At 45.2% G+C, this 72,089-nt stretch overlaps 1 long non-coding RNA gene across 2 annotated transcripts; it reads right to left on the reverse strand.

Annotated features, from left to right (window-relative positions):
- Positions 1 to 42,001: 42,001 nt before the first annotated feature.
- Positions 42,002 to 55,518, reverse strand: LOC122445237. Of its 2 annotated transcripts, XR_006270489.1 has the most exons (5): positions 55,351 to 55,518; positions 53,389 to 53,535; positions 48,849 to 49,015; positions 44,230 to 44,365; positions 42,002 to 42,420 (listed from the first exon to the last, which is right to left on the reverse strand). It is a non-coding gene; the product is annotated as an uncharacterized LOC122445237 (long non-coding RNA). The 2 variants fall into 2 exon arrangements; XR_006270490.1 differs by lacking the exon at positions 53,389 to 53,535 and having other exon boundaries at positions 55,351 to 55,515.
- Positions 55,519 to 72,089: the final 16,571 nt, after the last annotated feature.

Below are 72,089 nucleotides of genomic sequence, written 5' to 3' on the forward strand. Positions count from 1 at the left end.
CCTGGTGGCTCAGAAGGTAAAGCATTCACCTGCAATGCAGGAGACCCAGGTTTGATCCCTGGGTAGGGAAGATCCCCTGGAGCAGGGAATCATAACCCACTCCAGTATTCTTGCCTGGAGAATTCACTGGACAGAGGAGCCTGGCAGGCTACAGTCCATAGTGTGGCAAAAGTAGTCCTCTGTAAGCCAGCATTTCTCGAACTGTTCTGAGGAATGCTGGATCCATAAGGAGTTAAACGGTAATCTGAGAATAAAGAATTCTCTGATCAAATACTTCAGGGGAAATGTTTTGCCTGATTTTTGTTCCAGGAGAGTCACACAAATGTTAGCATATTAAAGACCCTGACAAGTGCTGTTGAAAATTTTCATTAACTCAGTGTTTCCCAAGCTTAATTGATTAGTAGAATTTCTTCACCTAATATTAATTAGTATCGAAAACATGTTCTTTACATTCATGAATTATCTGACCTCTGATCTACTTTCCCTAAAATTTGGAAAAATACTATTCAGAAGGGAAAGCAAGAGCTTTTAGGTTTGGCAAATCAGTTAAAATCAAGGCTGCAGGTATATTTCAGCTGAACATTTTTGGTAAAGCCAGAAATTAGATAATTTAAACCCCTCCAGGAGAGTATGTGTTTGAATTACACCTCCTAAGTAAACAAACAACGAGTTGTTATAGGAAAAGGGACTTTTTCCTTTAAAGCTGATGGACTTAGGTCACTATATTTATTTTTTAAAGCACTAGAAATCTGGAAGTATAATTCTAACCCATAAAGCCTTGCCTTTAATAGTATTTCATACAGTACTGTATTTTTTAGATAATAACCCACAAATAAAAATTTTATTAGTCATTTATGAACTCCTCCTAAAATGCTTTTGGAAACATTTTCCAGCTCAAACACCTTTTTAAAACCAAATGACATCATGTCTGTTGGCATATATTGTTTTATACTGGAGATCGGGAAGAGTTCCCCGCCCCTCCATGAAACAACAGTTGAAAAGTTTATCGTCATCTTCCCGAAAAGTGAGCACCTGGAAAATGTGAGTACAACGAAACCCCAACGCACAGCACTGAGGAAGTCAGCTGGACTTAAAAAAACTCTCCCTGGGGAAACTGCCTGTCCCATGGTCCTGGGAAATTCAGGGGCCCAGGAAGGGTGAGGCCCTGAGTTGCCAATGTTCCTGGGTTGCTGAGAGGTTAACCCCCTTCTCTGGCCCTGCTAACCTTTGCCAGCTCCACGTTCTGACACACAGGCAGAGGTAACATTGATGCAGTTATTCATTCATTCAATCCATTCATTTATGAATTCAAAACAGATTTACCAAGTGCCAGTTATGTACCAGGCACTACTCCAGAAGTGCTGGGACATAGTGGTGGACAAACCCAGGCCCTCCCCCCATGGAGTTTCCACTCCAGTGAGGAAGAGGAACGACCAGTCAGGTCACAGTGAGAAATGCTGTGGGGGAAGAAGCACGTTAAGAGGTGGGACAGTGGTTGGAAGAAAACTGTATTCCATAGGAGTGGGTAGAAAGATTTTCTTTGAGAAGTAACATTTATGCAGTGACATGAATAAGAGGACAAGAAAAAGACACATTTAGGAGAAGAGCTTTTCAGGCAGAAGGAATGGTAAGTGAAAAGGCCCTGAGGTTGAGGCCTTTGGTTGAGTCCAGTGGCTCCCAAACACTGGCTGGATGCATCAGGCTCACCTGGAAAGTTTGAAAACAAGTCACGATTTTGGGGCTCCAGAGCCTAATTCAGTAAACTAGAAATGGGGCCTGCTGGTTTTTTTTTTTTTTTTTTTTTGTAATGACTGAAACAAAACAGACCTAAAACCTCAGCTTCTGGAAGAACCATTTGTTCTGGCTGGTCTTGTATCTCTCCTTGAACTTGACCTTGTCCTCTTCTCAGGCCTTGTGTTTGAGAGCAGGGTCTCTGATGACATCTTTGTCGACAATAGTTTCGTCCAAAGGTGTATCCACAGAGTACCTTGTGGGCATGAAGTGGTCATGTAAATTTCCACAAAAAACTTGATCTTTGACCTGTTGACAATTTTCTTCTTGCCCATGGCAGCTGTCATTTGCAGGGATAGCAGTCAATTCCAGTCACCAAAGCAGAGCTATAGGGTTGGTCTGAAATGCCATCATCAGTGTTCTTCACAAGACCACTTTACGTCCGGTTTCATGTCCTCGCCCATTTCGGCAGTAACCACTCAGGACTACAACAGAAAGGAAGAAAGGGCACTTCTGCTAACCTTTCAGCCCGGGAGGGTCACAAGTCTTTTTTTAAAAAGCTTCCCCCAAACTTTCTGAAGCTTCGCCCAGTTTAGGAAACTCTGATCTAATCCAATGACGTCATTTCACAGGTGAAGACACTGAAGTCCAGAGAGGAAAAATGGTTTTGTCCCTGGTCACAGAACTAAATCGTGATGGAGCCAGTCCTAGCAACCATATTCCCACATTCCCTACAGGGCTCTCCCTCTTCTGTCTCCTTTATTATCCACCCACCTCCGCCTCCCCTGCTGCTCATCTGCCCAACAAAAGAAGCCAATAGAAAGGTGTTTTCTCTAACAATAGTTGTTGCTGTTAGTATTACTCTAAATAATAGCAACCATTTATCAAATATTTACTTTTTCCCAGGTCTTGTTCTAAGCACTTTTTATGTATTAACTCATTTAATTCCAACAATAAACTTAATGGATGTGCATATTATTCTCACTTTACAATGAGGAAACTGAGGCTGGAGAGATGAGGTCACTTCCCCAAGGTCATAGAGCTTGCACGTAAAGGAGCCGGGCTATGATCGTGCAGAACTGATGATCCTGGACGAACTGCCTTGTTGCCTCCTGCTGACCTGGGCAAGGACTCTGGCCTGATCATCACTACTGTTATTGATCTGTGTCAGCAGGAAACCTCAGTATCTTGTCCTGTGCTTATCCCAGTGACACCCACTGCCCAGCTATGCCGGCAGCTGGGAGCACACCTGAAGCCAATGGTTCACAGTGCAGGCTGACGGCAACTGTAGTCTGATCATGATTATTTCTCTTCTAGAAACTCCAGGGCCTGTGGATTTGTTTCCTTTTAGTTATTTTTCAAATCAGGCTCTGCTGAAAATGCAGGAGGGACAAGCTGGCATGCTCACTGATGTCAAAGTCCTGTGAGTCCTCAGTACCTCCAAGTTGCACACCCCTGTGACTTCTTCCCTGAGGCCAGAAGGCTGTGTTATTGATCTCACTGTGGGTGGGTGACCCTGAGGGTGAGGTCCAAAGATGAAGACAGTATGACGTCTGTCTTCTAGCAGCTCACAGATAATTCTGTTGTTGTTCAGTCCCTAATCAAGTCTGACTCTTTGCAACCCCATGACTGTAGCTCACCAGGCTTCCTTGTCCTCCACTATCTCCCAGAGTTTGCTCAAACTCATGTCCATTGAGTTGGTGATGCCATCCAACCACCTCATTTTCTATCTCCCCCTTCTGCTCCTGCCCTCAATCTTTCCCAGCATCAGGGTCGTTTCCACTGAGTGGGCTCTTCGCATGAGGTGGCCAAAGTATTGGAGCCTCAGCTTCAGCATCAGTCCTTCCAATGAATATTCAGGGTTGATTTCCTTTCAGATTGACTGGTTTGGTCTCCTTGCTGACCAAGGGACTCTCAAAAGTCTTCTCCAGCACCACAAATAATTCTAAATCACAGCAGAAAGTAGCATTATTCCATCAGAATGCTAGAGGCCCTGGCGGTTTGTGGTGGTTCTTAGCACCATAACACAATGGCAACTGGTACCTCTGGGAAGAACAGGAAGGATCTGGGCCTTGATTTCAAGGTACAAATAGGGGAAGAGAACTCCAGGAGGAATGAGACGTCTCAGCAGTTATCACAGGTGTGACATGGTGTGGCAGTTTGGGAGATGTAGATGAATACAGGGGTTAGAAAAAATGCATATAGATCTCGTTATAGGTGTAGCTAGTATATTTCTACAAGCTGGGAGTTCAGAGTGAGACAGGTTCAAAAATACATTTCTATTAGCTTTTCAGTGCATTATCTTCCAAATACCCAGACCAACAGCACAGAAGAGACTGCATTGGGATCCTTGTCAAATAAATAAAAAGCACCTGGTTCACTATTATTTCCCTTAAAAATACCATGGTCACATTTTATTTTTATTAATCTTGATAGAGTTAACAACACATTGTATAATAGGATACAGAAGGAGGGCACTGGATGAGAGGCTGGACTCAAGTTACCTCCCTCAAATCTGTCCCAATCCTGGTGTAATATGCTAACACATCCAGTATCAATAGGTCAGAACCTAAGTATTCTCGGGTCCTGGCTACGTTGCCTGTTTTGTGAAGCTCTGTTATCTAGGTTCCTTGGGACTTCAGAAGATGAATTAAGGCCTTTGGGAGATGATTGTCTACTTCACATCACTTCCTATAGAAAGGATAAAAGAGAGGCAAAGACCTTGAAACTGAAAGTTTCTAATAAACTATGTCTACCTCTCTTTCTCTCTTTTCTTCAGAGATTCAGTTATTAAACTTTCGCCACTGCTGAGACATTCATTCCTTGCAAATTGACAAAAAGAAAAAGTAATTCACGTAAAACAAATCAGGTAGTCTCTAGAGGACAGGCAGGCCTGATGTAGTTTGGGTGCAGAAGCTTTCTGGGGAGCTGGTAAAGAGCAGGTCACTAAGTAACTGAATGAATAGTAGTTTGCTCTTTTATAAAACAAAATGTGCTCTATGCAAGGAGCTCAAAGATTTCAGCAATAACCTTGGAATAATAATGTTGGAGGCTTTGCTCTCACCTCTGCCTAGTGACAGCTCCAGAAGTGGAAGGTCTGGGGTTGGCACCTCCTGTATCCTCCCTCCCTCACCTTAGCCAGCAACAGCAGACTCCATGCTGGTCCTTAAGGGCACTCCTGCCTCAGAGCTCTGTACCTGCTGTTCCCACTGCCAGGAACAGAGTATCCTGGTTACACCCATGACTCACATCCTTACTTTATTTAAATGTCACTTCCCGGACATACCCCTTCTTCTTCTCTTCCTTCTCTCTCTCTGTTAACTTGTTTTTATTTCCCTTCATAGCACTTACCTCTATCTGATAGTATTTCTGTCATCCAGTTGTGTCTGACCCTTTGCAACCGCATGAACTATAGTCCCCCAAACTCTTCTGTCCATGGATTCTCCAGGCAAGAACAGTGGAGTGGGTTGCCATTTACTACTCCGGGGGGGTTTCCTGACTCAGGGATCGAACCCATGTGTCCTGCATGGCAGGTGGATTCTTCACCATTGAGCTACTAGGGAAGTCCCATTTATTGTCTTGTTTAGTTGCTAAGTCAGTCGTGCCAGACACTTTTGTGACCCCATGGACTGTAGCCTGCTAGGCTCCTCTCTCCATGGGATTTTCCGGGCAAGAATACTGGAGCTGGTTGTTATCTCTTTCTCCGAGATTTACTGTCTAATCAACTACTAGTATGTAAGTTCCATTAGGGTAGAGATTTCTGGAATGTCAAACAGCACTTGGTACTCAACATTTTGTTGAACGAATGAAAGTATGAGCTTGGCTGGGAGCTTTCTTTTGTCCCCAGCATTCTGTATCACCTCCAGCCTTTGCTCCCCAGCCATGGGTGTGTGTGGACCAAATGGAGGTGTTTGGGGCTGACCTAATAAACGCCTCCTCAAGAGTGGCAACGCCTTACCTGGCTGGCTGGCCCAGGGCAACCCAGGTCAAACTTCAGCAGCTGCCTCCACCCGTCCTTAACTTCCCAGAGGATGGATGCCTCGTGGCCTCGCTTTCAATTCTACTTCTTTGACTTAGAGGGGTTGAAGGAGCAGAAACAGCAAAGGCTGTTTAGAATTTAGTCTGCCCAATTGTTTGACCTGGTAAATAGATAAACAAAAAAGGGGGGAAGAAAAGAAAGAAAAGGAGATGCTGGCTTGACCCCTCCAGCTGCACGTCCCTATGGGCCTGACCGACAGGAGCCCAATTACTGCAGGGCCAGTGCACCTGTGACGAGTTAATGAGAGGTGTGCAGGGGGGTGGAGGGCCTGAGGGGGTTCTGATTAGGACCCCATGGAGGCCGCCCTGCCCCCACCCCTACAGGGCTAATGACTGATTAATCTTAGCAGGTGGCATCTGAGGACATGCCGCCTCTTTCCAGGACAGAGAAATTACAGGTGGGTTCCACGCTCGGTTTGGTTTCCTTAGGGTTTTAGATGCTGAAACTGTGAACTTAATACTACAGGGCATAAATTAAAATGTAGGTGGGGGTGAGGTTATTTGCAGTGAGCTGTATGGAAGGAAGCCAGCAGGAATCTGTTGGGGAATCAGAGCACGGAGTTAAATCCCCTCACTTCTCAGATGGGGAGGCTAAAATTCCACGAGGGCATTCAAGGGACACTCACAGGAAAGTGGGTTCTTGCAGGAAGAAATCCCTCAGTGGGCAGTCAGGGTGGGGTGTTTGTGGGGTTTTGTGATGGTGAGAGGACCCTGCAACAGGAGTCTGGCTCTGCTGCTTATGAAAGGTGGCCTCCTGCAAACTGCTCAGCTTCCTGTCCTCCACATTCCATATCTGTGAAATGGGGATGAGGTAGTGCCTGCTCCCAGTTATCCTAGGGTTTAAATGAATCAGTGCACCTGATGCACCTAAGGACAAGTCTGAGCCAGGGCAGCCTGAAGCTAATATTACATTTTATGACTATTATGTCTGCTTTTCCAAGCCCCCTTCCAAGGTCCCACTTGTTGAGATCAGGATCAAATTGAGACTTAAATTGTGGGTGGATGGTAGTCTGATGTCATTTGGTTTAGTCTCACAGAGTCTTCCTGAGCCCCTGCTACATGCCAGGTACTCTGCCAGGCACCAGCTGTGACAGACTACTATATGCATATATGTGTGTATATGTATACATATATGTGTGTGCTCAGTTGCTTCAGCTGTGTCCAGCTCTTTGTGACCCTATGGACTGTAGCCTGCCAAGCTCCTGTCCATGGGATTCTCTAGGCATGAACTGGAGTGGGTTGCCTTGCCCTCCTCCAGGGGATCTTTCCGACTCAGGGATCAAACCTGCGTCTCCTGCATTGCAGGATGATTCTTTACTGCTGAGCCACCGGGAAAGCCCATGTATATGTATATGTATATGCATATGTGTATGTGTATGTATATGTATATATATGTATATGTGTATGTGTATGTATGTGTATGTGAATGTATATATGTATATGTATATATATGTATGTGTGTGTATGTATGTGTATGTGTGTGTATATATGCATATGCATATGCATATGTATATGTGTATGTATGTGTATGTGTATGTATATGTATATATTTTTGCCAGTGAGAGGAAGAGGTGTCACCCCTCAAGAGCCATCAGAGACAGCCCCTGACTGAGAGTCAGAAAACACGACTTTCACACACAGGCCTCTCTCAAGCCAGCCGTGCCACCTCAGTGAGCTGCTTCTTCTCCCTCAGGCTCTGGTTTTCTCTGTCAGATGGAGAGAGGGATCTCCACCCTGCCTCTCTCAGGGTTCTAGCAAGGATCTAATGAGAGCACATGTAGAGGGTCTTTGACTGCAGGAAAATGCTCATGCTAAGGTGAAGTGACTGTGGGGCTGAAGCAGCCACTTGCCCCAGGACCCGATGTGGGCTGCAGGTTCGTGGTGCTGAGCCTGGCCGCAGAGAAGACCCTGGGGAGGCTGGCTGGAGACCCAAACAGTAGAGCTGGGAGTCAGGGGAAACCAAGTTCGAGTCCCAGCTCTCCTCCTTAGCGGTTGACTTTAGATCGGCTCCTTATCATCCACCATACCTGAGAACCAGGAGGGCTACCTCATTACCACGTCACAGGACAGTTATGAGGAGGAAAGGAAATGAGGTGTGTGAAGTGCTTACCACAGCATCTGGTATATAGCGACCCCTGGAAGAATTGGCTGTGCTTTGGTGAAGTCACTGCCTTCTGGGATCCAGCCCTTGACAGGTTGCCAAGAGGATCCTGTTTACAGAAACTGTTATATCAGCAACTGATGTATAGATGAGATTTCCAGTTCAACCATTTACTGGGTGGAACTGACCTCTCCTGGGGACCGGAAACTCATGTCCAGCCCATTATTTCCTTATAGGCAAGCTCCCAAAGGAGGCCAAGTGAGCCAACTTCTTGCCTGGTAATTAGTCTCATGGCAAGAGAGGGCAGAGGGGTGACTACTTATTCTGAGGCACCATGTCCCAACAGCCTGAAGCCTCCATCTCCATGTGACACCACATCAGGTCCAGGCAGAGCTGTCTAGAGCCAGAGCCCCTCTCCTGCCACACAGGCAATGCCGAATTCCAGCTCTCCGTCCTTTCTTCTCCAGGCTGATTCCTGCTGAGTTACCACTCTTATTGCTTGATAAAATTTCAGGCCTTTGATACCCCTTGCTCCTAGCCTGCTTCTGGCCGATCACGTCTTCCGGCTTTTGCGGTACCCCTAGCTACCTGCTGTCGCCCTTGTGCACTGACACGGCTGGTTTAGCTGTGCTCAGCCTGAGCATGGATGTCTTATCTCTTATAGGGCCTCTACTTTAAGGGGACATGTCATGGCCTCGGTACTTCCTAATCTGTACAATGTTTAGTAGCTCTAAGCTCCTAGAGGACACAGTTGCCTGAAGTTCTTTAGAAACTGGCCTTTCATCTGTGCTGTTTATCAGGGGGCTCTGAGGGCTGTGAGAGGGTTAATTACTTCCTTCACGAGGCAGGGATCACTGTCTGTTACCTTTACTGATATCCCACTCTAGCACACTGTATGTGCTCAATCATATCTCTCAAAGAAATACAATCCTTTCTCAAAAAGGTGTCTTGTTCATCACAGAATCTGTTCTTCGGTTGGTTGTAGAAGACAGCATATGCCTTGGTTTCATGCTGGAGAGGTTCCTTTTACCGGTACCAGGCCCATGCTGTCACAATCTGGGTTTGGTCTTTGGGGCTGGGATTTCATTGTTGCTTATACCCTCATTGTCTCTTCCCATACAGCCTCAGCGTCTCCCTGGTAAAAGTACTGTTCTAATCCCACCATTTCTCAGTTCAGATCCTTAGATGGCTCCCATTACTTTTTAAAAATTAATCAGTTAATTAGGATGCACCAGGTCTTAGTTGTAGCATGGGGGATCCAGTTCCCTGACCAGGGATCAAACCCAAGCCTCCTTGCATTGGGAACATAGAATCTTGGCCACAGGACAACCAGGGAAGTCCCAGGCTTTCATTACTTTTGAAATCAAGGACAAACTTCTCACCTGTGGCCAGGACCTCAGATCTGCCCCTGACCTTTGCCCTCCAGACTCAAGCTCTGTCTGTTCCCCACAAGAGCTCTTGGTGCATTTCGACTACATTGCCCAATGTTTTCCAGAACTTCCCCTTGAACGTGTCCCCTTCACCCCTTTCTTCATGTTGTTCTTTCTGTCTGTGACAACCTTCTCCAACAAAACAATGTTCAAGAGGAGCCTGGAAAGCTCAAAGTGATTCCTCTGCCTGCTGGAATCACTTAGCCCTTTTAAGAACTATCTTGAGCTTTAAAGAACCATCTTGATTATCATTTTGTTTATAAAATCTCTAATTAGATGAGCTCCCTTCCTCCTTTTAGCCTCTAGATGTGCATCCACTCACCTCCTTTGTTTTTCTCAACTTTTACAAGTGTTTCTGTAACTCATTCCGGCCCACCACTCTGCCCGAGGTTTTTTGAGGATGAACACTTGGTCTCGATTTTGCTTCCTCTCCAGGGTTATGCACATGATGCTGTCTTGGGGTATAACTGAACTGAACAGCTACTGTACTGACTAACGATTCTGTTAACACAGTTGCAAACTCTGTACATTACAATTCTTGTTTCTAATTTTTTTTTTCTGGGTCACACAGACCATATAAAAGCAGTGTTTTTTGTTGTCATCAGCAAAAACCCATTTCAGCATCACTGGTATAAGCTGTTGGACTCAAAAGCCAACACATCTCAAATCATTTTATGTCTGAAAACTCAAACTGCTATTGTTTGCAAGTCAGTGTATTTCTAGCCATGCCTTGCAGGTTGATTATTCAAAAGGAAGTCACATGTGGTTTTGTTCAGGTCTAGGAAGGCCAAACATGAATTCCTCAAATTTGTCCAACGAATTCCCAGGAAGGGACAAAAGACAGAGGTTCATCCATTTGTTCAAACAATTTGATTTGCTTTGTTCAGTTGCTGAGTCATGTCTAACTCTTTGTGACCCCCATGGACTGCAGCATGCCAGGCTTCCCTGTCCCTCAACCATCTCCCAGAGTTTGCTCAAATTCATGTCCATTGAGTCAGTGATGCTATCCAACTATCTCATCCTCTGCCGCCGTCTTCTCCTTTTGCCATCATTCACTAATACATGTTTTATAATACATGTTTAGGACCTGAAGAGTTGTTGAAAGGAGTCCCTATCTCATTGCTACAGGTTACATTGTTGAACTTGTAAAATAAACTAGTTAATTTGCATGTCTTTATACTCTCCCATGCCTTTAGGTATACCCATTTCTAGACATTTTCAGGATGCATGTGGGGAGGCTATGATTAAAGGGTAATTTTTTTTTGGTGTGGATGGACAGAGGCTGAGTCTCTTGACAATGACTTGAGAAAAATAATAAAATCTATTTTACATCAGTTGAATGTCTCTAATTGGGTCTTGAAGACCAAACAATTCCCTTCAAGACAGCTGGGGCTTTGGGTAGCCCCAAACCAATTAACTCAAATTATATAATTTTCCTCCCATTCTGCCCCCAAAGTTTGACTTGCTTATTTAGTAAAGAGGAGGATTAGTGCAAGCACTAAGGAGTCCATTCTCTGGCGGCCTGGCACAATATGCTGAGCTGAGTTCTGGGCCAGCCTGGAGCACCCTGGCTGGGAAGAAAGGAGAAAGGGGAGCTAAAGTCAAGCCGTACCCTCGGTATGAGCCTCTTCTTTCTTGGGATACAATGCGATTCAGCATAAATATATTACTGGATTACCAGTCAGCAGAAAGCATTCTAGCCTTAAATGGAAACAAGCAATCTTTAGCCTTCCTAAACCTCTGAAAATGTGCAGGAGCTAATTAAGGCAACAAAACTCCTGAGGTGCTCAGAGAAGACCAGAGAAAAATGAATGGTTTTGGAGGAATTTGAATAGGGGTGTGTGTGTGTGTGTGTGTGTGTGTGTGTGTGTGTGTAGGCTTAAGGGAGCGAAGAGCTGTACTATGAATAGATTTCATGTTTCTTCTCTTTCCAAATGGTTGGTTGAAACTGAGAGAAGCACTGGACAAATGATAAAGTTATAAAACAGTTCAAAGGTATATTTTCCAAAATTTTAAACATCAGTAATTTAAGCAAGTGAAATAAGACTCTACATTTACAAAGGTATCACAAATATGCATTTTGTGATCCTTACAACAAGATACACAGCCTCTGATTTGATCATTGTAAATAGAAATATAAATGAATTTAAAATAGTTTTGTTCTAATAAGAAGGGGTAATTAATGATTTTGTGAAGCTGACAGGATTCTTCAGGGAAACTCTTTTTGGTATTTTTTGGCCTGGGGAATCCCAACCTGTAAGTATTGGCATTTCTTGTGTCCAAAAGAGAAGATAAACAGTATCTACCCCACTCCCCCACCCCCAAAATGCTCTCAGCATATAAAATATTGCACTGAACTTACCTGTGTATTTTCTATCACCTTCCTTTTTGAGAGGACTCTGCCCTGGATACTATTGTTTCTTCAGCTACTAGAATTGAAGAGTTTCAGGAACAGGCTTTCCTGTTTTTGCAGGTCCCAAAAGTTATTTTCCACATTTGACTTTTTTTTTTCATGTATCTACAGGAGAGTGAAAAAGTTGGCTTAAAGCTTAACATTCAGAAAACTAAGATCATGGCATCTGGTCCCATCACCTCATGGGAAATAGATGGGGAGACAGTGGAAACAGTGTCAGACTCTATTGTTTTGGGCTCCAAAATCACTGCAGATGGTGACTGCAGCCATGAAATTAAAAGACGCTTACTCCTTGGCAGGAAAGTGATGACCAACCTAGACAGCATATTAAAAAGCAGAGACATTACTTTGACAACAAAGGTCCATCTGGTCAAGGCTATGGTTTTTCCAGTGGTCATGTATGGATGTGAAAGTTGGACTGTGAAGAAAGCTGAGCGCCGAAAAATTGATGCTTTTGAACTGTGGTATTGGAGAAGACTCTTGAGAGTCCCTTGGACTGCAAGGAGATCCAACCAGTCCATCCTAAAGAAGATGAGTCCTGGGTGTTCATTGGGCGGACTGATGCTGAAGCTGAAACTCCAATACTTTGGCCACCTCATGCGAAGAGTTGACTCATTGGAAAAGACCCTGATGCTGGGAGGGATTGGGGGCAGGAGGAGAAGGGGATGACAGAGGATGAGATGGCTGGATGGCATCACCGACTCGATGGGCATGAGTTTGAGTAAACTCCGGGAGTTTGTGATGGACAGGGAGGCCTGGCATGCTGCGATTCATGGGGTCGCAAAGAGTCGGACACGACTGAGTGACTGAACTGAACTGAACTGAACCAAAATGGCAATCAAGTGAAATTAAAAATTTTTAGGAAGCTATACCTTCATCTCTTAAAGTTCTCATATACAAAGTAGTGTTTTATCTCCTGTTGATGACCTCATCTCTCTAGGATTTTCTAAGATTAATGAAAGAGACCCTAGAGATAAAGTCTATTGGTTTCCTTTAGAAGCTACTGACCGTCAGTATAAGACTTGGAGCTGGAAAATCATGTCCCTTGGTCATTTGGTCTACAGTATCTCTCACAAAGGCTTGGGCCTCCTCTGTTGAGTGTGTCTGTTTTGGGGAACATGGGTTTGCAAATTCAGGGGCCATAGTCCCAGGGAAGGTATTCAGTTAAGACTCAGAATATTTAGTTAAGACTCAAAATAAAGATAATTGAGTGTTAAGTTTAAATTCTGAAAAGAACGTTAGAAATCGAGTCTGTTCTATCATTTTAAAGATGGAGCCATGGCATACTAAGAAGAAAGGTGACCTGTTCAAAGTTACGTGGGACTTGGGGGTGCAGTGTGACCAGAATTCAGTTCTCTCAACTCAGTTGAGGAGTGGCCCCTGGCTATTGATTTTAATTGGGCTTCCCAGGTGGCGCTAGTGGTAAAAAAAAAAAACCCGCCTGCCAATGCAGGAGACATAACGGATAACAGACGTGAGATTGATCCCTGGGTTGGGAAGATCTGGAGGAGGGCACAACAACCTACTCCAGTATTCTTCCCTGGAGAATCCTAGACAGAGGAGCCTAGTGGGCTATGGTCCAGAGGACTGCAAAGAATCAAACACAACTGAATCGACTTAGCACGCATGCATATTTAATCACAGAAACACATTACTTATTCTGACTTTATAGATGGCTAATGGACCCTGTGATTTATAGTCTGAAGTTTCACCCTGCTACCCCTCTCTCTCTTAGTCACTTCAGTCATGTCCGACTCTTTGTGACCCTATGGACCTTTGCCCACCAGGCTACTCTGGCCATGGGATTCTCCAGGCAAGAAGACTGGAGTCAGTTGCCATTTCCTTCTCCAGGGGATCTTCCCGACCCAGGAATCAAACCCAGGTCTCTTACATCTACCTGCTTTGGCAGGTGGGTTCTTGGCCAGCAGTGCCACCGGAGGAGTCAGATTTGGCCTCTGTGGTCCAGGCTCTAAGATGGAAAGCAGACGGTGTCTTCTCAGTGTTGCTCCTCTTCACTGGATATAAAAGCGGAAGGTGTGTTATTGACATAACATTATTGCTGCCATTTCTAAGCTTAGCTAGCCCTTCACGTCAGGATTCTTCACCAGAATCAAAGCACCACTCTGGTTTATTTAGAAAGTATCTTGAAAAGGAAAATGTTTGACCACTCCTCTCCTGGCTTTACCTCCATGTGCTGTGGGTAATGATCCAGAGAGAATCAATTGGACACTGCATCTTAAAGATAAGGATTGGGATTTTACTTCTGGGTAACCTGGTGACCCCAATCAATCTCTGTCTTACAAACCCTCTGAAGATTTGATGCTGCAGTCTGCAATTAAGTCCCAACTTCCAAGAATGGCAACAGATGTTGTGATCCAAACACCTTTATTAACTATTTATCTTCAGATGTATATCAACATCTCTTGGCCAACGAAACAGCAGTCTGCTCCTTGAGTGGAAAAATCACACCCTTTCAAGTTATTTTACTCCCTAATCCCTTTGAGAAGGTAAAAAGAGATATATTAGAAAGGTAGACAATGATATTTAATAGTTTTAAAGATTTGCCTCTCCTAAGTCATCCATCTTGTGAAAATATTGCTATTAAATTATATACCCCAGTTATACAAAGCATCCAATGGTACTTAAGCAGAAAACATACCCAAAGTGAAAATTTCAATTTTCACTTACATTTTTCATACCTTACAAGAATGTCATGAGGATTATAAATGATGGTGCAGTACTTTGAACACTGAGAATGAAATACAAGGCCAGGATATTTCTGGCAGGACTCTGGTGATCCTTTGCATGTGAACTCATCAAGGTTTTGGTTTAGAGCTGAGCTTTTCCTTGGAGTTTATGATGTTATTCCATAGAAAGGAAAATACACTATTGTGAGATCAAGAAGATTGCTTCTCCTAGGGTTTAACTCACTGGTCAAACAGGTTAGATTACTCTCACACAGGTAGGTGGAGTGGACTGTTTTCTGCTTCAAGGACCGGGCTGAATTCATAGGGAGGCTAACGCAGTTTAGCTTCTTATCATCACAGGCCCTTCCAACATGTCCTCATTGCCATTTGTCTTCATGAAATTTGCAAAAATCAGATATTTTAACCGTAGTTGGTTAAGAATGCTATCTCTACTCTGACTTTCCTCCCATCATACCCCTCAGGACTGTTAAGTGATATAAAAGTGACTGCAGAACAATTGTGCCCTCCAGCTAAGAGGACCTTGAGTTGGGAGTATTTTAGTTTGGGCTTTGCAAGATATATTGGATTGGCCAAAACTTTCCTTTGGTTTTTAAGTAAAAATAAAAGACAAATTTTTCATTTTCATCAAGAGCTTTATTAAGCAGTGTATTAATACTCATCTTTTTGTTCCACTACCTCCTGCCATTTTTTCAGGCAACTTCTTAACTCCATCTTCTTAAAATCTTTTATCTTTTTGAGCAAAGTACTGTTCCAGGTGCCTTTATAGTCTTCTGGGCTTCCCTTATAGTTCAATAGGTAAAGAATCTGCCTGCAGTGCAAGAGACCCGGGGTTTGATCCCTGGGTGGAGAAGATCCCCTGGAGAAGGAAATGGCAACTCACTCCAGTATCCTTGCCTGGAAAATCTCATGGACACAGGAGCCTGATGGGCTGCAGCCCACAGGGTCGCAAAGAGTAGGGCACAACTGAGCGACCAACACACTCATAGTCTTCTCAGGAACTGAAATTTTTTCCATTAAAAGAATTTTATAAAGACCGAAATACGTGGAAATCCAAAAGTGCAGTGACTGGTGAATATGGTGAATGAATCAGTGCTTCCGAGCCAAGCTGTAACAGTTTTTGCCTGGTCATCAAAGAAACATGCGGTCTTGCAGTATTTAGATGGAAGATTATGCATTTTCTGTTGACTAATTACAGGAACTTCTCATTGGGTGTTGCTTTCAGTTGATCTAGTTGGAAGCTGTACTTGTTGGAATTAATTGTTTAGTTTTCCAGAGAGTTCATAATAGAGGAGGCCCTTCCAATTCCACCATTTATACAATATCAGCTTCTTTGGATGAAGCCTAGCCTTTGGTATGGCTGGTGGTGATTCATTTTGCTTGCCCCAGGATCTCTCCATTCCACATTATTGTGTAGTAACCGCTTTCCATTGCCGGTCACAATTTGTTTTAAAAAGAGGACGTTTTCGTTACATTTAAGTAGAGAATCGTGTGCAGGAGGTTTTGTAATCTTCTGTATTCTTTTTCTCATAAAAGACCCCCAAAATTCTTTTTGCTTTAGTCTCCACATAAGTTGGATCTGTATAGGATCAGGTTTCAGGCAGCAAACTTAATCTTTCAGATATTATTTAATTCAGAGGCCCACCACATCCATGCTCCTTGCTTCCCTCTGCCCCTCCTTACTCTGTTTAAGGAAATTAAGGCTTTCATGTGAAGCTCCCTGCCTATGATCATACAGCCCCTATGTGGCAGAAATTGGACAAATCCACCCAGTAAGCAGGATGGATGCTGGGACAGACCTCCTGGTCCCAGAGATCAGTGGTGAAGGGACTGATGAGAAGCTGAAGGAGCCAGGTAACAGTCTGAAGTGCCACCGCTTCATGTGTGACCTCAGATAATGGACTTCTCTCTTTGGACCTTGGCATCCCCATTTGTGCAGGCCCAAAGGAGTTACCTTCTTGTCCTGGGTAGTTAGAGAAGGCTTCTGTGATAAAGCCACTTGTGAGCAGAGATATAAAGGAAGTAAGAGAGTGAGTCATTGGGTCTCTGGGACTTCTCTGAAGAGAAGATAGCAGCTTCCAAGGAAGGGGGAGACACAGTATCTTGGAGGAACAGCAGAAGACCAACATGCTTGGAAGCAGAGTGAGCAAGGAGGGGAGAAGTAGGGCTGAGGTTGGAGCCCAGGTGGAAAGGAGATGGGGAGCTTGTGAACATTGACTTGAGGTGACTGACAGATACTTAAAGACTATCTCTCTGTTGCTGCAGAGGGAGGGTGGAGATCAGATAGGAATCTCCCGCAGTTACCCAGGCGTGGCCTAGGGCAGGGGCCAGTGGGAAAGATGCTCACGATTACCTGCAATACCAGGCACAAAGTCAGAGGATCCCGGAAAGAGGCACAAGAAGGCGGTGCTGGCTGGGAAGAACTAGCAGGGCATCACCAAGCAGGGACAGTGGGCGGAGGGAGCATCAGATGTGAAGAGGAAAGGGTGTGAGCAAAGATACACGTGAGAAAAACAAGGGCTATGTTCAAGGAGACGCTGCCGTGAGATGGCTGGGAGTGAGGGCCTTGGGCTCTGTGCCCTTAGACCAGTTATTCACCTTCCCATCCCTGAGTCCTCATCATAAAATGGGAGTGGTATCAGCATCTACCTTGGAGAGGCTTTGCAACAAGATGGCGCTTGTGTGATGCTTTCGAGACACCCAGTAAACAGTAGCTCTTTCACCACAAGTGCAATTCTATTAAATGCCAGAATGTTCTGTAAAGCTGAAGCATAGGAATGTGATGGGCAGAAGCCCAGGAAACAAGGTTGAAAAGGCTGGTTGAGGCCTGACAATGAAGAGCCTTGAACATTACCCTGTCTGTTTGGGAGACTTGCTCGATTATAAAACTTGCCAGAAGTACTTGTTGAAAATGAGGTTCACCAATCCTCTACCTGGGATGGGGCCCAGGGAACTGGAGTTCAGCAAGAGTCCCAACTGATCGCTATACAGGTGCTACTCAAAAATTTTCTTTTCTTTTTTTTTTTTACAATAAAGGTTAGAACAGGAATGCACTCAAAGGCCAGGAATTGATAGAAAGAAAGTGAAACTGAAAGTCACTCAGTCGTGTCTGACTCTTTGCAACCCCATGGTCTATACAGTCCATGTAATTCTCCAGGCCAGATTACTGGAGTGGGTAGCCTTTCCCTTCTCCAGAGGATCTTCCCAACCCAGGGATCGAACCCAGGTGTCCTGCATTACAGGTGGATTCTTTATCAGTTGAGCCACAAAAGCAATACTATGTTTTGTGTTTCCAGCTTCCCTCATGCAGTCAACAGTGGCAAAGCAGGAAATGCGGCTGAGAGCTGGTAGAGAGAGAAAGTGTGCAGGCTGGGACTGAAGGAGTGCTCTGGGGGCCTTTCCAGAAGCCTGCCTGCCTGGGAGAAGCTGTGCAAGAGAGCGGTCAGAGGCTCTGTCCTCATCCCGGCTCCTACACCCCGTAAGTCGCTCTGTGTGTCTTTGAGTGCTTCTTGCTTCCTCTCAGAGAGGCAACTTCCTCCTCTGCTTAAAAAAAAAAGAGTCTAGAGGGCTGAGTTGGGCAAACTCTAAAGTCCCTTCCAGCTCCAAGTTTATCTGTTTATCAAACAGCCTAATCTTCGCAAAAGCACTTGCAACAGCTACAGCCTGGAGACAGTCTTTGCAAAGTTTGCTGTCAGGCTTTGGGGGTTACACAAAGGGCAGAATAGCCCTGCCATCAAGATAAGAGCAGGCACGCTGTCCCAAGGGCTTTTCTCCCTGGCAGCAGCAGTTCACATGCACCTCTGCACACACTGATCTGAGCTCAGGGACTTGTCTGATTTAACCCTTATCACACTGACATTTGGTGGGGCTGATGTGGAAGCAGCTAGACGGTTAGATGCTGCCAATCTTACGTCTGCCATCCAGGCACTGCGGTGGCACTCAGCCCATTCTCTGCCTGAAAGAAACGAATTGGGTCTTAGTGACTTCCAAGTGGATGCCTTGAGATTCTGTGGTGTGAAAGCAAAAAAAAAAAAGAAGAAATGCCTTAGATTTTGGGGAAGTCGTTTATACATTCCAGGCCTCAATTTCTTTAGCTCAAATATATTTGATTGTCTAAAGGAGTCTTTTTATCCTTAACTGCTCTCAAAAACTGTCTGTAGATTTGATAATGCTGCATTCTGATGGCATAACTTTTACGAAATCCCTTTACAATATCCCCCAACATATTGGGCGATGACCTGACTTTTTTAGAGTTAGCTTAAAAAAATAATAGTTTCACCCCTAAGTGCAAAATTGCCCTTCTATTCACTTTATCTCTGTTAAAAGCATCTTTACATCTTGAGGCAAATGGTGGTCACAGTGATCTCACTAAAGGGCCCTCTCTCCTCAGCACAGAGATCTGAGAGCTCCTGGACTTGTCTGATCTGACCCTGATTACCTCATTAAGTCTTAAATAGACTGTGTTCATGTAATTTCCCTCTAAAGATTCACAAAAATCTCTTGATATATTTTCTGAAGGATAGACGGGGCTGGGGATGGGGATCGGGAATGATAGGTCTGTAATCACTTGCTAATTTATTTCCTCCATCCTGCGGTGTGGAGATAATCATTTGTGAGGGGAGAAAATGTAAAATCTCAGGAAAATATACCAGCAATGTGAGGGGAGGAGTTTTGTGCTTGGGATAGCATGGTTGACTAACCAAGAAAAGTTAAGTAATAACATTTTTACTAAAAAGGCTGGAGGATGTAAAGTGGGTAGGAGTTAGTTCTAGAGCTTGGATTGCTCCTGTTTGGCTTGTTGTCATCTGCCTTCTGCAGAGCCAGCTGGGACACCATTATTCCTCGGAGGTGTATTTTTTTTTCCTCTGAGGCCTCCTTGGGGAGACCCCCATACCTGAGGAAGGCACTGGTCTTCCCATAGAACAGCAGGACTGACCTCCTTTCTCCATACTCCCTGCTCTCTGGGATTCTGAGCCTGTGATCTGGCCTGGAGGCTTTGGGGGGACCCCCGTCCCCCCATCACTACCATGAAGTGGAGCTTCAGAGGGCAGGGGAGTCAGGTCCTGAATATACCTTCCATGGCCCCCAACTATGACTCACTGTGCCCCCAACAGAGTCACTGTCCATGTGCCAGCTTGAGGGGGGCTCCTCCAACTCCCCCTCAGTGGCTGAGGCCCACAGAGGTGGGGTGGGAGGCTGACCACCGCGGCCACTGAGGATTTGCCACAGTGCCTGAGGAGTAACTTTAAGTAATCTCATCCAGGAGTGTCAAAGTGCAGTTTCTGTTTGAAAGTGCTCGTGACAAATATTTAGTGAGGCTTGGAAAAGCCCTGTGCTCACGCGTTCCATCCCATAAAGAGAAGAAAGAAATGCAGTTCTGTCCTAAGGCAACCGAGGGCTGCTGGGGTGGGTACACACACTCACCTAGCACTCTGAGAGCTTAGGACCTGTAGCTGAGGTTCCTTCTCTGCTGGGGGACTGGAGGCTTGCCAGTGGCTGGGGACCCCCCAGGAGCAGGCAGTGGGGGCAGGGGTAGGATGGCGGAGGCCACCCTGAGGATATTGCAGAGCAGGGGACCATCCCTCCCCTGACTGCACACACACAGAATCCTGGTGGTGTCTGTCTGCCAGACCCAGGCCTTTACTTCCGCGAACCCACCACGGACTTTCAAGCAACAACCTATGGACACCAACTCTGCCCTTCTTACTGGCCTCATTTCTCTTAAATCAAGACCAAAATCTGGGTCCTTTTGACCGCCTATTTCTTCTGCTTTGCACACCCCCTGCTGATCTGATTTTTGGCCTAGTATCTTCTATTCTCTCCTCACCAAATCCTACCGCCTCCATCACCCACACAAGAACCAGCCCCTAGCCCCATAGCCCTCTCCCTCAGATACCCTGGGCATCCCTGGTAGCTCAGATGGTAAAGAATCCACCTGAAATGCAGGAGACGGGGGTTTCATCCCTGGGTCCGACTCCCGGATCAGGAAAATCCCCTGGAGAAGGGAATGGCAATCCACTCCATTATTCTTGCCTGAAGAATCCCATGGACAGAGGCGCCTGGTGGGGTTGCAAGAGTCAGACATGACCAAGTGACTAACACTTTCACTTTTCTCCCCAGGGGGCCTGTCTGGCCATGGCCCCAGGGGTTCAGGATACCAACCTGGCTTCATCTAGCCCTTACAATATTCTCCTAATTGGTCTGGCCCTCCAGGTTCCCAGCAATAAAAAGAGTTGATGACTAGAATTGTTTAGCCTAGAGAAGATTGAAGAGAGTAACCAGATTGCCGAAGTGTTTCTGTGTAAGCTGAGGGGATGTATTTGTTCTCCTAGGTCCCAGTGAGCCGGGGAACTAGGGCTGAGGGCTGGAGGCGTCAGGAGGCTGAGTTGGCCTCACAGTAGAAAGACTCCCTAGGAGAGCTCTTCAAACTGGATAGGGCTGCCTCAGACCTCAGCCTGACATAATCAGCTGCTGGAGAGATTGGAGGCGTTTTAAGAGCCCTTCCTGCCTCAGTGCATCCCAAACATTGGGGCTTAAACAAGTGTTTTATTATTTCTCATTATTCTCTTGGTTGGTTGAACTCAGTTGAGCAGTTCTTGTGATGCTTCTGTTGTGAGTCACTGAAATATCTGCAGCGACAGCTGGACTGGAACTGGAGGATCTATGATGGCTCACGTGCGTGTTCTGAGCCTTGGTGCCAGCTGTCCTTGGGGTCTCCTTGCTCAACGGTCTCCTCTCATTCAATTTGTTTTTCAATACTTTTTTTTATTTATTTATTTTTGGCTGTGCTGGGTCTTCATTGCTGCACAGGCTTTTCTTTAGTTGTGGTGCACGGGCTTCTCATTGTGGAGGCCTCTCTTGTTGTGGAGTACAGGCTCTAGGGCACACAAGTTTCAGTAGTTGAAAGTCCCCTGGCTTTAGAGCACAGGCTCAATAGCAACGAGCTTATTTGTTCCATGGTGTGTGGGCTCTTCCCAGACCCGGGATCGAACCCATGTCTCCTGCGTTGGCAGACAGATTCTTCACCACTGAGCCACTAGGGAATCCTTCATTCAATTATTTAGCCCAGGTTTCCTTGTATGGTGGGGGGAGTTTTGTGTAAGAACAGAAAATGCAAACCTGAGCAATGGTATACAGACAGTATTGCTTCTGCCACATTCTATTGGCCAAAACAAGGCCAGATTCAAGGGATGGAGGAATAGATCTCCACCGTTTGATAGGAGAAGCTGCAAAGTGTTTGTGATCTACCATGGTAGATACATTTAATCTACCATACTTCTTGAACTGCCTCTGCTCTGGGTATGCTGTGTGATCTTATAAGATTCTATGGTCCTGGTTAGGACCCATGTGATACATTTCTATACCTGTGAAGAAGGGTTTATGTGGACACTGGCTGCCTGCTGCATCCATCCCCATTTTTCTTTTTGGGGGAGGGGGTGCCTACTCCATTTCCACACAGTCTCATGCTGTAGGGGAAACCGGTCTCTTTGTTGATAGGGCTGATCAGTCTAATGGATCACTGACTGGCCCAGGAATTCAGGCCACCAATAATCTCATGGCATTACCTGCTCAGAAATTGGTTAGGAAAAGGCATGTATAGGCATACCTCAGAGATATTGCAGGTTAGATTCCAGATCACTGCAATAAAGTGAGTATTGCAATAAAGCAAATCATACACATTTTTTGGTTTCTCAGTACATATAATAGTCATGCTTATATTATACTGTGGTCTAAAAAAACACTGTTAGTGTGTTAGTCACTCAGTTGTTTCTGACTCTTTGCAACTCCATGGACTATAGCCCACCAAGCTTCTCCATCCATGGGATTTTCCAGTCAAGAATACTGGGGTGGGTTGCCATTTTCTTCTCCAGGGGATCTTCCTGACCCAGGGATCGAACCCGGGCCTCCTGCATTGCAGGCAAACTCTTTACCGTCTGAGCCACATACCTTAATTTTAAAATATCTTATTGTTAAAAATGTTAATTATCATCTGACAATACACAGTTGCCACAAATCTTCAATTTATAAGAAAAAACAAAAACAAAAATCAGTAACTGTGATGCTCAATAAAGTAAGATATAATAAATAAGGCCTGCCTCTTATCAAGTACAGGCCAATGAGACATAGGAAATTTTTCTAAGGACTTCTAGGAAAGAATTTTCCTCATGTTTAAGAAAACTACTGAAAAGGAAAATTTCTCTTCTGTTGTATGTACATAGAAGTGAGACTTGGAACTGTTGACATCTTGTTATCAAACTAAGAATGAAGCCATAGTAGAAAGGAGGGCAAAACCCAGGGAACCAGAGGGAAGAGGAGCAGGAATCCTAGTCCCTCCAGCCTGATCCCTGGTCTCTAAGACTGGGCTTGCTTCAGGTCCATGAGCCAATAACTCCTCTTTATTAGTTAAGTCAATTTCAGTGAGCTTTTCTGATACTTGCAGTTAGAAGTACCATAAATGACCTAGGGCCTGAAAATGTTAGATGACCAACCTAGCTACTCTGTTAGTGGGCTACAAATCAGATATTAGCTTTCTGTCTTTTTTTTTTTTGCCGCACCTTGCAGCTTGCAGGATCTCAGTTCCCCAACCAGAGACTGAATCCACCCTCTGGCAGTGAAAGCCTGGAACCTTCAACTTGCAAACTTTCACAGTTGCAGACATGCATTTGCATGTCCATTCACATAAGTTAGTTCTATTTGAGGAGGCACTGTTAGTTTTTGAGACACAGGACCCAAACATAGAATGGTACACAAAAGTTGCAACAGTCTTTCATGCTACCATGTCATTTATGATAGGAAGAAAAGAGCTACCACCCAGATGTCACTGGGTCATTTTTTCAAGAGGGTAGATAGAATTGAATCCAGCAAGGAACCAGAACCTTTGCCATCAGCATGAGGCCTGAGTGAAATTGCAACTTGCCATCTATCTCCTATTGCTGACAATCCTTCAGTATCATCCCATTTCTCATCGCCTATCCCTCCTCCAGTCAGTAACTCTTCTTACCTGTCAGTGGATGCCAGGCTAATACAGGCCAGCTGTTGTACTGTACTACTGTACCTTTCAAGGTACTGCACTAAAAGATTAGACATGTTTTCTTTACCTTTTCGTGTATTATTGTGGAAAGTATTATAAACCTATTACAGTATAGTACTATATGGCTGGTTGTGTTAGGTGGGTACCTAGGCTAACTTTGTTGGACTTAAAAACAAATTGGGCTTTCAAACATGCTCTCAGAACAGAACTCATTTGTATATAGAGGATTTACTGTATTGGCTTTTAAAAGAGAATAATAACTAATGTATTTTTTGTTTTGCTTTCCTAGAGAGTGGTGAAATAGAAGATTTATTTTGTCAGAATGAAATGAGAAATACCTTTGAACATCATCTGCTCAACCAGCTTACTCAACAGATAAGGAAACTGAGATCGGGACACTTCAGTACAAATACGCCTCAGATTTCCTGATGCTCTTCACTGCGTCCACAAGTGTACATTCACACGCACTGGGGCATGGGGACCACCATGATAGGCATACTACAAATGTGAACTTCAGAACAACCACCTTGGAAATCTGTTTGGCAATTTCTTAAAAAATTAAACATCATTTACCCTGGTCCACCAATTCCACCCCTAGATATTTACCCTGGAGGAATGAATTTACATGACTTCTAGAGAAGGTTTATGGCAACTTAGATTCATAATTGCTAAAAAGTGGATACATCCCAAATGTCCAAAAATGGGTAAATGGATAAACAACAAATTATGGTATTTGTGGTATATCCGTCCAATAAAATACTACACATAGAGAAAGAAAAAAAAGGAATTAACTGCTGATGCATGCAACAACTTGCATGAATTTCAAAAGCATACTGAGTGAAGGCAGTCAGACACAAAAGAGAATATGTGGTATTCCATTTGTATGAAGTTCTAGAATAGCAGCTTCTACCTGTGGTGAGGGAAGTCAGCCCCGTGGTTGATTGCTCCATGCTGAGTGTATGTGCGTGCAGGGATATTGACTAGGAAGGGGAAAGGAGGATGTTTCTGGGGGGATAGAAATGTTCTGTGTCTTGATCAGAGTCTGGGACCCGTGACTGTGTTCATTTGTCAAATCTGATCAAGCACTTAAGATCTTAGTATTTGACTGCATGTAACTTATGATGCAAAGCATTTTTAAAAAACAAATTTCTAGCCACAGACTGGAAGGTACAATGTTAACACTCAATCTGGTTAAGAAGAAGGCGAATGAGCCGAGGATGGTCAGGCTACTGGAATGACTCTGTCATGGTGTATCCTGGAATCCGGAGCTTGGGAAAGTGCTGCTTGTTCCCGCTGTGCTTCCTGTGTAGGCTGCCAGCCCCCAGCTGTCAGGCTGGGCCCAACCTCAGCTGCTGTAATAGCAGGTTGGGAGGGCCATTTCCTCCCAGCCCTGTGGCCACACCACAGGGACCAGCCATACCCCACCCCCCGGCCTGCTTCCCCAACTACTGACTGCGCTCACCAAAGAACCTGCCTTTTCCTCACTCTCACATACCCTCCTAGAGCCCTCCTTGCTCTCAGGCAGCACTTGCCATCACTCAAGCTTCACGGGTGATAAACACTGGCTTTCTGACATTCCCAGACTGCTCCACTGGATCACTGCAGCCAGGCTTTCTTTCTTTTTTTTTTTTTTAATTACCATTTGTGTTTTCTTCATATTTCCTGCCAGATTGTCAAATCAGGGTCTCTCCAGATGCCAACATCTGGTATTAAATTGCATGTCTGGGTAATCTTCCAAAACAATGTTTTTTAAGAGTCAAGGAACTTCTTTTGTTCACATTCTTCATCTGTTCAAATCGTATCATGTTCTCACACTGATTTCTCCACTAAAATATATCTTTCAGGAGGTCAAAGCTGGCCTGTGTAAGACAGGTCTAATGCTGGCATTAGCCTACAGGTTGCTTGGAGGATATGTGATCTGTTGCTTTTTTTTTTTTCTTTGTGGTTCCCTTCTCCTTTTCTATTTTTAAAAAAATTAATAAATCACAAACAAACCTTTCATTGACTAAGCATGAAATGAATTCAGCTTTTCCTTTATTCCAATGTTTATATTTTTAATGTAAAATGAAATCTCTAAGAAGCCAGACATATGGTACCCAGACGAAGTCCGCTTGTCTGAATCTAGGCCTGGATGTGCTTTTAGAATGTTGCGGCCGCATGCAGTGCGTGTTCCCCAGCTGGGAATGTATGCCTAGGGTGGGGAGGACCCACAGCTTGCTTCCTTGTGCTTTTCCTATCACTGTAGGGACATTCCTCCTTGCTAGGATCAGGAAATGAGGATGCCCAGGTGCACACCTAGCTGGGGGTGTAAGTGTCAGTACCTGCCCGAGAGATGGAGACACACTTCCAGTCCCAGTGCTGCCATTCACTCATAGGGAAGTCTATTCCCCTCTCTTGGCTTCCACCCACTTGAGCCTTGGCATGGATCCATTAGTTTCAATCTCAATGTGTTTTTTTGGGCCGGTTCAAGGGGATGGAACGTTGGTGGGGGAAATGGAAGAAATGCCCTAGGGAGTGGGCTCCTGGCCACCTCCTGTTTCTCCTGCAGTCAGAGCCAGTTCACTTTGTTCTGTTTTATATCTTGGGCTTACATGTAAACCCAGGCAAAACAACAACAAAACAAGCCCTTTTTGGTCCATGTCTAGCCCTAAGGCTGGATATGTGAGGATTCATGTTTCCTTCTTGGAGCTGAGCCATGGGGGACAACCTGCCTGATGATCAGAGCCCACGACCACTATGCAGGAGACCGTACAGGTTCGGAGTGATCCTGTGAGCTGAGCTAATTCAGCATGTACACTCTCTGGGAAGTACCCCTTCCCTCCCCCTTCTCTCCCTCCCCCACCCCTTCCTTCTGCCCTTCCTTCCTTCCCTCCTCCCTTCCCTTCTTTCTCCCAGAGCACTTCCTGGGGTTTGGCCTGCATGATCCAGATCTTTCAGTGGCAGTAAATTCCTTTCACACTTTGAGCTCTTTCCAAGTGAATTTGGAGGTGAGGGTTCCCAGCCTCCTGTCTAGACACCATTTCAATGTGCAGATGGAGTCGGGCCTGCCTGGGATTCTCCCACGAGCCGACCTGGGCCCATCTGTGGTTTCATCAGTCTATAAGGAGCCAAGTGCGACTGCCCACCAGAGGGTTTTCAAGCAGGCAGCTGTTCTAAACTGCCTTCTGCCAGGAATGAGAAGTGCTGAATCAGCAAAAATTAGGTGCCTTGAGAAGAGACTGGGAATAACATGAACTTAAAAACGCAGCACAGTCCTACCACAAAACAAACGTGGAACAAAAGGTTAATTCCACGGATAAACAGCTCTCGGTGGTACTTGGCTCAGCAGCTGGTTCCCATTTCGTGATGCCATTCTGCCAGATGTTCGCTTCTATTAATACATGTTGCTAAAGCCAAGATGAAACGCAGAACTGGAAGGCTGCGCGCATTGCTGGCAACACCATGTGGCAACACGCAGGAACAGAGAAAGCTCTGAGAGTGTCCTATGGGGGGCCGCTTGTTTCCAGAAAGACTCAGGGCCACGAGGGGGGCCCCTGTGCATGCTGTTTGTGCCCCGTGAGACAGTGACTGGCCTGGGACATCATTTAACAGAAACAAATAAGAGAAGAGTGAGGCTCACCTGACTTTCCACCCCTTACCTGTATTGACATAATTTAAGAGACGGAGGTTAAGATCACTCTCTGAGTTTCTTCAGTCTGGGGATCTCAGACTCTGTCTCTTGTAGTGTTTCCCTCTGTACACAAAGTTTCCCCATCAATCACTCAATTATTCATCCTGTGACGATGCATCTCCCTTAGGTTAGGCACTAATTGCATCCTATTTTATTTAGTGGCATGGCCCCCTGTGTTTCCTGAGGGCAAGACCAAGATGAATTCATCTTTGTAGATTCTGTAAGTTATTAAATATATGTTCCTGTGATGAGTCATAGTCAGAAGGCTCGGTTTTAGTTTCCTGGTTCCCTGTCTGAGAGACATAGCTCCTGTCTGGTCCTATTTGAACACTGGATGGTAAGGGTGTGAGCCTGGGCGCTCTGCAGTCTGCAGACAGAAAGAACAAAGCTGCTGCTCTAGAGGTGTTCTCCATCATGTTGAAAACTGTGTCCAATCTCATTGTCCGCAGCAGCAGGTAGCTGTGAAAGGCGGTCGAGGCCCCCATTGTGACTGCCTTGGCTGCAGGTGAAAGGTCACTTCGCAGGCAAGGCTCTGACCCTTAACTTTTTTGTTGCGAGTGTCACAAGGTAAATTAATCAGATTTATGGCATTAAGCTCTGCCAATATCTTTATCCTCTCAGCTCTTTTTCTCTAGCAAAACTCTCTCTCCTCGGGAAAAAAAAATCTTTTTTTCTTTCCCCTGTGCAAGGGGAAAAAAATGCTTTTTGTTTCTCTCTCACAGCTTTCTCTAAAAAGTGAACATGGTTGGACACATGTGGATAAGGCACAGAAAACAGCGTGTTCCCTTCCTCCCTAGAATAGCCGGAGGAACCTTCCTGTAAGTGAACTTTCCTGGCACTTAATCTAATGCCCCAGAGCATGAGGACAATGAGAAGGCAGGTTTTGCTGGTGGTGATAGGCTTCAGTCCTCTTCTTTGACCAGAGTAACTCGGGAAAAGTCCATTAACGAGATGTCACCAGGGAGGATGTGGGTGTGTTTCATCTGGACCTGGCCCGAGGGCAGTCCGGGAACCAGAGCAGCATTTCCGAGGGGCAGGCAGGTTGGAAGCAAAAGAGCAGAGACTCTCTTGGTCCCCAAGCCTGAGGTTGGAAGCCGCCTCCCAGCAGGACCGGGAGGGAGGCTGTGGAGGCCGCAGGTGCTTTTTAGGCAGCCTTGCAGGAGAGCGCCAATTTCCTGCTGCTAGAAATTTGTCTGCAAATTTTTTCTCATTCAGAAGTGACGGGGTCCAGGAGACACTGGCTAGATATGATAACTTGATCAAGGCTTGTGAGGGCGACCCAGTGCCTGGGAACTGGCTGGAAGAGCATGTGCGCCCCTCTAACCTTTAACCAGGGGGAACTGATGGGTTGCAGCTGGCAGGATTCATCCCCCTAAGCTTGAAAGGGTCAATGTTTTAGACTCAGAGCCCTCGAAGTACAGTGTCTTTGCAGAAAAAGGGAAGTTGAGTGATGAAGGATCATTCCCTCACATGAATTAGGAATGTAAAATAAGGATTGGGTCCTATTGACTCAGCTAGCATTTCCTGGGCACCTACTATGTACTAAGCCCAATTTTAGACAGTGGATATAGCAGGGAATGCCTCAAGGAAAGTTCCTGCTTTCATGGAACTTACAGCCTGTTTGCGAGAGACTGACAGTAAATAATCATGATTTTCTCATTTGTCAAGGGTTTAAAATGCTATAAAGAACAATCAACCAGGATCAAAGGATAAAGTAGGATGATGAGGGGGGAGTGATACTGGATAGATACAGTGGATAGGAACATTCTTTCTGATAATATGACATGACCTGAATAATTGGAGAGCACAGCCTATTGATAACTGGAGTCAGGCCTTCCTGAAAGAGGATTTAGCACGTGTTAAGGCCCCTGGGGTGGGAGTATGTTCCATGTGTTCAAGGAATATTCTTTTACAGTTATGTTTTACTTCTGAATGCAAAAACAAAGTCACTTCTTAATGATGATAATAACAGTGCTACTTTTGTGACAGTATTGTTATGAGGATTAAATGAAATGATGCTTATTACACATTGCATAGTGTCTTTGCATAGTAAGAGTTTAATAAATGTTAACTGCCTTTATAGTTATATTTAGTGTTTATAAGGATTTGACAGTTACAATAATGAAGGATATGGATAAATCAATAAATAAATGAAGGATGTGAAGTCCACAGAAGGGAAATGATTATCCCAAGTTTATACTGCAGGTCAGTGGCAACTGGAAGCAGCCCGGGTCTCTAAGGCTGACGTACAGAGTCACCCAGGAGACCTTCTGATCTGAATGGGACTTTACCTGAGTGAGAATAAATTGATACCGTATTAAGGCACTGAGATTTGGGTGTTATTTGTTATGGCAGCTAACTTTACTTAACCTGACTAATACAAAGGATCATGAAAAGGGCAAAATGACCGAGACTGTGCCCCTCAAATAGCAGAGCTCATGGCTTTTGGAGGAGAAACTGTGTTACCCTGAGAAGGTAGTAGAAGAAGAAACTATGAAGTCTTGCTTCTTGGGGTTCATTTAGACCTGGTTCTTCACAGGTTATTTTGATTTTCCATCATTGGACATGACTCTTCTTAAGCTGCATCATTTATAACAGGGGACCTTACATGCTGCTGAATGTTATCACTTTGAAAACAGGATACTCTTCGAGGAGGGTGGGAACTAGAGGAAAGACAAAGTGAAGAATGAATAAATACAACATCATCACATATAATGTCCTTGACCCTCCATCTCACCTCCAGAATTTTCACTGGTTACCAGGGTCTCTCCACAATCCCAGCCCCTGTACCATAGTTACACTGGACCCTGAATTTGTCTGGATTTTTTCAGCACCTACCAGTGCTGATTTTGCTCCTACCAGTCCCTCTGCCTGCGACATGCCCATCTACTTCTTTGGCAAAACCCTATTTATTCTTCAAAGCGTTGTCTGAATGTCACCTCCTCCAGGAAGCCTTCTCCCTTCCCTAGTCAAAATTCAGCATTTCATGCCCTGCACTCCCACAGAAGATCTGTGTTGACTAGTGGCCACGTTTTGCCTTTTTTTCCACTTGTCTTTGTGTACACCTGGCTCCCATGTGTGACAGCATGCTTCCCAAGGCCAGGTGTCGGACCTCATTGCTCCCCAAACAGACCAGAGGCAGGATTCCATTTGGAAAGAGATGAAATAAAACAATATTTCCTATTTTTTTTAAAAAAAAGATAATTTAAAATGGCAGGGGAAGCATGCTGAGAAAATCCTCTTTAGAAATTATTGGTATTACCTCTTACAAACATTTTCACCCTCATATACACACATCTTCCATTGGGCCCCTCAATTCCATGGGCAGACGGAGAGTGATGGCGTATTTTGCTGTTGCCTTTATGTTAATGTTGAAACTCCTCTTCTCTGCTCACCCCCATCAATTATTGAATGCTTAAAAAAAAAAAACCTACCCCAGCAGATGTGTGCGAGCTGTTTGATCTTGAGACTGAATAGGAACGAAAGTATCCGAGACTCAGATTATGGTGCAGAAGAGAAAAAAAATCTTAACAGGAGCTCTGTGAAGGAGAAAGTTTAGCTTTGATCTTACTATTGAATTTTGCTAGTGGGGGTGTGTGTTTATATCTATTCCTATTTATCTTTTTAGCTCCAAAATTCTGCTGCTATGTCTGCCTTTTGTAACACTACAGAAAGGAGTTTTGTCTGGTTCTGGGCAATGCGATTTAAGTCATTTAAGGTAAGAATTTAATTTCTCTGGGAAATAAGGAGAGGACTGTAGCTTAATTTATGGATATCTTTTCCTTTAAAGGATTCGAAAATAATTGGGGCCACTTTATCTCAAACCAAATGGAAAAGAGGCCTATTAAAAAGTAGAGAGGCTGTGCTTCCAGACGACGAAGTCTGACTTTTTCGTTTAATTCCTAATTTGCACATCTTCCTCACTAAAGAAAGTCCAGACCTTAGAAAGCAATCTGACCTTGGTAATCTAGAAGGAGGGAATTAAAGTACATTTGTTAATAGTTAAATTCTATTTTGTAGAAGTTTCCCATGAACAAGATCTCTTCTTTTTAAAAATTTGATAATTTCAAAAGTTAATATAGCTTGAGAAATTAAAAATAACTTCTTATTGAAGGATAGTTGATTTACAGTGTTTCAGGTATACTGCAAAGTAATTCAGTTTTGCATATATAGACACAAAGAATTACTTTTTTCAGGTTCTTTTTCATTATACATTATTATAAGACATAGAATATAGTTACCTGTGCTATACAATAGGTCCTTGTAACTTGAATAATTTTAAAAGACACCTTCTCTGATATGCTGATAATTTACTATAATGACACTGGAGTGACACAAGAATTTTAGTTGTTCATGCAACTTGTGGAATTGTGGATTTTTAATGCATTGTAGTATGAAATGCAGGCCATCCAATCTCACTACTGATTTTCCCTCTTGATTTGAGGACTGCCGAAATGCTTATTATAACCTTCCTGTCCTTGCATGCATTCTTCAGTCTATGTATTCATTCATTTAGTCAATATTTATTGAACCTACTACGTGCCAGACACATTGCTTACACACATCTAATCTGCAGCAGGCATTAAAAAAGCAGATGTTTATCTGCATCTCAAGTCATAAACCAGCAAGAGTTCCTAAATTAGGTACACAGAATCCTCCTAGACAGCTATTCTCAGAATTTGTTTTACTTAGTTTTCCTAGGTATTTATTTAGTGTAAGCCAAATATAAAGCACCATGCTAAGCACTGGCATGAACAGGGAGATGGATCATAGACAAACTGTCTTTTCTAAGTGACTTGGGGGTTGGTGAGGGACACACAGAAGTATCACCAGGAAATGAATAGGTGTGAGAGGATGGAGTGGGGGCAAACTCTCAGAGAAAGGAGATCCTTGGGGCCTGGGGCTAAGGTTGGAACTTGCCAGCTTCTAAATATCAAGTTGGAATGTCAGCATTCTGGTGTGGAAGGAGATCCTTGGGCTGTGAAAGGCACTTGGGAACCCTTCTTGGCCAGTCCAAGATGGGAGCTCACACTCTGAGAGCACCTTTTGCCTGCAGGAGCTCCAATACTTTGGCCACCTGACGTGAAGAGCTGACTCATTGGAAAAGACCCTGACGCTGGGAAAGATTGGAGGCAGGAGGAGAAGGGGACGAGTGAGGATGAGATGGTTGGATGGCACCACTGACTCAATGGACGTAAGTTTGAACAAACTCCGGGAGATGGTGAAGGACAGGGAAGGCTGGCATGCTGCAGTCCATGGGATCACAAAGAGTTGGACACAACTTCGCAACTGTACAATAGTAAAGTCTGCAAAATGGTGGGATGTAGTTCACAATGTTCCTGAAGACTCCGGAGAGTATCAATTCCCAGTTAAATGAAGGTGCCACTAGGAGAAAAACTGATAACCACCCCCCAAACACACACCCTAAAAAGACTTTCTAAAGACTTGTGTGGTTGACATAATCAGGAGCGTGCCACTTAAACTCTAATTTGTGAAACAGAGGTCTCAGGGTTGTTTTGTGGATTAAGTAACATGGTGTTAAGTGTTTGGCATTATGCCTGTCAGCTGTGCATGTGTGCTAAGTCACTTCAGTCATGTCCGACTCTTTGCGACCCTATGGACTGTAGCCCACCAGGCTCCTCTGTCCATGGGATTCTCCAGGCAAGAATACTGGAGTGGGTTGCCATGCCCTCCTCTAGGGGATCTTCCCAACCCAGGGATCGAATGCAGGTCTCCCACATTGCAGGCAGCTTCTTTACCATCGGAACCACCAGGGAAGCCCAAGAATACTGGAGTGAATAACCTATCCCTTCTCCATGAGAACTTCCCAACTCAGGAATCGAACCCTAGTCTCCTGCATGACAGGTGGATTCTTTACCAGCTGAGCTACCAGGGAAGTCCATGCCTGTCAGGTAGTAGGTGCTTATTCAGTTCAGTTCAGTCACTCAGTCGTGTCCGACTCTTTGTGACCCCATGAATTGCAGCACACCAGTCCTCCCTGTCCATCACAAACTCCCGGAGTTTACTCAAACTCATGCCCATCGAGTCGGTGATGCCATCCAGCCATCTCATCCTCTGTCGTCCCCTTCTCCTCCTGCCCCCAATCCCTCCCAGCATCAGGGTCTTTTCCAATGAGTCAACTCTTCGCATGAGGTGGCCAAAGTATTGGAGTTTCAGCTTCAGCATCAGTCCTTCCAATGAACACCCAGGACTGATCTCCTTTAGGATGGACTGGCTGGATCTCCCTGCAGTCCAAGGGACTCTCAAGAGTCTTCTCCAACACCATAATTCAAAAGCATAAATTTTTCAGTGCTCAGCTTTCTTCACAGGCCAACTCTCACACCCATACATGACCACTGGAAAAACCTAGCCTTGACTAGACGGACCTTTGTTGTCAAAGTAATGTCTCTGCTTTTTAATATGCTATCTAGATTGGTCATAACTAGTACCAGCAATTTTCCCGCTTCTTATATATATTTCTAGTGCCTTTCATTGGGTTTCAATAGGTGCATATAGCTTTTATCTTATGATAGAAGTTGATGTTTTCAAATTTTCTCTTTTTTAAAATCTTTTAAAGATTATTTATATTTTTATTTGTTTGCTTATTTTAATAAAGGTATACTTGATCAATGTTTCTTTTTAAACATATCAAGATCTGTAAGTCCTTCCACACTGGCAGTGTCAGGGGTGGTCTCTTTGATAAGAGTGCCTCTTTGTCACATTGCATATACCCACAGGCCCAGTGTAGCTAACAGGTCCCCTTCCATGCCCCCTGGCCACCCCACCCCACCACCGCACTGTGGTCCTGAGGGTGTGATGCCCTCGGTTACCGGGCACTCCGATTACAGGCGTGTGTTGGAGAGGCCTGCATGCCCATCAGGGCCCGCCTTGGGAACGACTGCCTTCACTGGGTGGGTCTCTCACAGACACCTCTTTGAACCTGTGCCTTCCTGCCTCCCTCCCTCGTGGGTGCACACAGTGCATCTGCCCCTCCCCGCCTCCCAGAGCTGGGCTTCTTGAAGTCATTACCTAAGGTCATTCTCTTTGGCCTTTACAACTACACCTAATCAAACTGTGGTCTCCACTGTTTTTCTGAGCGTTTGAACTCCCCTAGTCTCTCTAAGAAAACTTTCACATTTCCTTTCATCTCTCTTAAGGTTTACACATCTGGATTTCTCCTGCTTGTGTCCAGTCAAAGCCAGCCAGCCTGGAGAGGTAGGGCACATCTCCTGCTTTGCCTGTGGGCTCCATCCACTCACATCTGGGAACGGCGCCTCGTTCTGCTTTGAGACGCCATCCAGCATCCACTGCAGGCAGTGCTGTAGGGGCTCTGGGAACCATCAATCAAGGAGGCCTGCCTTCCATTGGCCAGGTCTTGACATGTGACTATGCCTTAACCAATCAGATTCTCTCTTGCAAATTTTCATCTTGGATGGTCATGTGCAAGCTCTGGAAAGCCGCTAAAGACCTAATCCTATCAGCAAGCAGCTCCCTGACCAGACCATCCATTAGTTCCTGTTCCCTAGGGCCTTCCTGGTGTCTTGACCATTCTGAGACTGATTTTCTGATTCTGTAAGTGGTCCTATCCTTTCTACTAAGTTCGTTTTGTGTTTGAGAGATTTCATCTCTCTTGCAGTCAAAGAATTCTGATAGTGTAGGTCAGTCCAAATAGTTACATTTCTAAAGTTTGGTTTATGTGATTAATCTTGGCTGACCCACAGTGAAACCTAAAAATCTTTTCTGTTTTGAAACAAAGGCTTTGGGAACTGTGTTTTAGAGTGTACTTCCTGTTCTCTTGAATAAAAATCGACTTTTAATCTCATGGTAAAGTGTAGCTACCGGTGATGCATAAGAGAGGCTGATACATCTAAACTGTGTCTTAAACCAGTGCTTTGCAAACATTTTTGTGCATAAGTATAAGAAAATGTCAGTGGAAGAGCATGTTCCTTATCAGCACACTAAACCACAGGATTAACAATTTTCTAGCAAAAGCAATCACATTTATTAATGTTCCTCATGGAACTGTGGTCTAAAAAAATAAACTTAACCGTTAAAAAAAAGAATCATCTGGAGAGTTTGTTTAAAATTTAAATCATTGGGAACCATGCTGGGGGTTCTTATTCAGCAGGTCTGGGGGAGGGGGACCCTGAAATTGGAATTGTGAATAAATTCCTAGGTGGTGCTGAGACTGCTGATCTAAGGACTACATTTGGAGTAGCAAATCCTTAAATAATACCTTTTCCCCAAGCAAGAGAGACTTTGTAGGGCCGGAAGAACTTCACTGGCTTGTTAAAATTAAAAGACGAGAGAAAAAATAAATAAATAGAAGACGAGAGAAATGAGAATTGCCTTTGCATGGGAACTTTATAGAGATGTTTTCGACCTCAGTAACAAGCTTTGTTCATCGAGCCCTGAGCAGGATGAGATGATGGCTGGGTTAGATGGTCTGTTCAAGGGCAGGGTGTCTTCATGAGTCAGTCTGGCACCACCCCCACCCCCACCCCCCAGAGCTTCACAAACTGCTGGGCAGAATGTCTAATGCTACTTCAGTGGAAAGTTAAAAAAAAAAAAGCAAGTAATAGCACAGGATCAGAGGAGATGCAAGACTGCCCCCTGGGACTATGGAGCAGTGACCACAGCTAAAGTTGTGACCTAGAGCTGAGCCTGCTCCTCACTGTGTCCTCAAGGGACCTCATTCCCACCTCCAGCACCATCCTCACCTTTTTCCCACACCTAGCTCTGAGCTTACCTCTATCCAGATGCCTTCCCTGCTATCTTTATTCTGCATCATCCCAACAGCTACATACTGATCTTTGAAAACTTTTAAAATACAGCTTTGATCCTACTAACAGTCCCTCCTTCTCTGTCCCTTGTTGCACTCCTGCAGCTTTTTTTTTTTTCTATCTCATTTAACCCTTGCAACAACTTTATGAGGTAGCACTAGTGGTAAAGAACCTGCCTGTCAACGCAGGAGACTCAAGAGACGCAGGTTCAATCCCTGGGTCAGTAAGATCCCCTAGAGGAGGGCATGGCGACCCACTCCAGTATTCTCGCCTGGAGAATCCCCATGGACAGAGGAGCCTGGCAGGTCCAAGAGTTGGACATGACTGAAGCGACTTAGCACACATCACACACATTATTACCCCAGTGTATAGGTAAGGAAACATAGTCTAAGAAGCAGTTTGCCTTAAATAAACAACTTAGGAAAAATTAGAGGCAGAATTTGAAACCTGTTCTGTGTGACTCCAAAACCTAAGCCACCCTGACATTCAACCTCAGTTCTGTGTGAGTGAATGCCCTCTTGTATGTGTCGTAGTATTTGCTCTCCCTGCCCAATGGAACGCTCACCTAGGCAGGTTCTGGGTGCTTTGGGAGAATATTCTAGTGGTTCTCTTCCAGGCTCACATTTTATGGCGTGCTTAGAGCTGCATTTCTTTCCAGAGTAATCATTCAAGAGATATTATTTACCACTGACGTGTTGTTCACTGACATTTCTGAACATCGGCAGGGGGAGGCATATTGCTGGAAGCAGGAAGCATTTTTTCCTACTTACCAATCAGCTGTGTTTTCCATTCATATCTGTGAAACAGATTAAAAATCTGACTCCCAAGAGGAATAAAGAGCTCATTATTCTACATCATCTATTAAAAGTCTGTTTTGTGCAGAGCATGAGACTGGATCTAAAATGAGCCACAGAGGACCCTGATTTGGGAGGCTGTGGGCCCAGGGTGTGCTAGATGTAGAGATGGGGGAAGCAAGGCCAACAAAGGAGAGCAGGCAGAAAGCAGGGGGAAGCTGGGCTGGAGAAAGTATCATGACGGTGGCTCTGGTCCCTGGACTGGTCTTCATGCTGGATCTAAAAGTCCATGGCAAACACGGCTGCCCGCCTGGGAGAGATTTACTGCAGTTGGGCCTGGATGGTAAGGGGCTGCAAGTGGGTGAGTGTCAGCTCCGCTAATACAGGTGCTTGATTCACTCAGCACAGGAGGTCAGGCTGAGAAGGCATGGGAAATATTCACTCATTCATTCTTTCATTCATTTGTGCATTCAACAAATATTTACTGAGTACAGAACTTGCACTGAGAATGCAGCCATGGAGATTGGAGCAGAGGCAGGTGTTAAATAGCAATGGCACAGGGGTGACTCGCGCCCTGTAGTGATCAATACTATGACAAAGATGAACACAGACAGGAGGGCTCCAGCTCTGTGGTTGGGTAGGGTGTCAGTACCCTGAGCCAAAGGTCAGGAGTTCAAGACCAGGCTGTAAGTACAATGTCCTCTGTGCCAGGGGTTCATTTGGATCAGATGAGACAAGAGCTTTTTGGAGGTTCAAACCCTGCTTGTCCCTTGAGGAACAAACCATCTAATTGTAGAGACAGACTCTGTGCCCTTGCTAAAAAAGAGTGTGGTGTGTTGAGTGAGAACTAGATTTAGAACCAGAAGAACTGCTGTCTGGTCCCAGTCATTCCTTGTTCCTATAGTGTGGCTTTGAGCAAACTGCTTAAGTTTTAAGAGATTTGAACTCTTCAAGCCTCAGTTTACTCATTTGTAAATGGAAGAAACATTTACTGCTCTGTCTGCTTTATAAGATTCCTGAGTGAAGATGTGAAAGGGTTTGGTAAAGCAGCGGATCTTGATGAGCAGACAGACCACACACACACCCTGAGCTTAACGAGCCCAGGATGTTTAAGGCCAAGTTCAGAGCTGGGTGCTCATGCAGCCCTGAAAGGGCTGGGTCTGGAGAGATTGCCATGAGCGGTCTTCAGAGGGATGAGTGTGGCATGGGGAAGAAGGAAGTGGCTTGACACGGACCTTCCATGTGGGGGGCGTGTGTGAAGGTCAGTCAGGACGGAGGAGTCCTGACGGGACTGCCAGAGAGACGTTTGGCTGGTCAAGAGCCTCAGCGGTGAGTATTGAGTCATGAGGGGAGCTGTGTAGGTGGAAGGAACTAGCTGGTGAGGAATCTTGAAGCACACAATCATCTCCTTACTTTATTTATGGTCCCAGTTTAGTTAAATCTCATTTAAAACATTAAGATAAATCATTTTTGTGATTTAAATAAATCATAGATTTTTTTTTCTCATAGAGATTTAATTCTTTTTTTTTTTTTTAGAGATTTAATTCTATCACAAAGAAGGGAGCCTGACTTTTCTACATGTAAGATGTAAAGAGATCAGATGGGGTTGGGAATATGGGCTACTCTTTCAAGAAAAGCAAAGTCAGAATCCCCACCTTAAACTGTATAAAAGATGAGTTTTAGATGGATTGAAGTCTTAGATGGGAATGGTAAAATGATAAAACTATAAAAGATCTACAGAAGGAAAGGTGAGAGAATATATTTGTGGCCTTGGGGTGGAGAAAGACTCTTAAAGAAGGATCCAGAAGTGCAAACATATTAGTGATGGATTTGGCTACATCAATGTTAAATTTCTGTGTTCAACAAAGGATGCATTAGATAAAGATTTAAGAAGGGCAACAGGTGAAGGGAAAATGTTTGCAGTGCCTTAAACTAATGGAAGTCAATAGGACAAGCAAGGAACTCCTGTAGACCAGAAAGAAAAAGATGGGAAATCCAGTGGAAAAATGATCACAGCCTATGTGGGAGCAAGTCCCAGAGGGGAAAATTTTAGATTAATAAGTACACAAAAAGTAAAATTACAAAATCTATTTATACTCACAAAGTTTGCAAACACTAGAATATCAGATCATAAATACTGGTAAAGATGTGAGTAAATAGGCACCCACAAGCATTGCAAATACACATTTCAGATAGCAAATTTCAGGAATAGACAAAATGTGGTATAATACAATGGAATATTATTCAAACTTAAAAAGGGTGAAATGAAATTTTGACACCTGTTACACCATGGGTGAACTCAAAAGACTATATGCTAAGTGAAATAAGGCAGACACCAAAGGACAAATGTTGTTTAATTCCCGTTGTATGAGGTACTTAGAGCAGTCAAATTCATAGAGACTGAAAGTACAGTTTGTGGTTGCTGGACCTGGTGGCAGGGGGGAATACAGTTAGTGTTTAATGGAGAGTTTCAGGTGGGGAAGATGAAAGAATTCTGGAGATGGATGGTGGTGATGGCTGCACAACAAATGTGAATGTACTTAATGCCATTGAACTGTACACATAAAACTGGTTAAAATGGTAACGTTTATGTTATGTATATTTTACCACAATAAAAAATATTTTTAGGATGTTAGAGTCCCTTGGACTGCAAGGTGATCCAACCAGTCCATTCTAAAGGAAATCAGTCCTGAGTGTTCATTGGAAGGACTGATGTTGAAGCTGAAACTCCAATACTTTGGCCACCTGATTCGAAAAACTGACTCATTTGAAAAGACCCTGATGCTGGGAAAAATTGAAGGCGGGAGGAGAAGGAGACGACAGAGGATGAAGTGGTTGTATGGCATCACTGACTCAATGTGGACATGAGTTTGAGTAAACTCTAGGAGTTGGTGATGGACAGGGAGGCCTGGCATGCTGCAGACCATGGGGTTGCAGAGTCAGACACGACTGAGTGACTGAGCTGAACTGAACTGAAGACACTTGTCTGGAATTTTCAGATCATATGATGCAATGTGAAGGCTCTTCCCAACATGCTATGCTTTGGAGCCACTACCACACTTTCCCATGGCACGCTGTCTCTGTGACTCCCTCCAAGGGCTCCTCACATACCTAGGGGAAATCTTGCAGCTCACTATGTATAGATGTGAGAGCAGGACCATAAAGAAGGCTGAGCAGTAAAGAACTGATGCTATTGAACTGTGGTGCTGGAGAAGACTCTTAAGAGCCCCTTAGACTTCAAGGAGATCAAACAAGTCAATCCTGAAGGAAATCAGTCCTGAATATTCGTTGGAAGGACTGATGCTGAAGCTGAAGCTCCAGTACTTTGGCCACTTGATGTGAAGAGCCGACTCGCTGGAAAAGACCCTCAGGCAGGGAAAGACTGAAGGTAAAAGAAGAGGATCAGAGGATGAGATGGTTAGATAGTGTTACTGACTCAATGGACATGAATTTGAGCAAACTCTGGGAGATAGTGAAGGACAGGGAAGCCTGGCGTGCTACAGTCCATGGGGTCGCAGAGTTGGAGATGACTTAGCAACTGAACAACAACAAAGACTCACTTAGGCTTTGTCCATCCATAGTAGTGAGCCTCAGTCCCAGCTATCCTTTGGGAGCTTTGAAAATGCTGATGCATGGGCCCCACTCTTCCAGTATGTAATTCAATTGGTGTGGCCATGGGGCCTCATCTCTGCATTTAGTAAGAGATAGGTTATTTAAGTCATTCGAGTGTGTAGGCAGAGTTGGGAACCACACACAAAGAACTCTGTTTTGATAAAGCAGTAAGATGTTTTCTGAATATTATAGATGAGTAACTCAGACTCATTTGAAAAGACCCTGATGCTGGGAAAGACTGAAGCAGGAGGAGAAGGGGACAACAGAGGATGAGATGATTGGATGGCACCACCAACTCGATGGACATGAGTTTGAGCAAGCTCCAGGAGTTGGTGATGGACAGGGAAGCCTGGCGTGGTGCAGTCCATGGGGTCGCAAAGAGTTGGACATGACTTAGCAACTGAACTGAACTGAACTGAACTCAGACCGTGGGCTTCCCAGCTGGCTCGGTGGTAAAGAATTCACCTGCCAATCAGGAGATGCGGGTTCAAACCCTGGGTCAGGAAGATCCTCTGGAGAAGGAAATGGAAATCCATCCCAATACTCTTGCCTAGGAAATTCCATGGACAGAAGAGCCTGGAGTGCTACAGTCCATGCCGTTACAAAGGTTTGGACACAACTTAGCTACTAAACTACCACCATGAACTCAAAGACCATGTCAGGTAACATACATCAGATGTCTGGGGCAGAGTGGCTTTGGGGAGGTGGGTTTGTCCCAGGAAGAGTCCTGCAGGAGTGGATGGATCTGGAAGTGGGGTGGCTATTTGCACCCCTTTAAGAGGCAATAAATGAGCAAATCACATTGCTTGATTTGGAGGAAGGAAAACAAAAACCAAACAAACAAAGTTGGGATTAAGTAATAAAACATGAGACAAAGGGATGCAGAATTCTGAGATGAAGGGCTAGGTTTCCTCTTACTTCTGAATAAAATGTTATCAATGGAGAATATTCACTTCTATGGAGAACCTTTGGGATTTCCATCCCAGGCAATTCAGTGGTAAGAAAAGTAAGCCAAGACTCTCTAAGTGGAAATCTATCTATATCCTCAACAATTCCATATCAAAATAGCCCATGCCCCAATCTAAAGACAAGTTTTCATTCAGAACAGTATTTCGACCCACAAAACCATTTGACCGAAGGTCAGTTTATTTAATTTAGTGACCTGTGCCTGCTAAGCTGTGTCAGTCGTTTCCTACTCTTTGTGACCCCACGGACTGTAGCTCGCCAGGCTCCTCTGTCCATGGGATTCTCCAGGCAAGAATACTGAAATGAGTTGCCATGACGTTCTCTAGGAGATCTTCCCAACCCAGGGAGCAAACCCTCATCTCTTATGTCACATGCCTTGGCAGACGGGTTCTTTACCACTAGTGCCACCTGGGAAGCCCTTAGTGACCTGAGTCAAAACAGTTTTTTTGAGGGATTAATGATAATAATTTAAAAAGAAAATAGAGAACTAGCATAAAATTAGACTCTTTGGCTTTGTCATCCTAATTTTTTTTATGAAACAAAGTGAGAGAACTGATCAACTGATCAATCTGCTTCCCTTTCCCCCAAAATTATTTACTCCAAATCGTCTCATGAGATCTATAGGGAAAGAGCTGTCCTGTGATAGAGATCAGGTAAACCATCAAAACTCATCAGAATATATAATTTTTAAAATTCAAGGAATGAGAAAGAGGTTCTGGAGGGAACAGGAGTGTTTATTTCATGGAAATAGTTTTGTAGTGCTAAGAGGTTGTTCAAGGTCCTAGAGGTCTCAGTGCATGGGAAGATTTTCATTATCTACAGGCCACTGCCCTGACAATCTCATTGTCCGAAACAGTTGAGAACTGAGGATAATAATAACATCAGTAACACAAGCTAACCTACATTCCGTGCTTGCTGTGGTCTCTCTTTGGGTACGCTTTCATGACCTTGGCATGTATCAACATTCCTAATCCTCAGGATGACCCTTTGAGATGGGTATGGTTTTTCCCACCCTCATTCTAAGGATGAGGAACCTGGGATGGTGAGCTGTTCAATAATTCACCCAAGGTCATGGTACATTGCTGTCTTAGAGTCAAAGTAATCTTGTTCGGAGTCTGAGATGTTTTCATGTTCCCCGTGTTTATCCTGGAAGAAGAAAAGGAGGGTAGAAACAAATAGTGTTTATTAAGTGTCAGCTACTTCACACGTGATTATTTCATGTAACGCTCACAACACATCCTTAGCCTCATGTAAAAGGCATGGAAAAGAGGAAGCACAGACTTAGAGCTTAATGACTAGTTAGTAAGAGGTGAAGCTAGGATTCCACCTGTGCTTTTTTCACTAAACCATGAAATTTCCACGTATCATCCATGCACAAAAGCGCACTGAAGCCAGGAAGTCTCTTACTTAGATCTTCATCTTTACCTTTATATAGTTTTAGCAAGTTGGTTGCCTGATTTCCTTGCTCAATGCCAGGAAGTATATAGGGGGTTAGAGGGAGAAGGTGGGTAGGTGGATTGCAGGGGAAATAGAGCTGATGAAGAAATAAATGTCCAAGAGAAGAGGATTATTAATAAGCAGTGCCTTAGCTATACATCTTTGATTTCTTTGAATAGACATTTTGCATTAAGAGTTATATGCTTTCCTTAAAGGAGTCAAAGGAAAGAGACTGGGTGAGTTCATTAGGTAAATTTTGTAAACTTTCAAAAATAGCATAAAGAGAATCCTTACTTACATTTAGAACACAAAATCAGGTGCAACCAAGAACTCTTTTACAAGGCAATTTTGACTCGAAAGAGACTCACAGAGTCAGAGAACACACTTAGGGTTCCCAGGGGGAATGATAGGGAGTTTGAGATGGACATGAACACACTGCTACATTTAAAATGGATAACTAGTAAGGTCCTACTGTATAGCACAGGGAACTCTGGTCAATGTTATGTGGCAGCCTGGATGGAAGGGAAGTTTGGGGGAGAATGGATACAGGTATATGGATGGCTGAGTCCCTTCACTGATCACCTGACACTATCACAACATTATTAATTTACAAAATAAATTACAAAATACAAAATAAAATATAAAATAATACAAAATAAAAAGCTTAAAAAAAGCAATTTTGACTCTGAAGAATACTTTGCCATTTACTCTAAACAATGTAACATCTACAAAATTGTGATTCCAAGATTATTAAATATGTATCAGAAGGTATGGGGAGCATGGATACAGTTGTGGGATGTGGTGCCGGGCCTGTGCCGAGGCCTGCCTTCCTTCCCCACTGCCCTGTGCTCTTCTTCAGGGCCCGGAAGCTCGTTCTGGGATCTTCTGAGAAGTTGGCCCTATGCCCTCTGCCCCACCCATCTCCGCCCTACAGTTCTCACACTCTGAGAGCCTCTGAATTCTCGTTAAAACACAGATTGTTGGGCTCCTCCCCTGGAATTTCTGATTCAACAGTCTGGGTCTGAGCAGACTTGTGTTTCCAACACGTTTCCAGCTAATGCTGGTGCTGTGGTTGAGTGATCACACTTTGAGGACCACGGCTCCAGAGAGAGTTGCTCTCTCCTTGGCTGCCCTGGTCTGCTTAGGTGTTTTATTTCCTCCTTTGCCAAGCAATTTCTGTGTCTTCTCAGGAGTCTGAAAGCTTCTTGAAGAAAGCAGCTGGTTTTCTGACCTAGGAGGAGAACGGTATAGCAGGATGCTGAGGGGCTCCTGGGAGAGGGTGTCTGCTGAGCAGAAATGGCCCAGGGCTGGGGAGTCTATGCAGTAGGATGCTTTAGTCACAGGTCTCTGGAGCCGGCATACCAACTCCAGACCCTGTTGAGGTCTCATATACCCAGTGGAAAGTTAGACACTGTAAGTACTCAGAAAGAGCTAGCTTTTTCCAAAAAGGCAGGAGCAGCACTCTCTGGGACCCCTGTCATGGAGCATAATTCAGGAAGAGGTGTTTTCTCTACTCACCCACAAGCCACTTTTTTGGTGCCTCAAGGAATCCAGTCCATCACTAGCAACGCCTGAGTGAGATGAGAGTGCCCAGCAGAGCAGGGCTTTGCCCAGGGCCACTCTGTCCAATATGGTAGTCGTTAGTTACACGTGACTATGTAAATATAAATGCAAATTAATTAGAATGAAAGAAAATAGAAAATTCAGTTCATTGCCACACCAGCCATATTTCAAGGGCTCAAGAGTCACAGATGGATGGCTAAATGGCCATCCTGTTGGACAGCACAGATATAGAACGTGTCCAGTGCTGCAGAAGGTCCTATTGGCTAGACCTGATGTAAGGGCTCTGGGAGGGATGGCACCCGGACAGGGCAGTGCAGTGAGCTTGTGCCCCTCCTGCTACGTGCTCCCGCTGCCCAGGAGCTACAAAGACAGGTGCCCAAGAACAGATGCTCCCTCCACCTCCCCACTTTCCTCCACTTCTTGGGCCAGGGATTCACTGCTGAGTGTGGCAGTGGCACCCCTGGGACAGAGGGCAAGTCCCAGAGCAGACAGAGTCACTCCCTGGGACTCCCAGCAGGACTTCCATGGGGCGGAGGCATCCTGACTTGCTCAGATTAAGTTGGGCCACCCTCCTTCTGTTCCCTTCTGCAGGAGGAGCTTTCTCTCCACACGCTCATAAACTGGGAGTGTGCCTTCTCTTGTCAACTTTTAAAAACAGACCACTCTGAGTTAGAATCCAGGAATTGAAAAGGATGGCAAATGGAACAGTGGAATTGGGTGATCCCGGCCAATGAAACCTTCTCCAAGACTCGGTGTCTGTTTCCAATAACGTTTCCCAACACTCCCTGGAGACCTAGCCATGGTCTGATAAATCTCCATAGACAAGTTACCTGATCACAGGTAGCTTAAATGTCCCTTCATCTTATTCCTCCTTAACTCATCATAAAAGGAGGAAATAGAATCTAATTTCCTCTGGGCTGGCTAAAGGCTGAGGTAGATGGGAGGGAAAAGGTGGCCTTTCAGGTGTGCGTGGACTTAAACTGTAGCAGATGGGCCCTGATCTGTCTCTTCCATGATCCTTTTCAAGTCCTCATTCCTCAGAACCGCAAGAGTCTTAGCCAATGGCTGGGTAACAAAACAAGGACCCACCATGTATGGAGCACAGTGAAGGGGAGAGGGAAACAGTCTAAGGACAGCTATCTCAGCCAGATAATTGCAGATGGTCCAGTTTCAGGGCAAACTGTACCCGCAGCTGGAGTTTAGAAATATCTAGAATGTGTGGCAATGGGCAATCAGAAGTCCGTTCATGCTGGGGTCTCAGCAGCCCCCTAAGAGGTTTATCATAAGAGAACAGGAGTTAGGGCATTGCAAGCTTGGTCTGGTAGGTACAGATTCTAAGAAGACGAGGGCAGGGAATCCCACACACAACATGGTATCTGTCACTCAGATTTGTCTCCAGCCCAGCGTGGGGAGGTTGGCACAAGCTGCCTACTCCAGATACACCCTGGAACAGCTGTCTGACTCCAGATGGACATGCAGGGCCCACAGCACCGCAGGGGGTGACAAAGCAGAGTGGTGATCAGAGGTGTTCTTTCACATTTTCCAACAGAACCCCACAGCTTTGGCACTTGAAGAAATCTGGGTCATCAAAGATGGTACAGAAACAAGATCAGAGGCAGGGGAGACTTGGTGGGACCCAACAAAGACCTCAGTGAACTGGAGAACTCAACTAGCCCTGGGGACATGGAAATACCTACAGAATGGAGATGGATGGGTATAGTAAGAGACCACAAGAATGAGCTGTCTTCCCTTTTCCAGAAAATTCTGTCCAGAAGGAATGGAGTGAGGTGGAGCCAAGGAGGCCTCCACACCTGAGCAGTGCCCAGAGCAAAAGGGCAGAGTTAACCAGAGTAAGGAGGAGGCTCTCACAGGGGGTGGGAGCCCTGGTGAGGCTGGGGCCCATGGGAGTGAGGAAGCTGTCCATGTGGGAGGGTGGCACCATGTGCAGGAGAGACCGTGTGCCATTTCCTCCTCCAGGGAATCTTCCAGACCCAGAGATCGAACCAGAGTCTCTTATGCCTCCTGCATAAGCAGGTGGGTTCTTTACCACTAGTGCCACCTGGGAAGCCCTGCAGACCGTCAGACTCCAGGTGGGTGAGAAGGAGTCTATGCAGGGGGCACCGCAGAACGAGGTGTTGGTGCCCAGGTGGGATGGGGTGGGGGTCCTTGTGAGAGGCTGGTCCAGGGCAGGATGCTGGGATGCCCACTGAGGAAGGTGTCTGCACAGTGCCCATGAGGGTGGCTGTGGGCCTTGCTCTTCTTTGTGTCCTGGGCAGTGGAAAGGATTAGCAAAGGCTCAGGAAACAGCAGTTGTTGAATGGATGGTGAAGTAATAGAAAAGACCCAGGACCAAGTCCCATTTTTATAATTTATTGGCCAAGAAACGCTGGACAAATATGCTCCTCTCTGACAAGGGAACACGGTCCATGATGCCACTAAGATGCTGTATACATCTGAAGGATCTGATCTCGTTTTGCCCACTGGGAAAGGGGGCCAGTACCTTCTCTGATGGGCAGGACTTCCTCATCTTCCCTCGCTTCCCTTGGCAACCCTCCCGGGCAGTCTGCTTGCAAAAATCAGGCCTCTGATGCCTGTTCTGCAAAGTGACAAGTGCTTGGGGAGAACTTCCCAAAGTCAGCTGGGATCAGTGGATGCAGAGCCTCAGCAGACAGTATAACAACGTGCCTCCAGGGAGGGAGCAAGCCTGCAGCCCTGGTGAGCAGATGTCTGTGACCTGCTTCCTCAAGCCCTGTCAGCTTATATGGCCTTGCTGGTCTCTGCAGATCTGTGCAGCAAGCACCCTGCCCTCTCACAACATATGCAGCACTTTCACAGCAAAATAGGGCCTCACTGTGGTCAGGGAGGAGGACATCTCCAGGTTCTAACAGACCCTGGCTCTACCAGGAGCTTGCATCTCAGGGAGGGCCCTGGTCACCAGACCCCAGGCCAGCAGCATCCCTGGCTTGGGCAACTGAGGATGTTGTGTGTTTGTGTTCTGAGGTCTCCATCCTCAGATTCTCCCTCCTGACTCTGTGTCCAGTGAGCACAAACTTATTGACAAGGAGCCTGTGACCTGAAGGGTATCTAGAGGAGTCTTACCAGATTCTGACCCCTCGTTCCATATACACACAGGCTCTGGCAGAGCCTGTTAAAACATATACAAGACAATTTCACTAAATATTTTTAAGTTATTCTAAAGTGAATTACTTAGAGCTTCTGTAAAAGTGTTTTTTTTCAGTTTGTTTTTAATGAATGTCATTATCTTTACAGCCTTAAATCAGGCTTTCCTCCCCATCCGTGGGGGTTCTCACACACTCCAGGAAACATTTTTAAGGTGAAGTTGCCCCAAGCTGTATGTCCATTCTGATCTTCTCTCCTGAACTGCAGATCCAGATAATGAAACCGCCTCCTGCATCTGACCGTGAGCATGTCTCTCAGGCCCCTCGCCTCCACAGACTGAATTCTGACCCCTTTGCTCCCTCCTCCCAACAAGGCTGCTCCTCTGACAGCCGCTGCTCCACGTCTCAGGGAACACCAGCACGGCCCGGGGCTCCCCCACTCTTTCCCCCTCTTTCCCTCACTCCCACAGCAGTCTGTCCTGAAACCGCGCTGCTGCATCTCCTTCCTAAGTAGTTCCGAGTCTGCCCATGGCTCTTGTCTTCACTGCCAATCCCACCTGGCTCCAGGCAGCTTCAGCTCTTACCTGTGACACGGTAAACTCCTTCCCTGGCTCCAGCCTGGCCACACCACCCCCTCCTTCCTCCTCCAAACAACACCGAACCTCTTGAAATTCGACCCTAACATATCACTTCTCTGTTGAAAGCTCTAACTGTTCACTGTTGCCCTTAAGATAAAAAGTCCCAAATCCTTAGCACAGTTAATCAGCAGCCCCCTCCTGCAGCCTCAGCCCCTGGGGTGATACACTCATCCAGATGAGCCAGGAAGGCCCTGGGTTCTCTGTTCCTGGCAAACTGGGCTAGTTCATGGCTCTAATTCTTCTCCTCCTTCTCCAGCTTCCCTCTTAATTCCCTGCCCCCACTGTCACCCCTTCCAAATTTCTGTCATTTAATGCTGTCTGTCACCTTGGGGACTTCACACTTGTGGCCCCACTGCCTCATACTGAGAACACTCTGCCCCATCGCCTTTGTCTTCTAGTTTTTAACTACCCGCCCCCCACCCCGCCTTGCTGTGCTGGGAAGTTGCAGCAGGTCAGGGGGCTAGCGTGCTGTCTGTGGGGCACTTTCCAAAACGCTCTGTGACACCGAAGCACATTATCGCCTTTGCTTGGTATCTGGATGCCCCCCTCCGTGACCTAAGTGCTACAGACAGGGGCTGTATCGCCTTTGCCCCCTGTTCTCCCCGCCAGGTCTGGCACAACAGGTTTTTAGATCAATCATGATTCATTCAGGCAAAGCCTACACACCAACCATATGTGCGTCTGCTATTTTGGCTCTTAAACAAGCACTGTCAGAAAGAAAAAATACTTGGTTTATAAAAACAGGATAAAGTGTTGGGTATCACTCACAATTAAATACATGCAAATTAAAGTACAAGGAGATTCATTTCTTACTTACTAGATTCGTAAAGATCACCAAGTGTTGAGAACTGGGAATCCCAGCAGGCACTCTCCTCCCCAGGGACACATCTGCAAGAATCCTTCAAGTGAAACTTGGCAATCTCTGCTCAAAGTTTAACCACACACTTTTTTTGGTCACTCCCAGAAATGTGAAATTTCTTACATCTGTGTACAAAGGACACACAAGAATATTCAACAGTTCATTGTAATCAGTGAAGAAAAAAAAAAGAAAAAACCACTACCTGTCCATAAAAAGGAGACTAATTAAATAATTCCTTCTGGAAAATTATGTAGGAATTTTTTTTTAATGAGTTAGATTTACACATGCTCATGTGAAACAATTCTTGAAACAGAAAATGAAAACAGAAAATGTGTTTTAAGTTGTGATTTTTAAACGAAATATACATGTGTTCATATGCATAAAATATTTTGGGACAGATACACAAGAAACTCTTAACAGTAATTACCTCTGTTAATTAGGGAGAGAAACTGAGATCTGGGATAGAACAGAAATTATTCACTGTATATTCTAAGTGTTGGAATATTTTAGGCATGAATTAGCTTTGCAATTATACAAAAAGAAAACTCTAGGTTTGTTTATGGTGGCTCAGACAATAAAGAATCTGCCTGCAATGCAGGAGACCCACAATCCCTGGGTCAGGAGGATCCCCTGGAGAAAAGAATGGCTATCCACTTCAGTATTCTTGTTTAGAGAATTCCATGGACAGAGGAGCCTGGAGGGCTGCACTCCATGGGGTAACAAAGAGTTGGACAAGACTGAGCAACTTAATACTAGGACTACTACTGAATTTGCATCTCCCTGAGATTCTAGCAATTTTCCTTCCCTCCCTCCTTCCTTCTTCCTTCCTCCCTTCTTTCTTTTCTTCCATTCTCTCCTCCTTTCTAAGAAAATTGTCTTTCTAGAATCTTCTAAAACTATTAAACAGAAAACTACCCTGTTCCCCATCCGTGGGTTGGGAGTCCAGTTGTGACCGGGTGAGTCCATCATCACTTGCCGCTAATAAGTGTTGACTTTTCTAACTTGCTGAGTGCTTTCATCTTGTCAGCCCTTCTTGTTACTTCAGCCAGGACTTGCCTCCACCCCCACTCTGCTGCAACTGCTCCCAGCACCTCCTTTCTCTCCCTTCTTGCCCCTAGGCTCCTCTGCCACCATCATGCAGAGTGCCTGAGGAAATCAATTTTTCCATTCCGACACTGGAGAAAATCTGGAAATAGAAGGGGAAAGGGGGGTTACGACCCATGAGGTGACCTGTGCTCAGTGAGAGCCAGTGGTCGATAAATACTCCCTTCAAAGTTCTCTGTGAGTCCCCAGGTTCAAGCTCTGGTTTCCTGCTGGACTGACCCTCAGATTGGCTCTTCCTCGTTCCCCTTTGCCCTCCCCAGCCTCTCTCCTGTTTCTTGGGATCAAGTCCCCAGATAAACTACCAGCTTGTGCTGTAGAGCTGCTTGCTGTGAGGATCCAAGCTGGGATACCATCCTTGGCCACCTGTGTGGAGTTCTGGCACCCCTGTCGTGAGCATCCAGAAAAGACGATGGTTCCTGGGGAGCTTCTCTCTCTTAGTCTTCTTGAGGCCAAATCTCTATCTTCTACATCCTTACGCTGTATTTCCTCCCCCACTCAAGTGAGGGTAGCATTCCTCAGCCTCGATATTCTTTTCCAAAATTGCCCCCAAGTCAGACAGAAAAGCACAGTAAAGATTTTACAAGTAGAAGCATCCGTTCCATAAATTAACTATACCCTTCACACTGGGATAATCTTACATCTGTTTTAGATCTCTGAACTCTGGTTTGGTGATTCAAGAAACAAGAGAACCTCTGAGTCCAACTCCTGCTCCCAAGCAGGAAGGTGGGAGCACACACAGTCTGCTCCTTTGGAGACTAAGGCTCCGTGCACAGAAGGTGCTGGCCCGGCCAGCCATGCAGAACCCTGGCTCCAGGTCACTATTGTTTCATCATATCTGGTCAGAGTTCTCCCAAAGAGATGCCAGTGTCTTTCTAACAAGCCTGGAAAAGTTGTCTGGTGGCTGCGCATTCCCTCCATCTGCCCTTTTTCCGGTGGCACTCTCTCTCTTTTCTCAATGTTGTACTTTCAAAACAAACCATTTCCACTGGTTGTGGTAAATTTCAGTAAAGAAAATTTCAAGCTGAAAAGGGTGAGAAGACCTACAGGAAGGATACTCTATATAGCCCATCTTTAATGACCAGAGAACAAAATTGCCTTTTCCTTACTGTCTGCCTTTAAGAAATAAATAACATTTTTATTTGAAAATCAAGCCAAAATACATTGCACAGTCTGCTGAAATTTGGTAAAATATGTGTTAAATATGCAACATGGCTCTATTATTCAGACCTGACTATGATATTTTTTAGGAGAATAGTTTCCATTTGGGCGTTCTGTAGACCTGAGTCAACTTAATCTGACAAAATCCTAATCTGTCATAGAAATCTAGAAGTTTAGAGCTAGAGGGGCCTAAGGAGTCACAGGGCTCAGTCTAAGGTCATGTGATAAAAAAAGATGGGAACATGCAAGGAGGAAAAAGATTCATTCCAAGTGACCACCTGGAAGAAGACCTTGTATACTCACATTCAATAAGTGCCTTTCACATCTTTTTATCTATTACAATTCAATATTTGGAGGTTGTACTCTCCATTGTTCAGTTGAAGAAAGTTATTCAGAGAATAAAGTGACTTATTCCAAGTTATATAGTTTATCGTGACTAAAATTGGATTGGAACCTGATTTCAACTCCAGGCCAGTATTTTTTCATTTACCATGGGTTTCTGGGTAAACTTTGATTGACATTTTCATAGCAACAGTCCTACCCTGGCCACCCTGCACCCCTGCCCCCAGCCTCTTCCTCAACACGGATCCCTCTCTGATCTCTCTGTGTCTCCCAGCCCCAGAGCTTGCTCACACTGTGAATGAAGTGGGCTGCTCCAAGCCCCTACCATCAGGGATGCCATCCTCTGAGCACAGTTTTTAAAAATTATTCCTAGACCCTTGTCAGTTGTTTTCTTTACTTTTCCCTAGAATGACTCTTTCAAAACAGACCTATCAGCAATGGCCTCTTCTCAAAAAAAAAGTTTAAAAAAAATTGCACTTTGGGTTCCCTGCTTTTCCATTACTTACAAGCTAAAGTCCAAAGCCTTTGGCCTGGCATTCAAGATTCTCTGTGATCTGTCCCCTGCTGTGTCACTCACCTCCCCATCACCAGGTGCAACTGGTCCTGCCATCAGAACACTGTGTACAGTCAGCCTGGTAATATCGCGACTAAGGACACTGAATTCATTTTTATATTCAACAGAACATCTGCCTGGGTCTGGATGTAGTAGGTGCTCTGTGAGTGTGTTGAGTGGCACAAACTCTTCCCTGTTGTCTGCAGCGTGGTCCCGATGGCCTGTCTAGACCCCCACCATCAGGGGGCCGGTCTGGGACTGCCACGCTTTGCAATAGACACCAACACACAAAAGGGTGAGATTAGCTCCCTGGGTAGAAGATCCTGGAACTGGCTGACCTAAGTAATATTTCTGGGCATGCTACTGATGCAACTGAGGCTTTCTGAAATCATTACATCAGGATGCCTGGTGTGTTTCCTACCAACTTTACCTGAAACATTTCAGTATCTCACTGATTCCCCAAATTATAACTGCTCAGGACCAGACGAAGGGCAGTGATGCTGAAAACTCCTCAGACGTGGCAGTACCCTGTTCCAGGCTAGGTATTTGGGTCTAGGGACACCTTACAGAGGCACTTAGAGTTTAATGAGAGTTATGGAGTGGATAGAATAGACAGGAAACAAGCCCGCAGAGGAGTACTGACAAGACAGCAAGATGAGAGCACAGAGAAGGACCCCGAGTAGTGGACAGAAGTGGCAGGAGAGTGAAGATTAACTGACAGTTTATGGAAAGTGCCTCCACATAGTAGATGTGGCACATAGTAGATGTTCAATAAAACACAGTCTTATTCCTACCATCACACATCCAAGCTGGGACACAGAGGAGTGAGGCCTCTGCCTGTGTGTAACTGCTACACCTCCTCCCAGTCCCTCCATCTGCTCCAGCAGATTTTCTCTCAATGAGAAACAGACCAAATTCTTTCCCTCCTGGGGAGGGAAAGCTGTTCCTTATGCTGGGAACCCTCTGTTCCCCGCTCTTGGCAAAGTTGGCTCCATCTCATCCTTCTGGCCTCAGGGTAAATGCCACCTCCCCAGAAAGGCCTTTCCTGATGACCCCATCACTCCTAGAGTTATTGTCTATTACATTATGCTGCCTATTCCGTTCTGGGCAGTTACCAGAAACTGTAATGATGGGGTTTACTTCTGGGCTTTGTTTATTGTCCCACTAGACTTCAAGCTCCAGAAAGACAAGAGCCACTTCTGTGGGCCTCTGCTCTCTGTCTCAGACACTGCGATGAGCTCATCAGCATGTGGTTGGTCTACCTCTGCCTAGGGGAGCTGGGGAGGCCTCACACAGAAAGGTACATTTGATCAGGGTCTTAGAGGGGGCACATGATGTTACCCTCCAGGGGCTGCAAAGATGAGGTGGCTCCAGGCCTGATTTTCAGTCAGAAGAGAGTACTGAGACAGGAGAGTGTTGTCATGATGAGCAGCTCCATCCAGGAAAAGGCAAGAGTGCTTCCAACACTGGAGTTCAAGCAGAAATACCCTGGGGGTGGGAGGGACCAGTGAGTTTCGATATTTGTGCCGTTATTTAGGGGAGACTTTGGGCAAGTTACTGAACCTCTGAATTCCTCACCTTTAAACTGATAACCTAGGAAGTCTGAGGAAGTGGAGTCCAAGGCCCTCACCCCTCATCCTGCTATCAGGTGCTGCAGGCTCAGGCCCTGCCCTCTTACCTGGCTTTCCTAGCAAGCGGCCTTCTGGCCTGGAATGTGTGATCTACCCGCCGTGCAGGAGACCTTATCAGCTGACCAAGTCCAGTTTTAACAGTAATAATGAAAATTAGAGGGATTACCATTTATTGAACTCCTACTAAACATCAACCTCTGAACTGAGCATTTCACACACAAATACTTTTTTAAGCCACAGTCACCCCACCAGGTTGACTTTATTCCCCCAGTTTCAATTGGGATTCAAAGTGGGTGAGTAACATGTCCAAAGTCTCAGGAATAGGAAGCTAGGGACAGAGTTTCCAACCCAGCCGGTGCTCTGAAACACAACCTCCTCTGGCCGGTGTATCTCACAGGTGAATCAATGTATTAGTCATCAGAAGTCAGGCAGTCTGAACCTGTCCCTCTCTGGGAAGCTGATACAGACCTAAACCCTAGACCAACAACGCAGAGGGGGAGACTCTGGACTTTGGCAACCCTGCTGTTACTTCCTCTCCTGCTCCAAGCTGCAGGCTTCTCCTCCCCAGGACAGGACCAGAAGTACTGTTGGGGCCGGGGGGGGGGGGGGGCGGGTCTTATTGCAGACATCCTGCTTAACTCTGCCCTGGAGTGGGGTGGCAAAGAGCTTGGGTAGAGAGGCTCATGACTGGATGGAAATTCAGCACTTGGACTGTCACCCTGGCTGAGGCAAGTCTCTTTCCTGCTTCTCATGTCTCGCCTCTGAAATGAAACTGAGAAGAGTCTTCTGGCGTTGCTGAGAGAAGTATGTGAAAAAAACCTATGTAAGGTGCCAAGCACATATGCCTGGCACACAGCAAGCCCTCAGCCATTGGTGGCCTTTAATGTCATTAGGATGAGATGGTTAGATAGCATCACCAACTCAATGAACATGAGTTTGAGGAAACTCTGGGATACAGTGAAGGACAGGGAAGCCTGATGTGCTGCAGGCCAGGGGATCACAAAGAATTGGACATGACTTAGTGACTGAACAACAACTGTTGTTAACAGTCTCGAGGGGAATCGTCCACAATAGAGTGGGTTTGGATCTTGGTGGCCATTATTTTTGGCAGGACTTTGGGCAAGTTACTGAGCTTCTAAACTCTTCATTTTTAAACTGGATAATCTAGGAAGTCTGTGGAGGTGGAAGTCCAGTGCCCTCATCCTTAAATTCAAATCAACTTCTGTAAGGAACTGGGAAATGCCAGAGGTGGGGAGTGATGCTTGCCACATATGGGCTGCATCTGTCTAAGCCATGGTCTGCCAAGAGACGGCAGGACTTCTGGACCTTCTGAATCTCATCAGGGCGTTCAGGGTGTGGTCTCCAGAGCGTGGCTGTAACAGCTGGTCTGAAGCTTTTGACTAGTCTATTGATTTGGTTTGAACTGAAAGAAGATTGTTGTAAGGAGTGTGGTGAGTATGACTGGCAAGGGAATTGGGAAAAAAAAGGCCACGGAGAAAGGCGTTGTCTTTGCATGCTGCCCTGGCTGTGCCTGGCTTCAGGAGTTCAGCTGTACCCCTCAGGGCAGGCCACCCGACTGTGGAAGCAAGGGCCCCAGGTGATCAGAGCTGCCTGGCTTGGGTTTTAACCTCTCCTTCTGCTTCCATGCCCCCTCCCAGCCTTGTAGACTCACCTTTTCTCCAGGAGAAGAGCTCAGATCCTCTGCGCCTCAGTCTCTTGGTAACATGTCAGACACTTAACAGTGAGGTGAATTAGTCCTGAGAGGTGGATCCCGTCTGAGGAAAACACTGGGTGTCTGGGCTTGCCACGCTGAGAACCCAATCCTGTCACATGATGGCCCCACCAGGTGACTGCCATTCTGAAGCCCTGACAGAGCTGGCAGCTGAGTGTCCCAGAGGTCACTGGTCTCCCAGTCTCTGTTATATGTAATGATACCACCCTCAGGGTTGTGCAAAGGAGTAAATATTCATGCTTGCCATACATGAGGTCCTCAACAAATGCTCATTCTTCCCCCATATTACTAAACCCTAGGACCAGCCTAGGCCAAGAGATTGAGATCACCTTACAGCCTGGAACCCTGCCTTCCTTCTCTCCCTCACTCACCAGTAAGTCCCTAGGACCTGACTTTAACTTTGGTGATTGTCTTATCCACACAGGGACTTCTACCACCCTGACTTCTGTTCACACATCCACCCTGCCCTCCATGTGTTCCCTGGGCCACACTACAGCAGTTACATGATTGAGCAAAGCAGGCCAGGCAGCATGGTACCCACAATCTAGAGCGGCCACCTACTGGCTGTGGGATCTGGCTCCAGGCCTTCCCAAGTCCTGGGCCTTCATTTCCCCATTTGTGAAATAAGAGTGTTGGACGAGCTGCTCACATGCTGTACTTGTGTGAATGAATTATTCCATCCACTTGTTTGTTGGTCCATCCATCCACCCACCTACCCAGCTAGCTATCCATCCATCCATCCTATATCCATCTCCAGCATCTTCTCAGTGCTGTATTAAGGACTGTGGTAGGAAGAGAGAGTTGAATGACTCTGCCCCAGACCTCTAGCCTTTCGCCCCACAGTGAAAGGAGGTCTGAAGGGGACAGACCTCTGCCTTTAAAGTGTACTCTTGGAGGGGACAGCAGTTGGACAAGATGGTACACGGGTCACTCTCTAGCGGCATCTTGAGCGTCCCCAGCCATGGTTCTGCAGAGTGGCGGCGCCGAGAGGTTGATCCTCCTTCCGGTGGAGATTCCTCCCCCTCTCCCGGGCGTTAGCGCCCAGAAATGCCACCTCCCCGAGGCTGTCCCTCTGGTTCTCCCGCAGAGCAGCACAAAGGTCCTGTTGTGGGCTGCAGCCCGGGCAGCGAGAGCCTCAGGGCCTCCGGGTGACTCACCCTCTTGCCATTTCCTTTGTGCGGCTTGCCGGCTCCTTGCTGGAAGCCGGCTCACGGCTGCGGGTGGGCAGGGAGGCGGGGCGGGGGCGCGGGAGGCGGGCGCTTTTCACACGGCAGGGGCCACCCTCCATCCGCCACCCCCACCCCGATGCCAGGAGGGATGACAAAGGGCAGAACCCCCGCCTAGGGAGGCAGGGAGTCCTGATCGGTGTTCCCTGGCCCCCTGAACCAATGCAGCTTTCGGAAAACTGAAAACTGACCAGGGAGGGGAAGGCATGGGTGTCTTGGGAGCCCCGTGGGCTGCCGGCCTCCTGGCGGCTCCTCCGACCCAGCTCAGAGGCTCTGAGGGCAGCACCAGGACCTGCCGGCGCTGGAGGCCGCCTCCCCGGCCCAGGCTCTGGGCTCGCGCTGGCCCCGGGAGCCTGGGACGTGTTCCTGGTCAAGCAGGCTAACTGCTTGACCTCCGGCAAGTGTTAGCGGTGGAATTTCAGACATCTCTTCCAGCAGGTCTAAGCCGCGGTTCTTCAGATCCTTCCCCGTCTGGCTCCTGCGTCATGTGCGGGCTTTATCTCTGCCCCCGCACCCCTTATCTCTGCACTGCAGCGGCTCTGAACAACCTGTTATGCCCTGAGCATACCCAGTTCTCGCTCACCTTCAGGTTTTGCACAAGCTGTGTTAGCCGCAAGGAAAGCTCCATCCTCCTCAGGGGCTTCTGGTTAGTCCTGTCTCTGAAGAGGCAGCGCAGTTGTTAGCCTCCCAAGGAAGCTGCTCGCCGGAGTTCCCTACAGGTCCTCCCTCTCTCCTGAGAAGTTTTGCTAAGCCTTGTTACAGTGCTCACCACCTGCTACTCTGCATCTCCTGCTTGTCTCAGGTAGGAAGGGCACTGAAATAGTGAATGGATGAATGAATGAAAGGCTTGAGAAGAATTGTTTCACACACCAGTGCCCTGCGGGTTGGGAGAAGACAAACTAAGTTTTTAGGCAGGTGCTATTGTGAGGTTGTTGTCCAGGACTAAGGAAGGATCCACACAGGCAAAGCAGGTACATCTGGCATCAGTATTCAGGGCAACTTACGATTTGTAATCCAACCACTGAAACAAAAACATGCATGGCTGCAATGTCCTTCTGTCTTGGGCCAAGTCAGCAGGCATCCCTGAAAGCAGTGCAGTCGGCATTCAGAATAATCCCCACACACCCCTGTAGTTCTTTGGGATTTGTGAAGCTTTCACCATCACTGGTCTCCTGGGATTTGAGTAGGCAGGGTGAAACTAATTTCTGACCTTGTTTTAGAGATGCACATGCTAAGTTTTAGGGAAACTGGGTCTTGCTGAATATCCCACAAAGAATAAGTGGGATAAAAGAGCACAGGTCTTCTTTCAACAAATCCTCAGAGGCTATAGGAGTCAAGTACCATAAAAATGAAGGGGATGTGGTTCTTGCCACCACGGATCACTCAGGCTTGTCAGAGAGACCCAAGTAGAACATGATAAATGCTACCTTCATGAGAGGTAGGAGGGAGTATTATAGGAGTCTAGAGGAGGGAGAGGTTTGTTCAGGCTATGAAGTCAAGGAAGGCTTTGCAGAAGAAGAGACTTTTCAATGGGGCATTGAAGGGTAAGTAAGAGTCTCCTGAAGGCAGAAGAAGAAGACAGAGGGGAGAACACAGTGAAAGGGGACCATGGTGGAGGTGCCACACAGTTTCCTCACTTGAAACTAAGGTATTAGTCTTTCAATGTTTAAGTCAATGAGGATAATAAAAGCAGATGCAGTGGTTTGTAAATCTGAAGGTCTTTGAAGTTCCTGCAAAGCACCATCCTCTGCACCTTACCAAATCTCTGTGGCAAAGAACGAATACCCCCGTTCTGTGGGAAACTCTCCCAGAGGGGTTGTGGATTTGGTAATCATCATCAGTTGAATGGAAAACTGGGGTAGTCTGTGGAGAGGGATAAAAGAGTTCAGTGGAGGATTAAGACAGAAGATACCACAGCATGTCTTATGCTGAAAAAAATGATTCAGAAGGAAGGCATAGTGCCCGAGCATCAGCTTGTGGCATTAGCCTGAACCTGCTTTAACTGATATTCAGTGTCCTCTTCCAGCATCTTCTACATGACTTAGTGAGTATGCTTCTGAATCCTTGGATCCTCACCCTTCATACTCACTCTCTTCCTTTGCCCCCAGGTCCTCACCTTGTCAACTCGAGTAATATTGCTGCTGATTACTAGGAGAGGAGACTGGAAATATCCATCTAGCCTGGCCTCTCCACTCCATTCATGTGTCTCCTGGGAAGGAAACACAAATACAAATGGAATGTTCTAACGGAGATTGAGCCAACCTTCAAGGGGCTTGATCCCACAAGTTCCCACAGCTCCAGAGACCCAAATTCAGCAGCATCCAAGGGCCTCCTGTGAAACCACTGGGAAACAGCCAACACTTTGACTTGTAGGTCCACACTGAAGACCCGAACTGTAGTCTCCATATCCTTCACTGCTTTTTGTAGGCATTGTTCTATTACATTCATTTAGGGATGACAGTCCAACCAATGCCCAGTCATTGAAAAGCAATGCAGACCTCCCTGAAACTTCTTTCTTGATGGAAGAGTGGGATCCAGGAGGTCTTACTGATATCATTTTTGTTGTTGTTCAGTTGCTTAGTCATGTCTGACTCTTTGTGACCCCATGGACAGGATGCCAGGCTTCCCTGTCCTTCACCATCTCCTGGAGCTTGCTCAAACTCATGTCCATTGAGTCAGTGATGCCATACAATCATCTCATCCTCTGTCACCCTTTCTCCTCCTGCCTTCAGTCTTTCCCAGAATCAGGGCCTGTATCATTTACCATGGCTCTTTATTGGCTGATTGGCCCAAGGATGAACACATGAGTTTGGGCTGGGGTCTGGGCAAGCCTCTCAGTTTCTTTTTTGAAATAATTTGAATGGAGAGACATAGTCACTCAAGTTACAAGTATGCTTGAAGTGAAAGATCTTGCATTATTGAGAGAGTAGCTAGTACTGTGTATGACAAAGCAGGAATCACAGCAAACCTATATTATGCAAGAGAGAAAATAAGAGTTTTGTAGAGTGATCTATCCAGTCTGCCAAGAGGAGAATGGAGTTGATATGCAGAAAGAGTTAGAGACAAGATCCTGTAGCTCTGAAAGGACAGAGAGCCTCTTCTGTTCCCTTGTGACCCAACATTACACCCTGCCTGTCCTTGGAGGTCAATGATAGCCCCCTGTGTCCTCTCAGTGACCATTCTTTTCATTTGAAATTGTTTGAGAGGGTATCTGATCCTTGATACCAACATACCCTAAGTAAGAAAAATAATAAAGCCTGAGATTTAATGTATGTGAATTAATCCTTGGGATTCCTTGGCTCAATTCAGCAAACATTCCATGGACAACTTTCACCAGGTTCCAGGGGAATTCTGAATAAACTTGAGATCCACTACACATCTTTAGAGTCCTCAGACTGGAAAAACATGTTCTCCCATACACATAACACAAGGTAGTTTAATGTTAGCACCCTAAGAGAAATGCAGATGAGAAGTTGGTGGGGTGGGCCTCAGCTGAAGAAGCAGGAGGAGCTTGACAGAAAAGGGCCTCCAAGGATAGGTAGAATTTAATATTGGAATGAAGAAGGAAGAATGGAGATATGAGAATCAGAAGTCCAGTGGCAGGAAGGGGCATGATATTCATGGAACATGGTAAACTGAGTGTCTTAGAAGAATTATGGGGTTTTGTGGAATAATATTAAATGAACCCTATTAGATTTGATTGTGATGATGATGGCCTTGGATACCATGTCAAATTGGCTATCACAGAATAATAAGAATGGGAAGAATCTTGGGTGTCATCTAGTCTAGTTCAGGTAATTTGTCCCTGTCTTTCTTATTACCAGAGGATTTTTGCAGAAACTAATGCTTAAGGCTTATGATTTTTTATTTTGGTCAACCAAAAATTAATTTTGTTATTTCACTAACACTTTGCACATTGCTACATTCAATAGTTATACCTGACATTTCTGTAAACTCTTCCAAATTTTGTAAAATGTTATCTTCAATCCACTCTTCTGTAGAAGCAAAGGAGCATTCTCCCACACCATGAGTTTCATTTTCACTTTCCATATCAGAAACAATCACTAAGGTTGTGTTTTTTTTTTTTTTGTCTTTTTGTTGATCTAATATTCAGTCTTCTGAATCATAACTATATTCTCAAGAACTATCATCTTCTAAGACACTAGTATATATGTCACTCTGATAATCAGAGAAAGTATCTACATAAAATTCATTGAAAATTCTTCTTCACTGAAAATTTCATGATGCATCATTTTTGAAAGTTTTACATTTATAATATAAACGAGTTTGGAAAAAAAAAAACCTACTGAGCAAAATGTGAATGATAACTGCAATCATAAGTTGTATAATAAACTTGATAAATTTTAAGCTCTCAACAACTTCACACAGTGATGTTAATTGTATCACTCCCTAAAGCATATTAGTACATCTCTGGTCAATAATACATGGGACTTCCTTGGTGGCTCAGACAGAAAAGAATCTGCCTGCAAGGTCGGAGACCCGGGTTCGAAGATCCCCTGGGGAAGGGCATGGCAATCTTCTCCAATATTCTTGCCTGAAAAATCCCATGGACAGAGGAGCCTGGTGGACTACAGTCCATAGGGTCGCACAGAGTTGGACACGACTGAAGTGACTTAGCCCAGCGGTAGCACTCAGGTCAATAATGCATTAAGGAAGTCACCATGACTGAATGCATCCCACGTGTTTACTTGTAAAATTGTCATTTCAATGATAATGACTCAAACTACTCTTCTCTCTTCAACAACTTTTAGTCCTTTCCAGAAGGATCCTCTCACTGCCAGGAAGGGTCTTAAAACCCAGGGAACCAGATGTAGGAATTCTGCAGCACATGATCTGAAAGTGCAGTTTGTGAAATTAAGAAAAATGAGAAGGATGTTCACTACGTGTCAGCATCAGCGTATTTACTGTGCTTTAGACGCTATAACACTAATCTGCAAGGAAGATGTGACAATCCTTTCTCAGATGAAAAAACTGAAGTTCTAGGCAGAAGTAGTAAAGTCCTCCAGGTATGACAGCTGCACAAAGTGAAGCAGGAATGTGACTCAGCTTGCCACAGCCCTGAGTTTCCATCCTGCTTCTGTGCTTCCTTTAAGGCTAGACCAATCTGCTTTCAAGTAAATATCACTCACAAAGGAATTTCAGAATGACCTTCACTTAAATGAATGGTTGATGGCTAGAAGTGGGTGGGTGGAGGAAACAGATTATAACAACCAAAGCTTCATTGCATGAATTTAGCAAAAGCTCTAAACCATATACACCAAAGTCTGCAGAGACACTTAGAAAAATGGTTACTTCCTTTTAAATAACCCCAGGACACAATTTATAAGAAGCCTTGAGCAAGTCCCCAAATTCAAAAGCCCTTATCATTTCACAGACCCCTCTTGAGACCACATGGTGCTTCCGGCTTCCGGAGACAGCAGGTGTTATTGCTTCCACGAATAACGTCATTGCTTAATACACAAAAGGAAGCAGAGGAAGGAACGTGTATAGATGGGGAACAGGAGGAGGAGGCAGCATTAGATCCTTTCTGGGGCCCTGTCCAGCTGGAACACTCCTGGGGTTAGATGGTGGGGGTGAATGTTGGCAGTTTGGGTGCCAGAAGCCTTAGATGGGGGGCTGGAGAAGGAGGCTGGGGAGAGCATTGTCAGGGGAGAGAAATGATCTGGGGGTGAGAAAGTCCAGGATTGACTGATAGTAAATGGAGGGACAAGCAAATAGAGCCAGATGAGGCCTATAAGAAGGCTGGGCCCAGCTGGTGTCCAAGCAGAAAGGCCAAAATGCTTAGCACAGCTTCCTGAAATTTGGGACATATCAGAATCACATGGAAGCTAGTTAAAACCCTAGTTCCTGTGGGAGTTCCCAAAGACTGAGTCTAGAATGGGCCAGAGGTGGCATTTGTGACCAACTCCCCCAGTGATCTTAAGAGACAGTCCTTAGAAAACACTGGGGACAAGATTTTCTTCCATGGATGTCTGTGATTGGCTCTGTAAACTGAGAGGTTTATCAAGGACAATTCCTTCGTTCTCTGCCAGCTCTGACATTGGGCTTCTCCAAGGCTCCCATGCATGTCCTTGCCCATGCTTGCAGCTCTCAGTATCTCTCTCAACATAGTCGTTTCCAGTGCCTTTTAATTTACAAGGTGGATAGGTTGTCAGGTACCTGCTCGGCTCTTGAAAAGGCCTATAAATGAAAGACTGTAGAAACTCCATCTGGTCTGCCTATTTGTGTAAGAATAAGGCAGCATCGTGTGTGTTCATGTGGGTGTCCAAATGGGACAGAGTCTTTCCCTCTGGAGGCCACAGCTTGGGACCAAGACAAAACCACTTCCAGGTCTCAGGTCACACGATCACGCAGGATGATTTATTAAAGAAAGAAAGCTTCAAAGACTCAAGGGAAATTAACCATGTGTATTGCAACAGCAGTTACGCATGAGTTTTCCCTTGAAAAATGCCTGGACGGAAAGTCAGATTCTCAATGAATCTGTGTTCTGAAGGCATACAGAGGGGGATGGTGTTTTCCTAACAGGGAAAGCCACATGAGAGCCTTCCCGGCAACTTTGTACTATTCCTGCTACAGCTCCTTTCAGGGCTGACTGGAGGATTGGGGAGTCCTGTCTGGGAAAACAAGACAGGCTGGGCCTGAAACACTGATTTCTAGTTCAAGTTTCTCAGTGAAATGTGAATGAAAAATTTTCCACTTCTTCTTGTCCTGATTCACCTTGTCAGAATCTTTTGAGTCCCAGACTGGGGCAGAGAAAGTCTATTTCAGGTGGGCGTCCAGCCAGAATTGCACCCTAAATGAATAGTCTTCTGTGCTGTTCCAATATCGGGTGTCTCCTTTTGGAAAAAGAAAACCTCCATCCACCTGACTTCTGCTTTATCCATTTGCTTTGGGATGAACCAGGTCAGAATGTCAGGAAAAGAGGGTGCCATGTAAGTCCTCTCCACTGAATACAGACTCAAGTGGGTGATACAGGACCATTTATACTTACTGAATCACTAGGATATGTCAGGCTCTATGCCAGACTTTAAGGATCAGAAGGTAAGTAAGACACTCTCCTTATTCTCAAGAGTTTACAGTCTAGAGGCAGTCACAGCTGTGCAAATACCAGCCAGGGCAGACTCTGATAAAGATGACAAGAGAGATGCAGAGAAATGGGGGGAATAGGTTCTGGCTGAAAGGCATCAAGGAATGCTTCTGGAGGGTCTGTCATTTGCACTGGGTCTAGAAGGATGAGTGGGACTAGAGAGATGGTGGAGGGGGCCAGGGGGAGGGGCTATCAGGAAAAAGCACTGTAGTTAGAACATCCCTGCTGCGGGGGGCAGGGGGGGTACAGTACATAGTCTGGAGTCACTAGTGGGCAGATATATAAAGAGATGAGTAGGAGGTAAGGCTTGAAGAGAAAAGGCAGGGGCCAGGCCATGAAGCACCTTGAGTCATGGTGAGGGTCTGGACTTGACAAGGAGCAATGGACGGCCACCAGTGGACTCAGAGCTGGAAAGAGAGGAGTTCTTTAGAGAGAACAGGTAGATGATTTTTGCAATAACTCACATGAGGAATTAGGTTGGCCAGTGCTAACCTGAGGAAATTAAAAGTGAAAGATAGAATCAAAAGATACTTTGAAAGGAAAAAAATTGACTGTTTGACCATTGGGAGAGGGAGAATTTAAAGATTCTCAAACATGTGCCGATCCGCAATTTAGACAATGGCCAGGGGATGGAAGAAGGGTTGGTGATTACTCCCACAGGCTCTAGAGTCAGAAAACCTCTATCCAATGTGCCGGTTTTCATCTTCCCAGGTAGAAAATTGACCAACTTCTCCTCTTCTGTGAAAGGGAATGAACAAATTGTGCAAATTGTGGATAGCCAAATCTGTTGGCTATCACTGTATTGATAAGCCTAGCACTTTTGGGGGGATATCAATCATTCCCAGGGCCCCTCAGGATCTGTGACTTAAACAGGGTGCACTATGAAGAGGGGGTGCCTGGTGGGAATGCACACTCTCTCTGTTTTTACTCTCTTTGTAGTAACACACGACAGTTAAGTGATCAAATCTTTTCTGTAAAAGAAAAAGAAAAAAAGAAAAAAAGCCCTCTTTTGAAAGTGAAGAGGTCTAATAAATGTTGTTCCTAGGGCCTGAAATGAAAGTTTTGTGGGAAAAACTACTGCCAGAATGGCATTTGAGAATTTGAGTTTTCTCCAAAAAATTCTGCAAACCATCCTTTGCCTTCTCACTGTAAAATTATCAAGATGCTGTGATACATGGGATTTTCAAAACCACTAAAACAACATATTGATACATACAGAAACAGTAAAACATACCAGGAAAGCAAATGGTTATAAAAGGAGTATTTGTGAAACCACCACTCAGGTCAAGTTTACAGAACATTGTCAGCACCCCAGCGCCTCTTCCTGTCACCCTTCCTTTCTTCCATTCAAAATAACTTTTGTCTTGACTTATATGGCAACCACCTCCCTGATTTTCACTCCTCCCATCACCTAAATATGTACCCCTGGTCCCTGAATAGCAGGATTTAATTTTGATAATTCTTGACCTTCATACAATGGACTCCTGTGCGTGTACTTTTCTGTGTTGGGCTCTCCTTTTCTGATATTAGGAACAAGACCATCCATGCTGGTGTGAGCATGCAGTTTGCGTATTTCTACCACCGCCCTATAGAAATATGCCACAATTTACTTATCTGTTTGACTGTTGATGGGCATTTGTGTGGAATGGTATTGCTGAGTATGTTCTTATCCCTGTGGATACATTTCTGTTGGGATCTTCCTGAGGGTGGAGTTACTGGGGTCATAAAAACCAGACGTAGCTTCATAGTAAATACTGCTAAAGAGTCTTGCAGAGTGCTTCCACCAGGCTACCTGCACTTCCACCAGTAAGGCCCAAGAATTCCTGCCTTTCCATCCTCATCAAAACCTGGTGTCTCCAATCTTTTTTAGGTTTTAGGACTCAAAGAGGTTTGAAGGCATCCCAGGCAAATAACCAGGGGTTGGTGTGCTACCAGACCAATTTCGGTCTAACGAGTTATAATATTTGTAAATAAGTACGATGAGTTATTTTCTCGGGGAAAGGCCCATAGTTCATGCTTTAACATGCAGAAGATTGTTATAAATCTCTGAGTGGAGTTACAGACTTCTTGTGGGTGGGTGGCTGGTGCCAAGAGAATCAGTTGTAAGGAGATGAAATGACATCTCAGAAAAATCTCTGAGATTGGAAATGGAGACAGGGGTGGGAAGAACCACGAATGCACTGAGGCAAGGTTAAAGCCCTGAGGGAACAGTTCTGGAAACAAATGTAAAACAGGTACATAAATACTATTATATTGTTCTTTTACACTTGCAATTTGCCTTTACCCCTCAAAATATTGATTTGGCTTATTCATTTTAATTGCTAGGTGGCATTTATTTGCATCTGAACATCACATTTATTTACCTGTTCCTATGTTTGTGGGTAATTTGTAAACAATGCTGCAACTTTTTTTTCCCCTATTTTTTAGATAGGAAATAAAGTCAAGCTGAAGAAAGTATGGTAATTTTGGATGCTGAAGACAAGAATGTCTGCTATATTATTTTCTAGACTTTTCTGCATATCTGAACTATTTCATAATTTAAATGTTTTAATATGTAATATTAACCCAAACAGCGCACAGAGAAAGAAGAGCACTTAAATGAGCAGATCCCTAAGTTTTGCTGGCTGGGTTGACCAAGATGCCCATCAGTTCAGTTCAGTCACTCAGTTGTGTCCGACTCTTTGTGACCGACCCCATGAACCACAGCACACCAGGCCTCCCTGTCCATCACCAACTCCCAGAGTCCACCCAAACCCATGTCCGTTGTGTCGGTGATGCCATCCAACCATCTTATCCTCTGTCGTCCCCTTCTCCTCCTGCCCTCAATCTTTCCCAGCACCAGGATCTTTTCAAATGAGTAAGCTCTCCACATCAGGTGGCCAAAGTATTAGAGTTTCAGCTTCAACATCAGTCCTTCCAATGAACACCCAGGACTGATATCCTTTAGGATGGACTGGTTGGATCTCCTTGCAGTCCAAGGGACTCTCAAGAGTCTTCTCCCACACCACAGTTCAAAAGCATCAATTCTTCAGCACTCAGCTTTCTTTATAGTCCAACTCTCACATCCATACATGACCACTGGAAAAACCATAGCCTTAACTAGACGGACCTTTGTTGGCAAAGTAATGTCTCTGCTTTTTAATATGCTGTCTAGGTTGGTCATAACTTTCCTTCCAAGAAGGAAGAGTCTTTTAATTTCATGGCTGCAATCACCATCCGCAGTGATTTTGGAGCCCAGAAAAATAAAGTCAGCCACTGTTTCCCCTGTCTCCCCATCTATTTTCCACGAAGGCAGCCTTTCAGTTACTCAATAAATGAGTTGAAGCAGCATGACCAAATGAAGTACAGTTGCCTCCCAAATCCAGAGGTTCACAGGGCCTTCTGCCATTCCCCTGGTGTTCAGGGAGCAGGAGTGCATATTTGGGTGATGGGAGCAGGGAGAAAATTAGGGAGGTGGTTGCTGTAAAAGTCAAAACAAAAGCTATTTTGGAATGGAAGAGGTGTGACAGGAAGGGGCACTGGGGTACTGACAATGTTCTGTTATCACTTGACCTGAATGGTGACTATGCAAATGCTCCTTTTATAGTGGTTTGCTTTGCTGGTATGTTTTACGGACTTTTTTTTTTTTTTATCAATATGCTGTTTAATGCTGTGGTTTCTCTTTCACTTTTTATAGAACATCTTAACATGCCCTCATACTTGAACTCTTAGAAATTTCACCAAAAGATCTGCCTCTTGATTATCTGTGATATTCTGTGATATCTGTGATATCTATGATTATCTGTGATATTCATTTCCCTCCATCTGCTTACATTTTTCTTACCAAAGTTTTCAGAGTAGCTGCCATTCCCTGCCCTCCCGGACCAGTCAATGTAGTAGGCCTGTATGATTTCCCATGGAATCGAAAGCTATCAAGGTCCCTGGGATTAGAGTATGACAATAGACTCGGGGGTTAATATAGCCTTAGGCAGGACAGTAAAGGTGTATTGCTGGCCCTGCTAGCATGAAGCAAACTGCTCCTGCAGAGACTTTGAGCTGAAGTGATTTTCCCCTCCCTCTACCTTCCAAATATCATGTCAGTTTCTCTGTGGTCAGCTGGAAAGGGGGTCATACAAAGAAAGGAAATTTAGGAAATGTCATTTGAGCTCAACTAGGCTGGTCCAGCCGTGAATGCTGTGTAACTCTTATTTAAGAAGCTCAAATTCTAACCTAAGGATCAGTATCTAGAGGGAGATGTCAAAGGGACCCGTGGAGAAGAGCCACATAAAAATTAGAATATGAATCAGCCTAAATTAAGACTGTCTATGAGAGTTTACTCATAAATCAGGATCTGGGAAGCCCTAGGGAAGGGAAGGGTTTGCTCTAGACATTTCTGTATTTGACAACGATGATGAGAACCCACTGTGGTCTTAGAGAGCATTTTATGGTTTGTGAAGCACTTTCACAGCCATCCTTTCATTTGGAGTAGATCGACCTTCTACTTTACATACTTATTCACTAAATACTTATTGAGTATCTGTCCTATGCTAGGCACTGTGCTAGATGTTTTACATATGTTGCCCCCAAATATGACATCTGTGTGTTTCACTTTGTGACACTCCTGTGTGTTTCACTGTGTTTTTATCTTTGTGAGAAAGGTATCATTGCTGTTTTGCATATGAGAAAACTATGGCTATTTCAGGCATACAGAGATGAAGGACACACTGTCCTTGCTGTCTAGAACAGAGGTGAGCAAACTTTGTCTATAAAGGGACAAATAGTAAATATTTTAGGCTTTGTGGCCCGTATAGTCTGGTGTGCATGTGTGTGTGTGTGTGTGTGTGTGTGTGTGTGCACACACGTGCACTCAGTTGTGTCTGACTCTTTGTGACCCCATGGATTGTCAGGCTCCTCTGTCCATTGTATTTCCCAGGCAAGAATATTAGAGTGAGTTGTCATTTCTTCTTCCAGGGATCTTTCTGGCCTAGTGATGGAACCCACATCTCCTGCATTGGCAGGTGGATTCTTTACCACTGCATCACCTGAGAAGCCCCACATAGTCTGTTACAACTGCTCAACTCTGCAATTAAAGAGAAAATTGCTTTTCTCAATAATTGCAATAGAATATAAAAATGAATGAGAACAACTGTGTTCCATCAAAGCTTGGTTTATAAAAACAGGCAGTGGGAGAGATTTTTGCCTGTGAGCCATAGCTTGCTACCCTTGTCCTACAGAGTCACAGTCTAGAGGAGCAACTAATACAAACAGCTTCCAATGAGATGATGTGTTAAAGAGGGTATACAAAGGGCTGTGTAGGCAGAATACATAAGCACCTGCGAAACTTGGCAAGAGCTCCACATGATCTTTCTAGAATCATGACCACTACAGCCTGTATTTCCAGGTTGTGCCATCAAGAACCAGGAAATGGCTTGCAGACAAATTAAGGTGGGATCTTGAGATTACGTCTAATGACAGCATGTGTCCTCCTCTTGAGTTGACTGTCCTATGAACGAGTGTGGTGTAAGGACTGTGATCTACTGTCTGCTTCCCCTTCCTGTCTCCTTCCTGGGTTCCCTGAAACCCAGAATTTGATATCCTGGGCAGTATGTGAGTTTGGCGTGATACCACCCTCAACTTCTTCTGACCTGGAGCTTGGAAATAATACTTCCTAGTAGACACCTCCTAGAATGTCCTCTAGGTAACATCCTCAAAGACAAGTCTGGTCCCTGCTCTGCCTGAGGTATAAAATCACCCTGTTGGTTGGATGGTCCCAGGAGACAGACTGTAGCTCAGAATAAGGAGGAAGTCTCGAAAATAACCTCAAACAGGACTGGGTTGTCTAGGAAGGTGAGTTTCTGATCAGTGGGTGACTTAAGCAGCTGGATGACCATTTGAAGAAGGACTCGGAAACCTTTCTGCCTTGCCCTCTTATTAAACAGCTCTGTGAACTTGAACTTGAACACATCTCTTGACCTGTTTTAACTCAGTTTCATCACTTGAAAATGGAGATTACACATCTCTCATTCGGCTGTTGTGGTAATTAGAGGAGAACATCTTCCAAATTCTTAGCACACACCAGCCTGACACATAGTTGATGCCAGACAGCCTTAGAGGGACTCTGACATCAGATGGGGTGGAGAGAAATGATTTCTGAAGTCTGAGGTTTACGGTTCTCTGATAGGGATATCTAATGAGAATTCCTTCCCCATTTCATGTAATCCCCCAAACAAAGGCATATGACCTTGGAGTCTCTATCAGTCAGTCAGTTCAGTCGCTCAGTCGTGTCTGACTCTGTGACCCCCATGGACTGCAGCACACCAGGCTTCCCTGTCCTTAACCAACTCCCGGAGCCTATTCAAACTCATGTCCATCATGTCAGTGATGCCATCCAACCATCTCATCCTCTGTTGTCCCCTTCTCCTCCCGCCTTCAATCTTTCCCAGCATCAGGGTCTTTTCAAACGAGTCAGTTCTTTGCATCAGGTGGCCAAAGTACTGGAATTTCAGCTTCAGCATCAGTCCTTCCAATGAATATTCAGGACTGATCTCCTTTAGGATGGACTGGTTGTATCCCCTTGCAGTCCAAGGGACTCTCAAGAGTCTTCTCCCACACCACAGTTCAAAAGCATCAATTCTTTAGCACTCAGCTTTCTCTATAGTCCAACTCTCACATCCATACATGACTGCTGGAAAAACCGTAGCCTTGACTAGACGGACCTTTGTTGACAAAGTAACGTCTCTGCTTTTTAATATGCTGTCTAGGTTGGTCATAACTTTCCTTCCAAGGAACAAGCATCTTTAATTTCATGGCTGCCATCACCATCTGCAGGAATCTTGGAATCCAAAAAAATAAAGTCTGTCACTGTTTCCATTGTTTCCCCATCTACTTGCCATGAAGTGATGGGACTGGATGCCATGATCTTAGTTTTCTGAATGTTGAGTTTTAAGTCAACTTTTTCACTCTCCTGTTTCACTTTCATTAAGAGGCCCTTTAGTTCTTCTTTGCTTTCTGCCATAAGGGTGGTATCATCTGCATATCTGAGGTTATTGATATTTCTCCCAGCAATCTTGTTTCCAGCTTGTGTTTCATCCAGCCTGGCATTTTGCATGAGGTACTTAGCATATAGGTTAAATAAGCAAGATGACAATATATAGCCTTGATGTACTCCTTTCCTGATTTGGAACCAACCTATTGTTCCATGTCCAGTTCTAACTGTTGCTTCTTGACAGGAAACTCTGTGATCTCCTTGAAACTGGACACAGTGAAGGAACATTTAGTCACACCAGAGGATGTTACTCAGAGGGGAAAATGATTGTAGGATTTTTAGTGCTTAATAGTTTTTCACATGTATAAGCCATTTTGTTTAAAAGAGACTTCTATCATAAAAATGTTTCTGTTTCAATATGAAGTAATTTTGCCTTTGAATGTCTGTATTAACAAAGCTCTTACTGAGGTGGAGGGGAGTTGGGGGAAAAGTTTCTTTTTTAAAAAATTTTGCTTGTCACTTGTTTAAAAATGTATTATTTCATGAGTTGGTATTAGAAATAGGTATCAGTTTCCATGAAGTCCTCCATAAAAAAGCATCTGAATTTGTGGGCAGAAGGAAGGGCAAGTTCTTTTTCTTAGTGCATATGGAAAGAATCCCAAGAGACTAGTGAAGCAAGAAATTATCAAAGCTGTGGTATTTACCAAGTAAGTCTGTGCCAGTGCCCGGCAAGAAGCCACGGTGGCTGCCAAGCCCCAGTGCCCTGCCTGACCAGTCCCGAGGGGGCTCGCTGCCCTGGGACAGAGGAAGCAGGAAGTTTGCTGAACCCGCACAGAAGAAAAAGAACTCTTTCTGGAGAGTCCCAGCAGGTGGGGGAGCCCCTTTGCTCAGACAGCCTCTTTTGACCCTGAGCACATACAATAGCCCTCTCCCAGGGGAGGGATTTTTTTTCCCCCAGGGTTTCTTCTTGGCCCTAGGATTTGTTCTCAACTGGCTGTCTCTGCGTGGGAGTTGTCTTGGCCTTTCTGGTTTTCTTTCGCTTTGGAACTCTCAGATCTTTCCATTGTGCGCCTTGTCCCTGTTAAAAGACTGAGTCACTCTGCCTCACAGCCTCCACATTCCCTGTTTGAATTCAGGTAACCTGGCAGATGTCAGCGGTGCATTGGGGGAAAGGGCAGGTTTGTCAGCCTGCCCCAGCCCCAGGCACCCCCTCTGGAGCTTTGTTGAGGGACATAGCTTTCAGATGAGAAGGTGTCTGTAAAAGGTTGACAGAGCTGCCTGGGCCAGATGACCTTTAAAGACCTTTTCCAGTTCTGAAATTCTAAAATTTTGAAATGGTGTGTGGCCCCCAGACGATGCCATTTGAGGAAGAGCAGATGGA

Source organism: Cervus canadensis, chromosome 7 (genome assembly GCF_019320065.1).
Source record: "Cervus canadensis isolate Bull #8, Minnesota chromosome 7, ASM1932006v1, whole genome shotgun sequence".
In the NCBI taxonomy this organism is placed as follows: Eukaryota; Metazoa; Chordata; class Mammalia; order Artiodactyla; family Cervidae; genus Cervus; species Cervus canadensis.